Here is a 72,089-nt window from a genome sequence, read left to right on the forward strand (position 1 = left end):
ACACATTAACTGATATGTTTCCTTATTTGCTTTCATACCAGCGTTTACAAAATATTCACACTTACAATGGTTATAAAGGTTTATTCGCGCGCACATACTAAACACATGAACTCGCTCAACATTATTGTTGATTTTTCAACTTACGTGTATTTCAGGGAATTAAAGGGATCTGGCACGGTATGGCACGTTTTCCCGCTGCACTAGTTTCCAAGGTCATCCGAGGTTTAAGGATTGTGACTCATTTCCTGGACAAGTCACAGTCCTTAAACTGTGTTTATGTTTTGTTTGTTTGTTGAACAAGATTATGGTTGTTAGGGTGTATTCCCGTTAAAACAATGGTATTGTATTTGGTTTTCAAAATTTAATGGATGATCTTGCATGTTTTTAATTCATATAGCTTTGTTATGATTAAGCTATGGTATTAAGAAGTCGCACCAAATTAACCACGCTTCCGCAAAGCCAGGGTGTGACACCGGGCCCACCGGTGACACGTGGAAAATAGGGGTGTGACAGGTTGGTATCAGAGCCAACACTGAGTGAATTAAACACTAGCCTTTTGTGTTTAATCTCAGTTACACAGTTGCACATTCTTGAGTCTAGACAAAGAACTTAGGACTACTCCTGATTCGTTTTTATCATTCATTTGTTCTTTTGTTATTTTCAGATTAGCCCTTGCATGGGCGAGTCATTTCAATTAAAAGTCCCGTTTAGGACAACCATGTACCTGTTTAAATTTTAATGAAACAGTTAGATTTAAAATAACATTCCTATTATAAGATCTACCATTATAATAAGATGGCAAAATCTAAAAAGGATAAGACCTAGCCATGTGTCACTTTAAGACAGGGCCAAGATGGTAGTTCCACAATTAGATTCAGATCCTTGATAACATCTCAATTTAGGATTGTTCTGCTCTTAATATTAAAAGAATCTTAAAGGTAAAACCTAGCCTATATGTCATTACAGACATGGCCAGGATGGTAAAACCTACACAAAAGATTCCAATTCTTGTTAACATCTGAAAGCATGTTAACATTTTCGACAAACTGTGATACGATAAAATCACATAGGTCATCTTTGAATTGGGATATTTCAATTTCTCTTATTTATATAACCATCCCTTAAGGATGAAGTGCCTACGGGCTATAATTAATGTCCTGTGGGGCAAAAGACAGTTGTAGTCTTTGACTCTCTGTCAAGAAAAAGGTAATGAAATATGTTCAAACCTAAATGCCTCGATTCTCCGAAATCATGGCTTAAAAATTTAAAAACTGTCTTTGTGACTAGGCCTTTTGCGCTACTTTAATATCCTTAATGTCTTATAACTAGGATAAACTATAATGAAAATACTAGTTAAATATAACTAACAAATTAACCAATATGGTTTATATTACCATGGTTGATGAATCGTCAAAAATGATGATTCCATAATAACCTCTAAATAAATCATTGTCAATATTTATGTAGCAATCAAGCTACATGGCTGGATCAGAGGAGGTTAACAGCTACCCGAGGGAGAATAATGATGCTACCAGAGTTAATATAACTGGTGCGGAACTGCAGGCATTAATAGATAATGCTGTTACTCAAGCTCTTGACAGATAGTGTAATGACTCAAGTGGTGCACACTCTAAGACTCCATCTGTGGCTCGTAGTAACCCCCCTTCTAAATCACATGATTCAAAGGAGGACGATGTTCATAACTCGTCAAATCAGAGGAGTGTTCCACCTAGACAGGTTGTGCTTAATCAAGAACCACATGTTAAAACCTGTTCGTATAAATATTTTGTCTCCTGCAAGCCCAGAGACTTCACGGGAGAAAAAGGAGCCATCGACTGCATAACATGGCACGAAGAGATGGACACTGTTGTTGATATTAGTGGATGTGCAGAGCAAGACATTGTGAAGTTTGTTTTACAATCTTTTAAAGGAGAAGCTCTAGCTTGGTGGAGGTCGCTAATCCAGGCCACTGGGAAAATCCCGTTGTATAATCAAACATGGGATCAGTTTGTTGCTCTTATCAAGGAAAATTACTGTCCTCAACATGAAGTTGAGAAAATTGAAGCTGATTTCTTGGCATTGGTCATGAAGGACTTAGATTGCCAGGCATATCTTACAAATTTCAATACTATGTCTCGATTGGTTCCTTACTTGATCACATCGGAACCAAAGCGTATAGCTCGCTTTATTGGAGGCCTAGCCCCAGAAATCAAGGCAAGCGTGAAAGCATCGAGACCTACTACATTCAGGTCAGCGGCAGATCTGTCGCTATCTCTCACACTTGACGTAGTCAGAAACAAGGCTGCCAAAGCTTCTGAAGAATGGAAGCGTAAAAAGGAGGATGAGGGTTCTCATCGCTCCGATAAGAAGAAAAAGGGGAATTCTAATCATAGAAAGAGTTCCGAGTTTAATAAGGGTAACCAGCAGATGGGTGAAAATACCAGGTGCAAAACATGTAGGAAATACCACCTGGGGAAATGCAGATTTGAATCTCAGCCTCTACCTTGTGGAATCTGCAAGTCCAAGGAGCATAAGACCTTGGATTGCAAAAAGTTGAAAGATGCGACCTGTTATGGTTACAACGAGAAGGGGCACATCAAGACTAACTGCCCTAGGAATCAGAAGAAGTCTGAAGAGGCCAAGAAAGCAAACGCGTGAGTCTTCCAGAAGAACACCAGGAGGCAATACGGGAAGATGACATCATAAAAGGTACCTTTCCTTATCAACGCTGCTTATATGGGGATTATTTGATTCTGGCGCAGAAAAATCTATCGTGGACAATAAATGTTGTAAACAGTTGTATCCGCCTATTAGGATCTTAGGCTTATAACGCAAGGTAGAATTGGCCGATAACATTTAGAGACTGCTTCAACAACCTTAGTTGGATGCTTATTATCCAATAGGAGACACTCTTATCCAATACCCTAATATCAAGCTTTAAAGCTATTCAAATCATCAATATGATCAAGACAGAAGTGACAATTGATCCCCTGTCAAACGGGTGATGGACTAGGTCCAAACCTTAATCACCATTAATGGTCTTTTATGACCTAGGCTAAGTATAATTGATATATATACATACCTAAATGATGTTCATTGAGAATGTTTGTACTATATTGACCTGTATGGTTTAACAATACCATGGTTAGTATATATTAGGTCATCAGGATGATGAATAGCGATTGCTGGATTGCAACTAAATAATTGTTTTATTTGGTGTTAGGAACCAAATATCGAGTATGACAAACTCAGATAAGACAGCCGTTGATCGTGTTATGGATAATGCGACACATGCGAATGATGATACAATTTTGAACCTTAGAATTACCAAAGATGTTCTTCAGACTATGATAGACGCAGCTGTTGGAAAAGCTGTGAAGACGGCTGTGAAAAAGCTCAAGGAGCCCAATGCTATTTGCTCCAAATCTCAACTAAGACCACCCTTCATTTCTCACGAGAAGGATCTCGTTCGTGCCTCTAATGTAAAGGGTGAACTGAAAAGGAAAAGGGAGGAAGATAATTCCCAGAGCTCTAAAAAGAAGAACAAACAAAAGTCCAACCAGAAACCTAAATGCAAGACCTGCAAGAAGCGCCATTGTGGGAAGTGCAGGTACGAACCAAAATCCCAATCGCAACCTAGGGCTTGTGGGATCTGCAAATCGAGGGAGCATAAAACATTGGAATGCCAGAAGATAGGAGATGTGACTTGTTACAACTGTAACAAAAAGGGCATATCAAATCAAATTGCCCAAAGTATGCTAAGAAGCTTGAAGGAGATAAGAAGACCAACGCTAAGGTCTCTCAGATGGATGCAAAGGAGGCCATACAAGATAACAATGTTATAACCGGTACGTCCTTATCCATGATGTATATGCAAAGGCATTGTTTGATTCAGTTGCAGATAAGTCATTTGTGGAATAAATATCGTAAGTTATTAAATCTGCCTGTTAGAACCCTAAGCATAAAATATGAAGTTGAATAAAACACTAGGAGTTCTCTTTATTTCGGATGCCAATCAATCCTTCATAGAAAGTATAGCAAACTCTTAAAGACTCCCATGAGAACCCTAGATATTAAGTGTAAGGTAAAACTTACAGACGAAAATCATAGGAACCATATCTTCTGCTCCTGTCAAAAGTCACCAGTCATGAAATTCTAGTGTACCCTCTCTCCAGATGAAGTGCATCATCATAAGTAATTGATATCTCTTGATCTCTATCAATTGCGAATACCAGATGGTACGACAAAAGTGCCATATGAGGATTGGTGTATCTTAATATGTTCCATAGATTGCTTCCATGCCTGATCAGTATGGAGGTTTAATGCATGGAACCCCAAAGATATTCCAATGGTCATACGGTATTAAAGTCAGCTAATGGTATTCAAAGAAGATATCTAAAATGGAATTATCCAAGTAAATGTCCCTGAGTAAGAAATCCGTGGACTCGTAACACGAATGTGTCACTTATCTGACGCAAACCATGGTAAGTGAACTGGAGCCTGAGAATTGGAAAATCTCTATAACCTCCTTGTATATTGATCATCTTCTCCTAAGATTACCCTGTTTACCTCCTGATAGGCAAGTAGAGTTAAGATTAAAATCCCGCTTAGGGATGCATTAATATAAAATCTCCATGACGGCTAGTACCATCATTGGAAAAACCGAAACCCTGATTAAGTAAGTTTTAGAATAAAGGATTCATATAGCCTAACTTAATATTCTGAGAATTCGGTATCGTTAATTAAGAAAGACGGTTCATTTTGATTATGCATTTGATTACCGCAACCCTAATTAGGCAACAATTAAGAATTGCCATCAGCTGCCCAGGATCGTCGATTTAATCGACTAACGGCAAGGATTAGCTATTCCTTAATATTAGATTTAAGAACTGGTTGGAATAACCATCTCACCTTAAGATAAGATTTTCTATAATAATTGATATATAAGTATCAAAGCTGCTTCTTTGGAGACATTGTACAGATAGAATGTTAAACAATTATCGTTAGACAGAAAACTGGTAAGTTCAATTATCAGGATCTGAAAGTTGCCTTAGAAACAACGAATAAGATCATACAGATCCATAATCATCTGATAGTTTCCAGTAGTCAGCGGAAAATCGAGGATTGATAAAATTCGCAACCCTCTTAAGTCCTTAATAAGGAATAGGGTTCAATTGAAAGTATCACTCTAAGAAGGGTGTACTGAAATTTTTATACGACAGGCTAGTTAAGCTCTGGCTATATATGGGATCATTCGAGGAAATAAAATACATCAAAGGTCAATAGCTTATAAACTAAAACCTATTTATGGAACGTGGTGGAACTCGCAATGTGACCCACACTAATGATTTAAGGATGTGTTTCACCAATAAGTCGAGAAGCATTATCACATTATGATATGCGTATTTATGATATGATAAGAAACCCGTATCAATTAAGGATCGTCAGGATTAGAATCTAAGGAAGAAAACATGAACCTATTATAAAGGTCATTTAGGATGCCTCTAGAGGTCCAAATAGGTTGTGGAAGTTAAATCCACTGTCCGACAGAGAGTACTTCCATTACTTAAGCAAATATCGAGGTCGAGATTTCTTTTAAGGGGGTGAGGATGTAACACCTCGTAAAATCACGTCCAATGAAGTATTGACACGTGTAATAAACCCTAATAAAGTCAAACATTGGAATTTAGGGACTAATTTTTCGAAAAATCGAAAACTTTGATATTGAAAGGACTGGAAATGTTAGCATACCTAAAATAAGTTTCTAAATAACCTCTCACGATATTTAAATTCACAAATGAGCCCCTTGGCGATCGAGTGTAGCCGTTTGTGGAATTAATTGAAAGTTTGCGCAATGAAGGGTTAAAAGCATCAACATGTTAATTCTTACCTCTGAGTGACCTTTTAACAAACCGAGAGCTTCATAATATTTAATTATACTCTCGGGAATGCCAAGTGATGGCCGTCTAAGGTTTTTATGCCTATAAGTAAAGTTACGCGCAACTTTGCAAGTTAGAGGGACTAAAAGTGTCAATATGTTTAATTATACCTCTGAATGACCTTTTAGCGAACTCGAAGCATCGTGATGTTTAATAATACTTTCAAGGATGCCTAATATGGATTAGATGAGGCTTCAATGCTAATAAATGATGAGATGCGCAAGTTTGCGCAATAGAGGGGCCTAAAGCGTCAATTTTTGAATCTACGCCATTCGGTGATCATTTAAGCAAACAGGAGCATAGTAATATTTAAGTATATGCTTGGGAATGATTAATATGGGCCATGGAAGGCTTAGATATCATTAAACGGCATTTCACGCTACTTTGCGCAATTAAGGGACTAATTGCGTCAAACTGCAAAAGTATGTCGATTCATATAGAATCGGACCTTCCGGAATATGACCATAAGTTAAACATACCCTATTTATCCTTTATATAGCTTAGATATAGGCTTAGAGGTGTTTGATGCGCAAAAATAAACTTTTAAGTCATGTAGGGACTAAAAGTGTCAAAAAGTGCACAAGTTTGCATTTTCGCGCATATCTTACAATCTGGATACACCCGGACACACAAAAATTTATGTAAGCACTAAAATATTTTATTTTAGTGTTTGGCTTGATAAAATTCCATTCGTCGCGTAATTTGGTTCGTTTTTCGCGTCCGTCCGTGTTTCGTCGTAATTAACCGAACAACGTGATCGTACGACCAAACGGACCGACATCCGGCATATTTTCAAGCATATTTCAAGTCCCCTATGCTTTAACATCCTTATAGAGTCTAAAAATTTGGTTAAACGGGTGTTAGAAGTGAAAAACGCAAGTTTGGATGTCAAAGGGGCCAAAGTTGCAACAAATGAAAACTTGGGAGTGTGACTAGTCTGGCCCAACCGTGGCTTACGGTTTGCAGAATGGAGCTTACGGTTTGGTCTGCCTGCATTGCATTTTTTTGCTTGATTGCCACTCCAAGCTTCCAAAACCCATCAATTGCAATACCATGAGCTGGTTTTGGACACCCATAGCATTTTAAAACAATGGGTAACACATGGAGTGTCTAGATTAAAGCTCAATTATCGAGGAACGATCCTAACGGTTCTCAAAAACCTATAAATACCCACTTGATTTTTGCTCTCATTCACACCTTGATATAACTTGTTCTAAGTTGGGGCCTTTGTGCTTCATACCTGAACATTCAAGATCAATTCCCTCCTTGCTTGGACCCTTTGTAAGTGTCCTTTCATACTTAGTTTAATTTTTAGCGTTTTAACCGAAAGTCAAGCGTTTTCGATAAACGCTTTGACTTTTAAACGATTGAGCCATTGTTCGTATCGAACATGGCTACGTGACCGTAATTAGGTAGGTGTTTAACCCTTAAAAGGGCACCTCCTAATTACCACGTTTACTTAGTTTAATTGTCGGGTCAAATAAAAGTCAAACGGGTTAGTTTTAAATAAAATACATGGCTATTATATAAAAGTCATAAAATCAGTTTTCTCACTTAAATAACTTGGTAAATATTAGTTGAACATGCCTAAGCATGATTCAACCTGACAATTCTTAGTATAGGCTCGGTTCGGAACCGAAAGTCGCAAAAGTTGACTTTTGCTTTGAGTTTCAGTTCTGACCCGATTTAGCTTAGTTTAGATATGCCTTAGGATTCCATTAGGACCATATTATAAGTTAGTATAACCCTCCAAGGTTATACAACTTGGTTCCGTAGAAATCCTAGTTCATGCTTGTTTCCGTTAAATGCCTAAATGTTGACCGTTATGCCCTTTTGACCTTAATACGATATTTTTGAAAATGTGAGAGGATAGAAACCTTCACTACTGAATTGTAAACTTGTCTCAAAAATTTAACATCAGTTTGAGGTCTAGATTAGGAGTTATGCTCAATAGCGTAATTAGAAAGCTCTTTAATAATTTAACGGCTAAATTAGCATAAAGCCTGTCTAAACCCAATTTTTGAAACCAAACTTTTTACCTACTGATATAAAATAATATTTTGGGATTTTTGAAGATTTGTATTTATTTTTAGGCTGAGCATAACATAGGGTTCTAGCTATGATCCGGTAATTGCGGGTTTTGCCCTTTTGGGCTATAAAATGAGTTTTTATAAATCCTTTTGACCCCAAACCTTTTTCTATTGATCTTATATGTTAAATAAAATATTTGGAGCTTTCTGGAATAATAAAAACATCAACTTTCCTTTGAAAACCCGGAAATGGCTCCAAATCGCCTTTTTAAGCGTTTTTAACGCATAGTATATATCAAAACTATTTTAAACATATAAGGGTTGATGCCTAGTGATATATTCAGTAAATTTTTATATTTTAACAGTAAGGAAAAGTTCTAAACTCAGGTTTTCAGTTTTGACCTTTTAAGCCTATGTGAAATTACCAAAATGCCCCTACGGTGCAAAGTATGGTTTTAATGAATAAATTTCACATATATATGATACCCTACTGTTATAACTTATTAAATTGAGTATATTTACTGATTAAATCAGACCTGTAACTCAGAATAATATTTAATCTCTTTTATAACCTTTAAAATGACCAAAATACCCCTTCAGGGCATAAATTGGTCTTAAACTCGTTTTGGGCATAATGGAAGGTATCATACTGATATCACAACATATTTAAGGCATATTAACTTAGGAAACCTGTTCATGACTCTTGTGGTTACCCGTTACGCCCTATTCGCGTTCGGATCGGCTTATGTAACTAGTTTGCATAAATTAGCCGAAACGGGTCAAACCTTATCATTTTCATCTCAAAATCCAGAATGTGTTTAGTTTACCCATATTAAACAAGTATTCAAACTTGTTGGGACTAAACCACATTCTAATCCGGTCTTCGCATAATCTTGCGTTTGAACCGTAAACCTTTCCTTAAAACTAACCGGTCTAAGTTAATACTTAAACAAGACCCGTTAGGAATCTAATAGGTTATTAAAAACCTTCGTTCCAGATTAGGAGCCCCAGTAGAAGTACTTGTGCTTGCTGATTTGATATACGGCTGGGATTGAATTTATATTTAGCTCAGGTAAATACTCTTAACTTATTTTCCCTATACGGGCTTGGGATACAGTATTATAATAATACCGCTTGGTCGGGTATTGAATGTTTGGTCGTATTTTGATTAAATTATTGAGGTAACCCGCTTTAATCTGTATTGTTTGAAATAAAAGCCTTTAGGGGTTAATGACCATGTCCCGGATATCCTTGGCATCATTGTATTATAAAATGGCCACGTCTTATGCACGGGGTGTAGGCATACACCTGACAGTTGCATAAGGGAAACAGTATCTCACTCTCTTGTGGGCCTATACTTGTGGCGTGTCTGTTAATCTTGACTCGGTTTCTACATCGGGCCCTAAATGTATAACGAACATGTAAATCTGTATACAAGATTATTTCTATATAATTGCCCCAAGTTATAAAAGAATTTGTGCCTTGAGCATTCAAATCAATTTTTCTAAACTATTTTCAAAATGAGTCAGTTAAGTTGTATTTACAAGTGTAAACTGACGTATTTTCCAAAAAGGTTAAGTGACAGGTACTGTACATAATTGGCTGGGAGCTCAGGGCGTCAATAGGGAATCTTGCAAGTTCTAGATGCCTAAAGTCTGTTGAACGGTGTTTATCTTTCTGTTTTAAGATCCGCCTGTGGATCCTTTACATTCCGTTTGTAATACTTGGATATTACTTTATATCGGGTTGTAATATTTTATCTTTTGCTTCCGCTGTGCATTTATTATTTGTGTTGTTTGACTATGATGATATCAACTACGTCACGATACTCCCCACCGGGCCCACCGGTGACACGTGGAAAATAGGGGTGTGACACCCACTTGTTTTAAACTCTAAGGAGTGTTGGCTATATGTCTCGTAGTGCATGGAAAGATCTAGGATTTTAAGTATGTTTATGGTGGGTGGGTGGTTTGTATGATGTCCATAACCATCTCATATCGATTCAGGGTTATCGACCATGTTCCACCTGATTCTGTTTTGGTATATGACAAGTTTCAGCCTCAATGGGTATTTGTGATGATGTTATAAGTTTAAGAATGGTATTCATGAGTTTACAAGTATATGTGTGCGATATCCAATAATAAAAAAAAGTAGTCCTGAAAGTTAAATGCATTTCGAAAAAGTGTTACATCCGTTATTCATGAAATGGTTCATAAAACATATACTAGTTTTTTACGTCATGCGTTACGACGAAACCGAGCAAATGATAATGTAAAACAAATGTGATTTGAAAATAAAGCAAATTGTTTAGAAAGTCAAACCATTAGAATGTAAGATTAAATATATTATGTTTAATATTTAATCTATAGCCATTATAATCATTTACATAATATAGATCAAAATATATAATAACCTATTAATTAATTAGTTGGTAATTGTTGATGGACCATATTACCCTTATTAACTAATTAGGTTTCCTCCTGGGTGCTTATATAAGGAGAATTATGTAGAGGTCATTAGGTTACACACTCAATCAGACAACCTAATCATAACATCATCATCATCATCATCATCGACCTCATCTCCCATAACCGATTCCCTTGTCGGTTTTCTTAGTCACCATCATCAGTCAGCACCCTAAGGAGGAACCAGATCACACTAACACATATGTCGAACACGATGGGATCATCTCTGACTGGATTCTCCACTGCACTATCTGCTGTAACAGGTATGTTTTAATGTTTTCCCTCATGTATAAACAGAACTGAACCAACATGCGGTATCAGAGCATATGTTGATTAGTCAGTTCTGTTTTGTATCCGTAAATCTGGATTAAAACAGGAAAACAGGTTTTGAAAACATAATAAAATTCGGTTTTATCATCCGAGATGCCATCTCGGATCTGTTCAATTCATCTCGGATCATATATTGATTAGTTATAACTGTTCCGAAATCATCAGTTTGAGAAATATGTTTAAATGTGTATAATGATTCCAGATTTTGGATGAATGTTTGAGTAATTTTATTTAGGGTTCATCATGTTCTTAGTTAAAAATTCGAAATTTCCTTTATGTTTTGGAATATGATTTGAATTGTGGAATGTTTTCTTAATTTTGATCAAATTTTATCTAATAAGTTTTCGAAATCTGTTAATAGGATAAACAGATTATGATTTTCGAAATTTACTGATAAAATTAGATCAATGATAAAATAGGAAACTCTATCACAATCCCAAATTTTTCGAATTTTCAGTTATGATTTCGCATTTAACAGCTTGCAGAACACATTTCGGATGATCATTACGGATGATCATTTCGGATGAACATTGTTCACCCATTACGGATCAGCAACTGTCTGATCATTCCGGATGAACATTGTTCACCCATTACGGATCAACAACTGACCGTTTCGGACTAAGCATCATGGACTAAGCATTAAGGATGATCAAAGAACTGACCATTTCAGATGAATCTCGGACTAAGCATTACCATCCGAAATCATCCGAAATGCATCACGGATCATCAAGAGCTGACAATTTCAAATGAATCTCGGACTAAGCATCACCATCCGAAATCATCCGCAATCATCCGAAATGACTCGACTTACGCATCTTGGATACATCCGAAATCATTCGAAATTAGTCATTTCGGATGAATCCAAGACATGATTCATCCGAAATCATGTGTGCTCATAAAGTTTGGCAGTTAATGTGAACTAAAATTTGGCTCGGGGCTCTGCCCCGAACCCCGTAAATAACGGGTGGTTTACTATTAAATAATTGGTTTTGTAATTACTTAATAAATTAATTAGAATCAGATAATGTTTTACAAAACCAAAATAGCTTAACTTGAATGAGCTTCTGATGTATCATTTCTAGCCAAAGCTGATTTGATACATCTACTTATCATTCAAGTATTACGAAAGCTATGTTAAGTGGGCATCATAAACATGAATGTCTTAATATCTGGCCAAAGCTGATTTAATTCTTTCATAGATAGCATACTTAACAAGTGCATAACTAAAGTGATTGTCTCAATTTCTGGCCAAAGCTGATTTGTTACACCACTTTGCACATATGCTTAAATGATTACACTTCTGGCCAAAGCTGATTTGTCTTCGTTTAAGTAGAATTTTAACTAAGTCTATTATTTTGATATTAGTAATAGACAATATAACAGCTTCATAATGTAAAATGGTCATTATTTATGCCTGCCTTAGTTTAACATGCCCTTAGATCACATTAGAACTTCTTCCTTAGTATCATAACTTGCTCATCTTATTTCCGCTATCAGCACCAAATCAGGAGATTCCGCCTTTGACTGGTGATAACTTTGATGCATGGAAGGATGCTCTCATACTTACGCTTGGGCTGCTGGATTTTGATTATGCTCTAAGAGAGAATAAGCCAGCGGACCTTACCACTCAGAGTACTGCTGCTGAGCAGATAGTTCATGAAAAATGGACTAGGTGTAACCGCATGTCTCTCATGTTCATGAAGCAGTCCATCAGTAATTCTATCAGGGGAGCCATTTCTGATTCTGAAGATGCTAAAACCTATTTGGCTTCTATGGAGGCGCAGTTCAAGGGGACGTCTAAAGCACACGCTAGTACCCTTATCCTCAAGCTGGTGACAACTAAGTATGATGGGAGGAGCGGCATTCGCGAGCACATCATGATGATGAATGACATGGCCAATAAGCTGAAGGGGCTAGAAATGGAGATCAGTGATGGTTTCCTTGTTCATTTTATCATCACTTCGCTTCCTTCGTCCTTTGAAGCATTCAAGATCAATTACAACACTCAGAAGGACAAATGGACGATGAGTGAGTTGGTCGCTATGTGCGTACAGGAGGAAGAGCGTATGAGGATGGATCGCACTACTGATGTCGCTAACTTCACCACCTCCAACACTAAGAAAAGGAAGAATAATCATCAGAGGAAGGATGCTTCTAAAGTTCTGTTGGGATTGAACCCTACCAGAGGAACAGATAATGTAAAGCCAAAACCTGATCACAACAGTGGATTCACAATAAGCAGATGTTTACACTAAGCTCTCCCCTTAACAGTGGTTACCTATCTGCTGATACACTCTAAACACTGCTCAGAAGAACAACTGATGAACCAAACACTGATGAAACAACCAAAGATTGCTACAAGGCAAACGCTGAGCTCTATCTACTGCTGTCTCTTAAGTACTGCTGAAGATCCAAGCACTGCTCATTCAAAGACTGATCACCTTTTGAAGAAAGCATTGATGTTCAAGTAATCAGTGCTTAGGCTACAACAGTGGAACGTGAACAGTGTTAGACTTGTTTTGTATTGTATTATCAATCAGTTGTTAGACATCAGTAGTTTTGTATAGATCAGTGTTTATAGGTTGTTAAGCTGTTAGATGTCACTATCATGGTGACGTCAGCTGAGGTACATCAGTAGTTTGGTTAGCCTATAAATATGACAGTACTCTATCCTGTTATATTTGATTTGTTTTGAGTGTGTACTTCTCCTCAATTCAATCCTTTCATCTTGTGCAACCAACCCTGGAGTATCAGGCTGAGGGGGAGTTTAGTCTGTAAGCTTGCATTGTAACCTTTTGCTTTTAATGTAACCTTTCGACTCCATGAAAAAGCAATTGTTTATCAAACTATATTCTCCTTTGATTGTGTTTGCAAAGTTTGTTATCCATTTCCGCTGCACTTAAAACTGCTCATATTTATTTGATTTGTTCAAACATCACAAACAAGCACAATCATGAGAGTCTCGGATCTTAACAATTGGTATCAGAGCCTGGACAGTCAAATTCGATCTAACAATCAATTTGACATAACAGTTTGGCTCAAAATTCATTGATACTAAGGATGGTTGTATTCAGTTGAAAAACAGAGTAACGAGTGAATCATGATCAAAATGGTTATTCAGAAACTCAGTAAATCAACCAAGATGTCATATGACACACAAATTTCACGCAACAAGTGATATCATGCACAAGTCACTCATAGTTTTCAGATCTGAAAAATATCTGATAAATTATGGGATCGTTTGATACTTTCAAAATTGATTTCAATTGTAGTTTTGATATTTGTGATGTTTTCACTAAATGCTAAAGTATGAACCTCGGATTAACAAAAACCTATGTTCTTAAAACATTAGTGTTTTTGATAACATAAAAGAGGGAAATTAAAACTTTAGTCATTCAGATCTTATGTGTTGAAAACAGGTTGAGTTCCTCAAAAGGACAAAATCAACTATGTTAAAATACATTAAGAAAATCAGGAGTCAAAAATGTCCAGATCATAGGTAATGAGAAGGTTGGCATAAGCATGTGCAGAAATGACCAAATCTCTCAAAACATTACTGCAAAATGATTTTGGAACAAGTATTCCTTCAATAAATACCCCTCAGTAAGTATTTCAATACTTATGATTGGGAAGGGTAAAAAGGGAAGAAGAAAATTCACAAAAACTCAGAAGTGTGTTTATCTCAAAACTTTTCAAGTCAAAAGAAAAGAGTATAAACATAAAACAGTTATGAGTCATAATTTAGAGTAATAATAATCATTAAGCAACTGTGTGCATCCATTTGCTCAGGAAAAGGTTTTTGATTCCGGTAAATGAACTCCAAAGAGGACTAGACAAATTTTCCATCCATGTGTCCTCATGTTTGCAATCAACTGACAAAGAAAATGGTACCATACAGTGGTCAGAACGTATTCAGAATGTTCTACCAACTACTGCCAAACCACTGACCATTTTGTTAAACTTAAGAATGATATGATTACGTATCGTATTAAAAATTTACCAGATCCTTTTTAGTGCCGTTTTCAAAAATCCTTTAATCATTTTTTTTCTTCAAAGGATTTTCTCAAATAACCAGGATATATTGTTCAATTTTTTTGAATAATGTATTTTGAACTTTTGCTTGTTTTTGTTGGCAATAGTTTCTGTTACCTGTCAGGATATAATACCTTATTTTTGTTGGTATTATTGTCCTCATAAATGGGTCAAGAGGAAAAGGTTCATATGTCAAGGTCATGTCATTTTCAGGGTTGTTTTAGACATCAAAGGTTTATTGCTAAACTGTGCTTAAACTAATGAGGTATTTATGTTTTAATTTGAATATTAAACGATAATGAGATGCCTTAGTAAAAAGTTTTCATCATCTGGGGTACTTAACCACTGTTCTTCAAAATTGACATGTGGCAAAAACCTTGAATGAAAATTCTCAAAACAGTTGCTAAAATATTTGTTCTTCAAATCTGTATCATTTACCCTAATTACTGTTTTGTTCAAACATCTGATCACTAAATACTATCCACTGCTGAAAGTCATCCACTGATTCCTCATTTTGCTAAGACAAGCACTGATGCTCAAAATCAGTGTCTTATCCACTGATATACTATCCACTGATAGTAAAAATCTTCCACTGTTGTCACATTATTACCGTTGTAACCACTGATGCTTGATTCATCAGTGGCTCTTAAAACAACTGTTCTCCACCCTTCATCCATTTCATCTGAGTTTGACACGTGGTCAGTTTTTAGCCTTCAGATCAAAATAACTGCTGCCACATCAGCGATCACCTTTTCCCTAAATAAAACCCTGCCCTAAACCCCCAAAACAGGGTTTTACACTGTCGAATTGAATTCCAAAGTTCTCTTCTCAAAGCAGTTTCCAACCTTTCTTCTCAAAACATTCTCCGATTCTTCTTCATCAAAATGACGAAGTCAAAATCAAAATCAAAATCTAAACCAAAATCACCATCATCTTCAAAAGAGGTCGCTCAAACGACCGAAGACACCATTGAAATCCCATATAAATCACCTCATAACTACGTAGGTCTCCTCACAAAACCTACCGATAACCACACCTTCGACTCCATCATTGATACATTATCTGCATCAAAGTACAAAACTTTGTTGACAGTAGATGCTCCCATTTTCTTCCAAACCCAGAGAGAGTTTTGGAATAATGCAAATCTTGAAAAACAAGACGGAAAAGTAGTAGCCATTAACTCCTCGATACAGGGTAAAGCATTTCAAATCACCCCACAATCAATCTCAGAGGTCTTCAAACTCAATGATCTGAAAGGTAAAACTTCTTTTGATAAAAACGAGTTAAAAGCTGATTTTCTGAAAAGAGGGTATGCAGAACAATCAAAGGTAGATACCTTACAAAAAGGTTATTTTCCATCTGCACCCAGATTTTTATTCCACACACTTTTAAGTTGTGTTTCTAATAAAACAACAGCGTTTAATGAAATACCATTGAAGATTCAATGCCTGGGATATGCTATTCTAAACAATAAAGATTACAACTATTCCCAGGAGATCTTCAATGACATGGTAAAGAATGTTGACAGCAAATCATTTATTCTTTTTCCAAGATTTCTGAGCTATTACTTTAAATAAAAATCTGAAAAAGAGGATGAAAATTTGCCCAAACAAGGTGTCCATTTTCAAATAAAAAGTTTAACAATTGAAACATTTTCAAGAATGATGGCACCAATAAAATTAAAAACAAAGGTGCCTGAGCAGACTTTAGAAACTGCCACTGATCCTCAGGCAACTTCTGCTGAGCCCACTGCTCCAGGTGATCAGAGCAGCACAACCACTGCTCTGAAACCCACACCTGACATTACCAAAAAGACCAAAAGAAAAACATCCAGAAAACCCACCAAACCCAAAACAAAGGCAACTCTGGAAGATGAGATCCCAGAGCAACTGTCAGTGATAAAACAAATGTCACCACAAACCACTGCTGCTACTTCCTCACAGCAGTTGGAAGAAAGATCTCAACCTATGCCTAAAACTCCTCCTGCATCCTCACAAAAGGATCAGGTTGTAATCACAGGGACACCAAATTATGAAGCTTTGGATCCACTCGGATCTATCTTCCACAGTCCTGATCCCAAGGACATGTCTCTTTCAACACCCATACCCTCACGAATCATAATGCCACAATCAATAATACCCCTGTTGCATGCAGTTGATATTGCACAGACACAAACCAGTTCCTCTCTATCACCCATTACTGAGAGTATACCTCCACAAGTGACTGGGTCTGATGCTTATACATCTGCTATCCCAGCAACAACTGAGGAGGTTACACCCCCTGAGTACAAGTAACTCTCGGTGGTAGTTCAAGTGTAGCAGCAACTACAACTGATGGATCAACAGATCTTCAGTTGGACAGTTGTTTCATTAATAAGACTCCCTTGAAGGCAATTTCTTCCATGGCAACATCGGTAACCACCAGTGAGTTGATTTTAACCACCGGTACCATCAAAGGTTTATCGAGTGCTGAAGAAAGAAGTCCCCAGTACCAAGAACAAGGGGCATCAATGGATGATTTTTGGGACTCAGTTCCTAAGTCACACATTGATACAACCACTACTGGTGGGGATTCAGATGATCCTACTAATGTAGGTGATGATTCAAAATATCAGGAATTGACGGAAAGAGTTGAAAAACTTGAAGATTCAGTTGCTGAAATTAAAATTATGGTGCAAGAGATTTTAAAAGCTCAAAAAGCACAAGCTACTGCTGTTCCTGCTCAAGCACCTGCACAACATGCATTTGCTGCAAATGAGCTTTGGAATATTTTTCAACCCATGCTTGAAAAACAACAACATATGGCTGATCAAAAGCATGCTATTCAAGTACAAATGCTGACCAACATGGTAGAATCAAGGTTTAAAGACACTCAAGCAGATATCAAGGCTATAAAGGCTAGCATACAAAAGACTGCCCATAGTGGAAAAGTTCCATCTTCCATCCTCTTCATGGATACACCCCTTGCAGATAATGCCAAAAAGGGGGAGAAAATCAAGTTGAGAAAGAAAGGAATAGAAGATGGGCTGTATATTGAACCAGAAGAAGAAAAACAGTCATCTAAATCACCTCAAACCACGAAATCCAAAACTTCAATTCAAACAGCTGATACATCAGTAGTTACAAAAACTGCTGTCAGTAGCCAAACAGCTGCCATGTCATCAACACACACACCTCCAACACACACCACTCTATCACACACCATCACAACCACTGTTCCACCACTATCATCATCTACAATCATATCACCACCACTGCCTCCTGCCATAAAGCAGAAGACAGCAGATGTTACAACATCTGATGTAATGTCAACAGTGATTGAAACACCAGTTGTTTCAACCACTATCAGTCAATCACAATCACAAACCACTGCTATCCAATCTCAAACCACTGATCCACCCAAAACATCATCAGCCTTTTCTACATCAAAAAGGAGAAGGGTTTTCATTCCTGATGATGAGTCACATCTTCCATCCCCTGCTCAAAAGCAGAAGACATCTGCTGACATATCAGCAGTTGTAATGACAACAGCAGTTGAACCACCAGTTGTTTCAACCACTGTTAGTCAAACATCCACCACCGATCTCATCATTCCGACACCACAACCTCCAAAGCCTCACAAAAGAAAAAGAGAAACAACACAGGCTACTGATGGAAAGTATGATCCTGTTGCTGCTAAATCTCCATTGGAATTAGAAGCTGTGAAAAATCAGATGAAACAGTTTTACACTGAAGATGATCCTACAAAAAGGAAATTTCCTTCTCTCATAGGTTTCATAATTCCAGAAAACATGGATGAATATCTAGAAATAAAAGCAAGACAAGCAAGAATAAGAGCCAAAGTTGAATGCAAGGATCAAGGTGATGAAGCCATTTTGGAAAGAAGGGAATTCCTGCTCAACAAAGTCAAACAAATAGAAGAATATGCAAGTAATCTGAACAAAGAAATGTCAAGTTTATTCCCTGAAGAACAACGAAATGAATTGAGAAAAGAATATCTTGCATACATAATGAAAGAAAAGTTCTATCCTGCTGAACAAACAGAATTCAAAGACTGGCCAATCGTTGCACTAAAGCATGAGGCTAACAGAATTGAAAAGATTAAACTTGATCCACGGAAGAAAAAGACAGCTCCAAATTGGAACAAATACAACAAATTCATAGCTGATCTTATTTCCGAGCATAAAAGAAAGAAGCAGGAGTTGGTGGATGGAAAGGTGGATACTGCGGATGCCATAGTAAAATGGTCAAAGCAGCAAACTGATGAAGCTTATGAAAGGCTTGAGAAGCAGAGGTTGAAAGTCTCTGACATTCCTAAAAAGTCTAACTACAAAAAGCTACAGGAGCAAGTCAAGACCTTTGAAACACAGATCAGTACAGCAGAAGCCTTTGTCACAAAATTGAGAAAAGAAAGGAAGGAAATGTTGTCTGCTGGAGAAGAAAAGAATAAAGAAGCTGATCAGATTGAAGAAGTTATCAAGAAAATAGCTTCAGATAAAGAAAGATTAGCAAAACTACAAGACCTTGCCAAAAGGGTCAAAGTAGTAAGCCAAAAGTCATCAGCAGATGTCACAAACAGTGAGCTGTCTGAAGTTGAAGCAGACATAGCTGCAGCTAATGAGATTATTGAAAAAGCATTCACACGAGTGTCTGAAGCTCATGATACTGCTTCACACTTCTTCTCTAGGCCAAACACTTTAAGTTCATCAGTCAATAAACCTCTCCCAAGAAACCCATTTGGTTTAAAAATACTAAAGTGGCTCTCTGATCAAAAGACCCATGTATTAACTCTGATCAGAACCAATGGAGAAGTGAGGCATATATCAAGGAATCAAGCACTAGGACTAAGTGTTGAAGATCTACAAGATCTCCTTGAGCTTACACTGTGCAGGGATGAGGCTAATTTAAGTTCCAAAGAGTTTGAAGAAGAATTTAAAAGAAAAGCAAAGGAACTTCTGATGAAGAATAAAAATCCAGAATAATGACAGGTTTTGGCATTATCTGTTCCAGGGGGAGATTTTTGGGATTGAACCCTACCAGAGGAACAGATAATGTAAAGCCAAACCCTGATCACAACAGTGGATTCACAATAAGCAGATGTTTACACTAAGCTCTCCCCTTGACAGTGGTTACCTATCTGCTGATACACTCTAAACACTGCTCAGAAGAACAACTGATGAACCAAACACTGATGAAACAACCAAAGACTGCTACAAGGCAAACGCTGAGCTCTATCTACTGCTGTCTCTTAAGTACTATTGAAGATCCAAGCACAGCTCATTCAAAGACTGATCACCTTTTGAAGAAAGTACTGATGTTCAAGTAATCAGTGCTTAGGCTACAACAGTGGAACGTGAACAGTGTTAGACTTGTTTTGTATTGTATTGTATTATCAATCAGTTGTTAGACATCAGTAGTTTTGTATAGATCAGTGTTTATAGGTTGTTAAGCTGTTAGATGTCACTATCATGGTGACGTCAGCTGAGGTACATCAGTAGTTTGGTTAGCCTATAAATATGACAGTACTCTATACTGTTATATTTGATTTGTTTTGAGTGAGTTCTTCTCCTCAATTCAATCCTTTCATCTTGTGCAACCAACCCTGGAGTATCAGGCTGAGGGGGAGTTTAGTCTGTAAGCTTGCATTGTAACCTTTTGCTTTTAATGTAACCTTTCGACTCCATGAAAAAGCAATTGTTTATCAAACTATATTCTCCTTTGATTGTGTTTACAAAGTTTGTTATCCATTTCCGCTGCACTTAAAACTGCTCATATTTATTTGATTTGTTCAAACATCACAAACAAGCACAATCATGAGAGCCTCGGATCTTAACAAGTTCAAAGGCCCAATCCTAATACAAGGGCACCTTCCAGCTCTAAGAACTCCTTAGGCAGAATCCGCTGCAAGTTCTGTAAAAAAGCAGGACATATGCAGAAGGAATGCCCTGACTTTAAGGAGTGGCTGGCTAAGAAAGGTAACGATTATTTTATGATACTTGAGTCCTATAATTTAAGTGTTCCTTCTAATTCTTGGTGGTTTGATTCTGGTTCTATGGTTCATGTTACCAATTCAACTCAAGGATTCCTTTCAATCCGGAAGCTGGAAAGAAACCAAAGAACGCTTAAGGCTGGGGATGATCGAGAATTAGAAGTGAAGGCCATTGGAACATTATAATTAGTTATGAAAACTGGTTTATGTATTAAACTTTATGATACCTTATATGTTTCTGAGGTAACTCAGAACCTTGTATCAGGACCAAAGTTAGACATGGACGGTTTTATTGTTTCCCATGGTCATCGCAAACTCTCTATCCTCTATGATTATGTTCTTTATGGTACTGGTATTCTGGATGGTGGTCTCTATAGATTAGAACTAGATGATGGCTTTTCCAAATCTTTGTTGTCATATAACATTAATGAATCACTCACAAAGATGAAAGAGAAACGAGACTTAGAGACTTCATCCATGTTGTGGCATCAGCGTTTAGGCCACATCTCAAAAGAATGATTAAATCGTCTTGTAAAGGATGAAGTCTTATTGATTTCTCTGATTTTGGAACATGTGTCAAATGTCTTAAAGGTAAAATGACATTAGCGAATAAGAAAGGTACCACTAGGAGCTCTAATTTATTAGAACTCATTCACACTGACATTAGTGGTCCCTACCAAATCGCTGGCATAACAGGACATACTTCATCTATCACTTTCATTGATAATTATTCTCATTACATGTACTTGTATCTTATTACGGAGAAATCTGAATCTCTAACAACTTTTAAAGATTATAAGGCTGAAGTTGAAAAGCAATTAGATCGTCAGATTAAAGTTGTGAGATCAGATAGAGGCAGTGAATATTATGGAAGACATACTGATGTGGGTCAAGCTCCTGGTCCATTTTATGAGTTTTGTAAGGGCCAGGGGATTGTGAACCAATACACCATGCCTGGTACACCTCAGCAGAACGGTGTTGCTGAAAGAAGGAACCGTACCCTTTTGAACATGGTGCGCAGTATAGCCAACACTAATTTACCATTATTCCTCTGGACTGAAGCGTTAAAAGCAGCTGTTCATATACTCAATAGAGTTCCTTCTAAGTCTGTCCCTAAAACTCCTTATGAACTTTGGACAGGAAGGAAACCGAGTCTTAAATATATGAAAGTATGGGGCTGCATTGCTGAAGCAAAACTTTACAATCCTTTCCTAAGGAAACTTGACCCTAAAACAGTTACCTATTTCTTTATCGGGTATCCTGATAACTCTAAGGGTTATCGTTTCTATTGTCCTTCCCATGTCACCCGTATTGTTGAAACCAAGCGTGCCGCGTTCCTGGAGGATTTCAAGGTCAGTGGGAGCAGTACCAACCCTTACGAAGAATTGCAAGAAGTACAAGATGCCGGGGGGGAGAGACTCGTCGCTTACCATTACTCCGATTACTCCTCTTGTACCCAATGCAACTACTGTACCTGAAGCTACTGCACCAACTACAAATTCACCTCTACACTCAGAATCCATTATACCTCATGACGAAGGCACATCAAACGCTTATAACAAAGACAACGCTGAACCCGATAATCCACTCCGGAGGTTATCTAGCAAAGAAGGCCTACTAATTGGGATGATTATGTTACCTACCTGACTGAAATGGATCCCGGAAAGCTTAATGATCCTATCTCTTACAATGAAGCCATTAGCAGTGATCAGTCTTCTGAATGGAATAAAGCAATGATAGAAGAGCTTGAATCCATGAAGAAAAATGAAGTTTGGGATTTCGTAGAATTACCCAACGATGTCAAACCAGTAGGATGTAAACGGGTGTTCAAAACAAAACTGGATCCGAATGGGAACGTTGAACGCTACAAAGCGAGATTGGTTGCAAAGGGCTACACTCAGAAAGAGGGAATTGACTATCAAGAGACGTTTTCACCCGTCTCTCGTAAAGATTCATTAAGGATCGTCATGGCCCTAGTAGCTCATTTTGATTTAGAGTTACATCAGATGGACGTTAAAACTGCTTTCCTTAACGGAGACTTAGATGAAGATGTTTACATGAAACAACCTGAAGGCTTTAAACCTGAAGGTCAGGAGCATCTAGTCTGTAAGTTGAAGAAATCCATTTACGGGTTAAAACAAGCATCACGTCAGTGGTACCTCAAGTTTGATGAAGTCATGAAGAAGCAAGGTTTTATGAAGAATCAAGTGGATCAATGCACCTACCTCAAGATGAGTGGGAGCAACTTTACTATACTTGTCCTTTATGTAGATGATATTCTATTGGCAAGTAATAGTTTAGACATGTTGCATGAGTCGAAGCGGTTACTCTCGCATAACTTCGACATGAAGGATCTCGGGGATGCTTCTTACGTCATTGGCATCGAAATCCACCGAGATAGACACAAAGGGATCTTAGGATTGTCCCAAAGGGCTTACATAGATCGTGTCCTTACACGTTACAACATGCAACAGTGCAAACCCTCCGTCGCTCCGGTAGTTAAGGGAGATGTTTTCGGTTCATTCCAGTGTCCGACAACAGAGGTTGAGAAGGAGCAAATGAGCCAAATACCTTATGCGTCAGTAGTCGGGAGCTTGATGTATGCTCAAGTCTGTACTCGCCCAGATATCGCTTATATTGTTGGAATGCAAAGCCGTTATCAGACTAATCCTGGCCTAGATCACTGGAAAGCAGCTAGAAGGTACTTCGATATCTGCAAGGAACGAAAGACTATAAACTGACTTATAGAAGAAGTGATCATTTAGAAGTGGTGGGCTATTCTGATTCTGACTTTGCCAAGTGCAAAGATGACAAGAAATCCACTTCGGGCTATATCTTTATGTTAGCAGGCGGCCCTATCCCATGGAAGAGTCATAAACAACAGTTGACCACAACTTCCACAATGATGGCAGAGTACATTGCTGTTTATAACGCAACCTGTCATGGAATGTTGCTTAGAAATCTGATCACTGGACTCAAAATCATTAATTCCATTTCTAGACCATTGAAGCTTTACTGTGATAATTCAGCTGCCGTTAGTTTCTCGAACAGTAACAGTTCGACTGGAGCTGGTTTATATCTCGATACAAAATATCTGTTCGTACGTGAACGAGTTGAGGAAAATAATCTTTGTATCGAGTATATTAGTACTAAAGATATGCTTGCGGATCCGATGACTAAAGGTCTCCCTCCTAAGGTTTACGAAGAACATGTTCGGAATATGGGATTTAGTAAAGACCTTATTTAAGCATATTGTACTAGCTTATGTTTTATGATTAATGAAATTTCCTCAGTTTGATTTTGTATGTCTCTTAGAATATGTTCAACCGGTATAATGACATATAGACAAAGAAAGTTACAAATCAAACAAAGGGCTTATGCGTATTTTGATCATAACGATTAGGTTTTAAATTAAGGCTATAGTATGATTAACGGGTCCTGAGTCGCATAATGATTCAACGGCTGTATTTCTCTGCTATAGTACTTGTTTAAGGCTAAAATGAGTGTTAACTCCTGATCAGGCTTATCTAATACTCATAGTAAATGATTACTCGGCTAAGTGGGAGAATGTAAGATTAAATATATTATGTTTAATATTTAATCTATAGCCATTATAATCATTTACATAATATAGATCAAAATATATAATAACCTATTAATTAATTAGTTGGTAATTGTTGATGGACCATATTGCCCTTATTAACTAATTAGGTTTCCTCTTGAGTGCTTATATAAGGAGAATTATGTAGAGGTCATTAGGTTACACACTCAATCAGACAACCTAATCATAACATCATCATCATCGACCTCATCTCCCATAACCGATTCCCTTGTCGGTTTTCTTAGTCACCATCATCAGTCAGCACCCTAAGGAGGAACCAGATCACACTGACACATATGTCGAACACGATGGGATCATCTCTGACTGGATTCTCCACTGCACTGTCTGCTGTAACAGGTATGTTTTAATGTTTTCCCTCATGTATAAACAGAACTGAACCAACATAGAACGGTTTAATTTATCATTGTACCGTTTTATCATACCAAATAAATACTTTATTTTGAGTACAACTTTATGTTTAACAAAACTTATAACGGAATGTCGAGGGAAAAAATCAAATTATAAACGTAAATTAAGAAAAAAGAAAAAAGTTTTTAGAAAAAGTTATAAACATTATTAAAGAACTATCAAATTATTTAATAAATTAATATATGTTCTAAAAAAAGAAATATTAATTATTAAAAAAAACCGATAAAGGAAATATATGGTTTTAAAAAAGAAAAAAAATAAAAATATATCATTAAAATTAAATATAATAATAAACTATTATTATATATATAAAAAAATATATATTATTTTAAAAATAAAGCTAATATTTATAGTCCATCTTATTAAAAGTTAATAAATAAATATAACTAGGAATTAGTACCCGCCGCAATGCGGTGGGGTTCTTATATGCGAGCATCCGTCCTTGTCTTCTTCTCCAACCTTCCGACTCGTAGTTATCTCATCGCACCGGAAAAAAAGCCGGATCTAAATGACACCAAAAGTGAGTTGTAAAGTTAAATCAAACATTAATTGTTACTCGACTCGTATTATTTACTGTTTTACAAAGCCTCCCATAATTACAAAAACCCAGCCTTCAGACCACCATCGGACGCCCCAGTGACGGTAGCCACAACATAACCATGTTAGCACGCTTCCCATTTCTGCCCTTGGAATTGCTTTAGTTGCTTCACAACCATCCACCCTTGGCATCTGGTATCTCAAAAATATTAACCAAATACTATTTTTCAAGTTCATCATAACAAAACATTCAAAGATATTGCATATGATGCTACATACCTGACACTATTTTTCAAGTTCATCATAACAAAACATTCTAAGATATTGCATATGATGCTACATACCTGACATGTCACAAAATAAGACCACCTAGAGCACCATTTCACGCAAACACCATTTGAAATACCTTGTGAAAAAAATCTAGCCTATGAATATACTCTCTGCTAAAACTATAAATGTTTTCACTTTGATATATTTGAAGGTCTAATGCTGTAATACCCGAAATTTTAAAAATCTTAAAATAGTACATATGATTTAGTTATGTATGTTTTAAATGAATTTAATTTAATACATCATAAATCGAGTAACGGATTATCTTAACAATTGATAGCTTTACTTCACAATTTTATATTTTGACATAGATAACTAAATTTAAATATATGTATTACCAGCACAAAAACTAAAATATCTAGATAACAAAATTAGATTTTACATTTATTTTTATATTATGTGATATCTGATAAAGTTTTTTTCATTATAATATACACTAATGGCATGAAGTCAACCTTACGTAGAGATTTATAATGAAAATAAACACAACATCACAATTGTAATTTCCTTTTTAATTCAAGATTTATACGTATGTATGATTAGCAAAATAATATATATATATATATATATATATATATATATATATATATATATTGACAGCTTGCATTTTGAGATTTGAGATGGAAACTAATTACGATAAATGGTAAATAAACAATTAGAAACAAATCAGCAAATTGATATTATTAACGGTTGTGTCTCTCAATATCGCCTACGTACAAAGAAAAGAACCAAAACCTAACTCTAAAAAAACACAATTGTTGTCCAGGTTGCTGCAACCGCAACGGCACCCCAATCGTCCTTTCCGCCATTGCCGGGATTACGAAACCGCCTGATACTTTTGGCATTAGCCTTGATCTTTAGAAATCTCGCAACCCCAAACTTCAGTCGCCTTCTAAATCAAATTCCACTTTTCGTTTTCATCGGAGCTTGCCGCCGCACTAGCCACTGTCATTTATACCCGTCGCTGCTTACCGACGTCACCAACGAACAACCGTCACTACCTGTCAGAATCGTTGCCGCTGTGCAAGGAAGGAACCAGCGAGCCTCTCGTTTTGGCTCGGTTTGTTTCGGATTAGAAGATATAGGTGAGTTGTTAATGCGTTTTATGTCCCGGCGATTTAACATGGGATGGGGTTGTCTTTCGATTCCCGACGACACGATGTATGGGTTCCGTTACAACATATATTTAACGTGTGTATGTATATTATGTATGATATAGGTGTGCTTGTGAGTTGAGTTAACTATTGTTTCATGCATGAGTTTTGTTTAATCTATATGTCATGTTCTGTTATGTGGACCTGTGATGCGTGTGCATTGGTTTGGTTTGTGTAAGTGTGTAGTCAGTACATGTTTTTGTGTGTTTGTGTGCTTGCTTAATATTATTATTTATTATTATTTTCATTATTATTGTTATTATTATTATTATCATTATCATCATTATTATTATTATTATTATTATTATTATTATTATTATTATTATTTTTCTTTTACATGTGCACATGGTGTGTTTTTGTTTGATTTGAAAGTTGTCGTTGTTATCTTGGGTGTACGGTATATAAGTATATGTGTGTCAAAATGTGTGTATAATATATATTATACGTGTGTATATATTTCTTATTATAAGTGTAATAAACTATATTGTATAGACGAGACAATTAAATTAAGTAATGTGAAAGTTGAATCGAAAGCGTATTTTATTATTGGACGAGTCTAGTTTACGGTCGTCGGGAAATTCAATGAAAGACCCTTTAATTTAAATAGAAGCGTGATAAAACTAATCTTGAAAATATGGGATCTAGGTTTGCATAATTTTGAGGACGACTAGATTTATGGATTTTTGCTTTGCTTGCTAATGAAGGTACGGATTCCGTTTCTTTTACATCGTAGTATAATTTTATTTTTTTTGTTACTCGTTAGTACGGATTCTGTTTTTCTTTCATCGTAGTATATTTTTATTTTTCGTTACTCGTCGGTACGGATTCTTTGGTCTTGCTATCATAGTATTTTTTTTCTCTGTCTGTTACTTTGTAGTACGGATTTTTGTCTCTGTCTTAAAGTGTTATTTTTATGATTTGATACCTATATTCTTTTGATATGTGATACCTTATACGAGTCGGTTTGTATTTGTATATGTTTGTTTGCTTATTAGTGAGTTGTAGCATGCCATACCTCAGACTTGTACTCATGGTCGCATGTTCCAGTTAGTATAACTTTCAGTTGCCTGTAAAATTTTTTATAAGGCCTTAGTATTTGTACTCTGTCACCCAAGCATGTCTGGCTTGTCGTTTGGGCGTCAACGACATGGCACTTATCGTGACAGTGCGTAATCAAAGTTCACGGCGTCTTTAGCTCGTGCTTGTGTAGCACCTTGGCCACTAGAGGCGTATAGATCGATCTTAGCTCTGAGTTTGAGTTTGTTTGTCTGGAGATGGAATAACGGGTGCACGCCACACTCACCATCTCATAGGTGCATGGAATAGCTAGCTGTGTACCAGTCTGTTTCTGTTTCTGGCTTTGGGTGCTTCTCTGTTACACGATTTATTTTGTTGATATATACATCTGTCGTGTAAGTTAGTATATGTTTCTGTCTGTGTATAAGTTCTGTATCAGTTCTGATATGTTTTGTACGCATCTGGATATGTTCCCGATCGTTTATCGGGTTATGCTTCTGATTATGTTTAGCGTCTGCTCTGATATGTCTGATATGTTTGTACGCATCTGGTTATGTTTCCAATCATGTATCTGGTTAATTATGCATCTGACTATGTTCAGTATCCGACTATGTTATGTATTTGTTATGTCTGTTTTGACTCAACATCTGTACCACTTTGTATTAGTTCTGTCTCAGTATCAGTCTCGATTTGGATGTAGATTTCGTGTATACATTTACTCTGTCTCCGTTAGTATCTGTGTTCAGTATTTGATTCGGTGTCTATCCGATGTTTGTCGTGGGATTTGTCTTTGTTTCGTGTCGATTTTCCGATTGGTTTAAGAAATTCGTAAGGATTTTATTATTTTACATATAAACTTAGATGATCTAAAGTATTTTGTTTACTACATATAAATCTTTAAAGTTTTAAAAATAATTATTTTGACTAAATAATAACTTATGAATATTGATTAATAGATATGAATTTGAATCTAAATGTTTATTTAAAGATGATAGTTTCAACAATCTTTCCTTTCAAAGATTATGATATTATAAATGGTCTTTAAAATGTTTAGGCTTACGTATTTGGTTTTGTTTCGGTATCGGCTTCCCATGTCGGTTTACAAAATTATCATCAGTATTACGTTTTGAAAACCAAGTTATTTGATTCATTCTATTTCTTAAATTTAACTTTCAGTGTTATAAAATTAGTTATTTTGTCTAATTATGATTTACAATGAAGTACGATAAATTATTATATTTTGATAAGATTCAAACCTTCGATAAAAGAATATAGTTTTGCCCCTCGTAAAAAAAAAACATTAGCATTATTAAAGGATGTTCTAAAATGAGTTCGTTTATTAAAAAAATGGTTTTAATCATCATGGTCAACCATGTATCAGTTCTCTACATTGGTTTTGTGTCGAGTTCGATATCGGTTATGCATCTGAATGACTTTTGTTCCATATCAGTTTCCGTTACAGTTCAGATCGATTTGTGTATCAGTTTTTGTATCTGTCTAGTGTCTCCATCTATTTTTAGTACTCGTGTCAGTAACCGTTTCAGTTCGGTCTCAGTTATGTTATGTTGTGTTTTGCTTCCGCTGACATGACTTTACTTGTACTGTTGATTTCTCCGTTACTGAGCAATTTTTGGCTCAGCCGTATTTTTCTTTTTGTGTTTTTCTTATTTGTTTTACAGGTAATATGAGATGATCTGGGATTTCAGTGAGGAGCGTTAGGAAGTTGCTGACCCAGATTATTTATTTCAATAATGTAATAAATGTAATTATGATCTTTTATTTAATGTTATGGATTGGTGTTTAGTTTTGATATCCGTAAGAGTGACACGTCAGCCCTAGCGGGGTTGGGGTGTTACAATTATGGTATCAGAGCAAAGGCTCTTTCCTGTAGAAAAGTTAAACCTTAAAAGCAACCTGTGAGTTAATGGGTAGACGTTGGGTTAGGATTGCGATTTTCAGTTAATCATGATACTCGTCAGTTTGTCGTCTTTGGGTCTATCTGCTTGAGGCGTTTCTTTTATCAATCGCTACTAACTCTACTTACGTTCATGTTCATGTTCACCATTCATTCTTGTTTCCTTATCGGTTGTAACTATTTGATGAAGTCTTCGCATCGGTTTTGGATTGTTATTTATCTAAGTGCCAGGTTTAGTTTTCGAGTTAGATTTAGATCGTGTGTTTAGTTTTATATCTGTCAGCACATGTTATAAGTGTTTGTCTAATTATTTGTTTTACGTCGGTTTTGTTTCCTTTTCTTGTTCCATATTAGTGTGCAAGATTTTTGCAAGTTCTCAAATATTTTGTTTTCATATCTAGGTTATCTGAATTATTTGTTAGTTAAATATAAATTTTCAACTGTAGAAAAATCGTAATATTTATCAAATAATGATTTGTTAGTAGATTTAATAAGTTATTAGTTTCGATTATATCCAAATGTTTATATAAACTAAATAGTCTTACTGCGTATATGGTTTTAAAAATTGTAGAGTTATTAAATGTATCTCGAATGTATGGAATAGTTGTTCCATCATCATTGTGGTTTCATTATCAAATTCATTAAATGACTTAGGACATGGTGTATAACTCGGCTGAAATGAGTACAACATCGAACGAACTCGATTACGCATCATAAGAACCTTGCTACCATATGTGCTTCAAGGGGTGTTTCACGTCAGTTTTATATTCTACCAAGATCAACACGTCTACTTTAGTTATTATTCGATTATGTCTTAGAATTATAACAACCGATAATCATTCTTTTATCGTCACTTTTGCCCGCCTTACAATTTGAATAAGTTATCGAGAGATGCATGATGGGAGGAGGACCGTTAGGGCATCGGTGTAAGGTGATTGACAATTACGGTCATGAACGTAATTGTGAATTACTGGTACACATGTGCGCTTTTGGATTCCTATTATGTGGATTGATTCCTACCTTAATCCATTTATGTCTTAGAACTTAGATCTCCTTTTTGTTTGATTTGGTTTTGATCGCATTAAAAAATTAATTTGATCATGTCCCCATTTACTTTATCTTGTTGGTAGCTTTGTATTATTTAATTAGTGTATGATACACGTTTATGCATTCTGAAGTCCATTCTCTATGTGTGGGATGCCTTAATTTCATAGAGAAAGGCGCTTGCTCATCTTCGTGTATTCATGGAACATGAAAAAAAAAAGTTGGTATTACTGGCATCATTGTTACCACTATAGTATTAAATAACGTACAAGCTTATGATCCACACTGTTAAGATATAAATTTTTATTAGTGATATTTTAATCTGAATGACTTAGAACTTAAGATGTAAATTATTAAATAATTCGATCTGATGAACAATCTAATTTTTTTTTCTTGAACTTCATTTTGGGTAATAAAATGTGTTACCATAACATGTAGTTTTTGTATAACAAAATTATTATTAAGAGGTATAGTATCGTAATATCTTGAAAACTTTAATCTGGGGTAGTAAAAATAATGCATGATAACAATATTATGTATTTTGAATAAAAAATTTTGATTGTAAATAATCTATTAGTGGTTTAATTAATTTCATCAGTAATCAACTAAATGCATTTTATCTTATTATAAAGCTTAAATATATTTTGTGGCATCCAAACCTATCCTTATGTACGGTATTTTTTTTTAATCTAAACCATCTATGTGCGAGTCTGAATTTTCAATTTTCCTCTATGTAAATATTAAGTTATGAAGTTTTAATCCTAAATCTTGAACAATATGGCCTTTGATACTTTGTGATCTGGACATAAGATATTCATGCATGTTTTTCACGGTACTCTACTTAACAATTTCGAGGACAAAATTTTTTTAGGTGGGTAGAATTGTAATACCCGAAATTTTAAAAACCTTAAAATAGTACATATGATTTAGTTATGTATGTTTTAAATGAATTTAATTTAATACATCATAAATCGAGTAACGGATTATCTTAACAATTGATAGCTTTACTTCACAATTTTATATTTTGACATAGATAACTAAATTTAAATATATGTATTACCAGCACAAAAACTAAAATATCTAGATAACAAAATTAGATTTTACATTTATTTTTATATTGTATGATATCTGATAAAGTTTTTTTTCATTATAATATACACTAATGGCATGAAGTCAACCTTACGTAGAGATTTATAATGAAAATAAACACAACATCACAATTGTAATTTCCTTTTTAATTCAAGATTTATACGTATGTATGATTAGCAAAATAATATATATATATATATATATAGATATATTGACAGCTTGCATTTTGAGATTTGAGATTTGAGATTTGAGATGGAAACTAATTACGATAAATGGTAAGTAAACAATTAGAAACAAATCAGCAAATTGATATTATTAACGGCTGTGTCTCTCAATATCGCCTACGTACAAAGAAAAGAACCAAAACCTAACTCTAAAAAAACACAACGGTTGTCCAGGTTGCTGCAACCGCAACGGCACCCAATCGTCCTTTCCGCCATTGTCGGGATTACGAAACTGCCTGATACTTTTGGCATTAGCCTTGATCTTTAGAAATCTCGCAACCCCAAACTTCAGTCGCCTTCTAAATCAAATTCCACTTTTCGTTTTCATCGGAGCTTGCCGCCGCACTAGCCACTGTCATTTATACCCGTCGCTGCTTACCGACGTCACCAACGAACAACCGTCACTACCTGTCAGAATCGTTGCCGCTGTGCAAGGAAGGAACCGGCGAGCCTCTCGTTTTGGCTCGGTTTGTTTCGGATCAGAAGATATAGGTGAGTTGTTAATGCATTTTATGTCCCGACGATTTAACATGGGACGGGGTTGTCTTTCGATTCCGGCGACACGATGTATGGGTTCCGTTACAACATATGTTTAACGTGTGTATGTATATTATGTATGATATAGGTGTGCTTGTGAGTTGAGTTAACTATTGTTTCATGCATGAGTTTTGTTTAATCTATATGTCATGTTCTGTTATGTGGACCTGTGATGCGTGTGCATTGGTTTGGTTTGTGTAAGTGTGTAGTCAGTACATGTTTTTGTGTGTTTGTGTGCTTGCTTAATATTATTATTTATTATTATTTTCATTATTATTATTATTATTATTATTATTATTATTTTTCTTTTACGTGTGCACATGGTGTGTTTTTGTTTGATTTGAAAGTTGTCATTGTTATCTTGGGTGTACGGTATATAAGTATATGTATGTCAGAATGTGTGTATAATATATATTATACGTGTGTATATATTTCTTATTATAAGTGTAATAAACTATATTGTATAGACGAGACGATTAAATTAAGTAATGTGAAAGTTGAATCGAAAGCGTATTTTATTATTGGACGAATCTAGTTTACGGTCGTCGGGAAATTCAAGAAAGACCCTTTAATTTAAATAGAAGCGTGATAAAACTAATCTTGAAAATATGGGATCTAGGTTTGCATAATTTTGAGGACGACTAGATTTATGGATTTTTGCTTTGCTTGCTAATGAAGGTACGGATTCCGTTTCTTTTACATCGTAGTATAATTTTATTTTTTTTGTTACTCGTTAGTACGGATTCTGTTTTTCTTTCATTGTAGTATATTTTTATTTTTCGTTACTCGTCGGTACGGATTCTTTGGTCTTGCTATCATAGTATTTTTTTTCTCTGTCCGTTACTTTGTAGTACGGATTTTTGTCTCTGTCTTAAAGTGTTATTTTTATGATTTGATACCTATATTCTTTTGATATGTGATACCTTATACAAGTCTGTTTGTATTTGTATATGTTTGTTTGCTTATTAGTGAGTTGTAGCATGCCATACCTCAGACTTGTACTCATGGTCGCATGTTCCAGTTAGTATAACTTTCAGTTGCCTGTAAAATTTTTTATAAGGCCTTAGTATTTGTACTCTGTCACCCAAGCATGTCTGGCTTGTCGTTTGGGCGTCAACGACATGGCACTTATCGTGACAGTGCGTAATCAAAGTTCACGGCGTCTCTAGCTCGTGCTTGTGTAGCACCTTGGCCACTAGAGGCGTATAGATCGATCTTAGCTTTGAGTTGAGTTTGTTTGTCTGGAGATGGAATAACGGGTGCACGCCACACTCACCATCTCATAGGTGCATGGAGTAGCTAGCTGTGTACCAGTCTGTTTCTGTTTCTGGCTTTGGGTGCTTCTCTGTTACACGATTTATTTTGTTGATATATACATCTGTCGTGTAAGTTAGTATATGTTTCTGTCTGTGTATAAGTTCAGTATCAGTTCTGATATGTTTTGTACGCATCTGGATATGTTCCCGATCGTTTATCGGGTTATGCTTCTGATTATGTTTAGCGTCTGCTCTGATATGTCTGATATGTTTGTACGCATCTGGTTATGTTTCCAATCATGTATCTGGTTAATTATGCATCTGACTATGTTCAGTATCCGACTATGTTATGTATTTGTTATGTCTGTTTTGACTCAACATCTGTACCACTTTGTATTAGTTCTGTCTCAGTATCAGTCTCGATTTGGATGTAGATTCCGTGTATACATTTACTCTGTCTCCGTTAGTATCTGTGTTCAGTATTTGATTCGATGTCTATCTGATATTTGTCGTGGGATTTGTCTTTGTTTCGTGTCGATTTTCCGATTGGTTTAAGAAATTCGTAAGGATTTTATTATTTTACATATAAACTTAGATGATCTAAAGTATTTTGTTTACTACATATAAATCTTTAAAGTTATAAAAATAATTATTTTGGCTAAATAATAACTTATAAATATTGATTAATAGATATGAATTTGAATCTAAATGTTTATTTAAAGATGATAGTTTCAACAATCTTTCCTTTCAAAGATTATGATATTATAAATGGTCTTTAAAATGTTTAGGCTTACGTATTTGGTTTTGTTTCGGTATCGGCTTCCCATGTCGGTTTACAAAATTATCATCAGTATTACGTTTTGAAAACCAAGTTATTTGATTCATTCTATTTCTTAAATTTAACTTTTCAGTGTTATAAAATTAGTTATTTTGTCTAATTATGATTTACAATGAAGTACGATAAATTATTATATTTTGATAAGATTCAAACCTTCGATAAAAGAATATAGTTTTGCCCCTCGTAAAAAAAAAACATTAGCATTATTAAAGGATGTTCTAAAATGAGTTCGTTTATTAAAAAAAAATGGTTTTAATCATCATGGTCAACCATGTATCAGTTCTCTACATCGGTTTTGTGTCGAGTTCGATATCGGTTATGCATCTGAATGACTTTTGTTCCATATCAGTTTCCGTTACAGTTCAGATCGATTTGTGTATCAGTTTTTGTATCTGTCTAGTGTCTCCATCTATTTTTAGTACTCGTGTCAGTAACCGTTTCAGTTCGGTCTCAGTTATGTTATGTTGTGTTTTGCTTCCGCTGACATGACTTTACTTGTACTGTTGATTTCTCCGTTACTGAGCAATTTTTGGCTCAGCCGTATTTTTCTTTTTGTGTTTTTCTTATTTGTTTTACAGGTAATATTGTGACAACTCGAACTTTTGACTTTCATTTTGTATTTAATGCACGTTGACTTTGACCATTGACTTTGACTGTTTGACTTGGTTGACTTGTAACTGCACACGTTGTGTTATTATGAAACGAATTGTGTTGCTTGTTATGTGTTAGAAATTTAAGTTGCATAAGTTGTTTAGAAACTGAATCACTCGACGAAACAGAAGTTGATTCGCCAAATAACCCACCGACGAAACAGAAGTGTGTTTCGTCAACTTCAGTTTCGGCGAAATAGGTCTGATTCGCCGGCCCATATGATTCGTCAAGCCCATTAAGGGCCCAGTACCATTAAAACACGTATATGTTAGATGGAAGAACCACTTTCACCAGACTTTAGCAAAACAGAAACCCTAGAGCTCCTGTGCGCAGACGACAATTGTGTGTGTGTTCCCGAAACCCGCTAGCGATTAACTCATCTCTCCACTTACTCGGTTAGTCGTTATGTGTTCATGATTTTCGATTTATATTCGTGCTATGTTTGATACCATGATTTGCTTGTTTGACCGAGTCTTGTGTAGGCATGTTTAGGATCATAAATGTAACACCCCAAAAATATTGAATAAACATAAGATTAAATCTAATAGTAAAGAAATGATGCCTAAATTTAATTAAGATGAAAATAGAGGGGTCAAGGTTGTAACTATCAAAATTTGATAGTTAAATATAACAATTAAGAAAAACCCCACACACAGTACGTGTGTGGGAGTTCTCTGCGATCAAACAAGGCCAAAGGAGGGGGAAACCCTAGTTCAAAGAATCAAGTGAATCAATCCAAATTCATGAGCCAATCTGATGCATGTTCTCTAAATTGTGATTAGCTAACCCTAATCTCTTAAGTGGTAAGTTCAATTTCTGAAAAATCTTGAATTGTAGGATGAGGGGATAATCCCAATCTCGATTTCTTGTATTAGGATAGGGAAATCTGAGATGTAAATTACCTTCTAGGGCAAGAATTATGTTTGATTGTAGGTTGCATGAAAAATGTAGTGAAAAACCCACTTTGATTAGGGTTATGTTACTAATAGGAAATTCGTAAGGATTATGATCATGTTTTAGTTGATATATGAAGTTGTTGTGATGCTTGAATGCTAGATAAACTAATTTTAGAATGAAAATTATGTGAAATTAGGGGAAGATGATTCTTGTGTTGTAATGAGTTAGTAGGAACATGCTTAATAGACTTGTACCTTGTACCTTAAATATGACGCCTACCAAGTGTTCGATGAAATGCATAAAAGATGAATGTACATGAGAATAGTAGAAAGTATTGACAAGCTAAGTGAAGGAATGAATGTTCTAATGTAGGCGTAAAAGAAGAAGGTACAAGCACTAAGCAAGCGGAAGGAGTACAAGATCGAGGTATGTTTCGTTTTACACGAATCTTTATTATATTTCCCATTTATATTAAATTTAATGTAAAGCTATCCTTGTATAACGAACGTGACAATGTAGTAAGTAAGCGACAAATCCCTTGTGGATTTGGGTATGTTAATGAAAGTAATGTTGAGTTTATGCAAAACCCAATTTCACGGGTTGAACGTGTATGCTTAACTCTCTACGAGAGTGTTTATGCTAAACCCAATTTCACGGGTTGAACGTGTATGCTTAACTCTCTACGAGAGTGTTTATGCTAAACCCAATTTCACGGGTTGAACGTGTATGCTTAACTCTCTACGAGAGTGTTTATGCTAAACCCAATTTCACGGGTTGAACGTGTATGCTTAACTCTCTACGAGAGTGTTTATGCTAAACCCGATTACACGGGTCGAATGTGTATGTCAAACTCTCTACGAGAGTGGTTATGCCTAACCCAATTATTGGGTTGTTGTATGCTTAAGAGCGAGAAGGTTTTATATGTATAAAGCTAAAACGAAGGGTTATGATTTTCCATGAGATAACTAACCTTTTAAATTGTGAATGTTAATGTAGGTAAAGCACCTCTATAGGCGATTTGGAGATATGGGACGAGCACATGTTCAAGCCTTATGATACCAAGCGCTTCCGCAACTTATATGCATGTTTTTGGGTCATGTTTATTACTTGTTAAACTTTGTTGAAATGTTTTAGAATTGAAAACTTGTCATTTTTGTTGGGATGGTTTTATGTTAAATGGGTCGTAGTGTAAACGTTGTAAGTTATGTCAAAACAGGGGGTATGCTCGTTTTACAAACGGGTCATGCCCAAATTTTGTAAAAATTTTCTATTAAGTGTCAAAATTGTATTTCAATGTCCGAAAGATCTTGCTTAGCATGTAATCTAGTATTTTAGAAATAGCGGTCCTAACAAGTTGGTATCAGAGCCAAGGTTTGAGGGATTCGAGCTTTTAACGCGATGCTTGAACTCAAACCAATGGCTCGTTCGAAAGTGTGCTCGCTCCATAATCGCCAATGAGGTAATAATGTATGATTTCGATAAATGCTAGTATATGTTATGAGTTTAAGATGTAAGGTTAAGTTAAATATGTGAAGTAACAATTATGGGTAGCAAAACAAGTAATTCCGGAACCCGGGCAGCTGGTACGGACATGGAAGTGGGTTAAAACACAAAAAAATGAAGTTGCAGCGAAACGATCAGGGGAAGGCCGTCGCCGACGCCCTGTATGTCCGTCGCCGACGCCTTATTTTGGCCGACGGCCTAAGTTCCTGTCTACGGACCTTTTTACCCGACGCCCACTTTTAAGAGCCGTCGCCGACGGGCTACCCTGCCGTCGCCGACGGCTAGCGTGGGTCTGGTTCGCTGATCTGCCTTGTTTTTACACATTCTAAGTTCCCGTATCAATTGAAAGCCTACTAAATTGTGATGAAAAGTCCATGTGGGACTTCATAAGTATGGGGAACCATAAATAGAAATTATGAAGTGATGAACTCGAAATAATCGGAGGTGACGAGTCGAATAATATGAACGAATAGTAAGAATTTAAAAAGGCAAGTAAATTCAACTAAGGGAAGGTGGATGAAATAAACTTGGATTAATGAACTATGACGTAATGAAAGCTTGTTAGTTGTGTTAAATATAAATGTGATGTTGTGTAGATGGCCGATGCAAGAAATATCAATGATGATAATGATGATAACAATGATGCGGCTAGACAAGAAGCATTCGAGAACAGAGTCACTGAAGTAGCGGAAGGGGTTATACAAGCCAATCTACCACGGTTGGCTCAAGAAGTAGAAAGCCGAGTTCTGGGTGTGGTGGATGCTATGATGACCAGTAGGTTTGAAGAATTGAAAGAATTAATCGAAGGATCCAAGGGTAGAGGTAAGGAACGAAGGTGCACTTATAAGGATTTTATGGCATGCCATCCGACGACGTATGACGGTAAAATAGATCCTGTTGAATGTCAAAGATGGATCTCGAACATAGAGGCGGTCTTTATACGAAGTCGGTGTGATAAGGAGGATCAAGTGATGTTTGCTACCGGTTTACTAACCCATCAGGCGAAGGATTGGTGGGATGCTCACAGCAAGGAGGTAGGCGAAGACAGACTGCAAGTTATGACTTGGCAGGAGTTTAAGGGGCCCTTCATGAGATATCATTGTCCTCAGTCGGCTATCGACAAGATTCAGGAGGATTTCTTACGCCTCCGGCAGAAAAACGAATCAGTGAATGAAATAGCAAACAATTTTATGGATAAGATGAAGTTCTGTGGAGAATTGGTAACAACCGAGAGGATGAAGATAAGTCATTTTTATGGTGTGTTAAAAGCAGAAGTTAGAGAGTTCATCACTCCCTCAAAATGTGAAACTCTTGAAGAGCTCATTGATTTAGCGCGGGATAGAGAGATCGAAATTAAAAGGCAAGAGGAGCGAGGTGAAAAGAGGCCGAGTGAAAAAGGTGCAAGTTTTAGTCCATCCAAAAAGGGGAAGTTTCAGGATCAAGGAAGAAAGGGTAAGTCGAAGGGTGGGATTACACCATGCAAGACGTGTGGAAAGCTCCATACCGGAGAGTGTTTGCTAGGTAAGAAGGGGTGCTTTAAATGCGGTAAGGAGGGGCATTCGTCCTATCAATGCCCGGACAACCCAAAGACTTGTTTCAACTGTTTCGAAAAAGGGCATATCAAGTCGGAATGTCCAAAGCTTCAACAAGGGTCAAAGAAAGAAGATAGGAAGCAAGAGGGTTCTAGGGCAAAGGGGAGAATGTTTCAGATCACGTCTGAAGAAGCCAAGTCCCATCCAAATGTGGTCTCAGGTATTTTTCTAATAAATTCTATACCGGTTTACGTTTTGTTTGATACCGGAGCTACCATGTCGTTTATCTCTAGTGAAATTGTTCAACATCCATCCTTTAAGATTGAACGAATGTCGATGCCCTTAGAAGTAGAGATAGCAGACAGTAAAAATTACTTGTTGCACGAAATATGTAAGAATTGCAAATTGACCATTGAGGATGAGGAGTTTGCTATTGATCTTATCCCCATGATCTTGGGGGAATTCAAAGTAATAGTGGGTATGGATTGGATGTCTCAAAACCATGCAGAGATAAAATGTGAAACCAAATCTATACTTCTCCAAACTCCAAGTGGAAGACGATTAAATGTACAAGGCGAAAGAAAGATGGAAGCGAAGCTATGTACTCTCGTTTAAGCCACTAAGTACGTGCTCAATGGGAGTAGAGCATACTTAGCTTACGTAGTAAATACTCAACAAAGCCTCCCAAAGCTTGAAGATGTAGAAGTTGTGAACGAATTTCCGGATGTATTCCCGGAAGAATTGCCGGGACTCCCTCCCGAGCGAGAAGTGGAATTCAATATCGAATTGAATCCGGGTGCGAAACCGGTCGCGAAGGCTCCCTATAGATTAGCTCCCACGGAAATGCGGGAATTAATGACACAAATACAAGACCTCCTAGACAAGGGCTTTATACGCCCAAGTGTGTCGCCTTGGGGAGCGCCCGTCTTATTTGTTAAAAAGAAAGACGGGTCGATGCGCATGTGCATCGACTATAGGGAGTTAAATAAGCTAACCATAAAGAACCGCTACCCTTTACCTAGAATTGATGACCTTTTTGATCAGTTACAAGGGGCGAGTTGGTTCTCCAAGATAGATCTGCGATCGGGGTACCATCAGGTTAGAGTACGAGAAGAAGACATTCCAAAGACCGCATTTAGAACCCGTTACGGACATTATGAATTTTTAGTTATGTCCTTCGGGTTAACAAATGCGCCGGCGGCTTTTATGGACCTTATGAACCATGTATGCCGACCCATGTTGGATAGGTCTGTGATTGTATTCATAGATGATATTCTGGTTTATTCACGAAGCAAAGATGAACATGCAGTACACTTGCGTGAAGTACTTGAAGTTCTCCGTAAGGAGAAGCTCTACGCAAAATTTTCAAAATGCGCCTTTTGGCTTAGGGAAGTGCAGTTTCTGGGGCACGTAATAAATTCGGAGGGTGTTTTGGTTGATCCTTCAAAGATTGATGCTGTAATGAAGTGGGTTTCTCCGAAAAACCCGACAGAGATAAGAAGTTTTCTGGGTCTTGCGGGATATTACAGAAGATTCATACAAGATTTTTCCAAGATAGCCTTGCCCTTAACAAAATTGACAAGAAAGAAAGAGAAGTTTGTATGGGAGAAAGAACAGGAGGAGGCTTTTCGAATGTTAAAAGAGAAACTATCAAGTCCCCCGATCTTAACACTACCAGACGGAACCGAAGATCTGGTGGTCTATTCAGACGCTTCACACCAGGGATTAGGTTGTGTTCTAATGCAAAGAGGGAGAGTTATCGCTTATGCTTCGCGACAATTGAAGCCTCATGAGGTGAACTACCCCACACACGACTTGGAATTAGCAGCGGTAGTGTTTGCATTAAAGATTTGGAGGCATTATCTATATGGGGCAAAATGCACCATATACTCGGACCACAAAAGCCTTAAATATTTCTTCGAACAGAGAGACCTAAATATGAGGCAGCGGAGATGGCTGGAACTTATCAAGGATTATGATTGTGATATCCTCTACCACCCAGGAAAGGCAAATGTAGTAGCCGATGCGTTAAGCCGTAAAGAGTATCCATCTCCCATAAGAGTGAAATCCATGAAGATGATAGTTACGCCACGATTACTCGAGGCGATCCGCGAATCCCAAATGAAGTCGCTCGGAGCGGAAGACCTGAAGAGGGAAAGATTAAAAGGTGTGATCGATGATCTAGAAGAGAATTCGACCGGGCTTAAGACACGGTTCGGCCGAATTTGGATCCCACGATTCTGTGAAGTCAAGGCTGCCTTGCTCGACGAGGCACATAAGTCTCGATATTCGGTCCATCCCGGGGCTACAAAAATGTATCGGGACTTGAAAGCCAACTATTGGTGGCCGGGTATGAAGCGTGACATAGTTAAATACGTCGCGAAATGCTTAACATGCTCCCAAGTGAAAGCAGAACATCAAAAGCCGTACGGGAAGTTACAACCTTTGGAGATACCGGTATGGAAGTGGGAGGAACTAACGATGGATTTGATAACCAAGCTTCCTAAAACAAAGAAAGGGCACGATACAATATGGGTAATCGTAGACCGACTTACAAAAAGCGCTCACTTTATATGAACGAGATCATATCCCGTCATGGAGTGCCCGTGTCGATTGTCTCGGATCGGGACACTAGATTTACTTCTCGTTACTGGCGAAAGTTCCACGAGAGTGTGGGTACGAAGTTGCACATTAGTACCGCCTACCACCCTCAAACTGACGGCCAGTCAGAAAGAACCATTCAAACACTCATTGATATGTTGAGGGCGTGTGCCTTAGATTTTGGGGGAAGCTGGGACGACCAATTGCCACTGGTCGAATTTTCTTATAATAACAGTTACCATAGTGGTATTCAAATGGCACCTTACGAGCTACTTTACGGGAGGAAATGTAGGACTCCCGTATGTTGGGGTGAAGTAGGACAAAGAGAACTTGCACCAAGTGATTTAATAGCAATAACGAATGAAAAGATCGAAATGGTTAGAACAAGGTTGAAAGCAGCTCAAGATCGGCAAAAAGCTTATGCAGACAAGAGAAAGCGTCCCATCGAATTCCAAGTCGGAGATTTTGTCTTGCTAAAAGTGTCCCCATGGAAGGGTATAATCCGTTTTCGCAAACGGGGAAAGCTAGGTCCTCGTTACATTGGGCCGTTTAAAATTTTGGCTCGGGTTGGAAGGGTTACGTATCGACTAGAATTACCGCCTGCTCTAGACGGGATTCACAGTACCTTCCACGTGTCTCAATTGAGGAAATGTCTCGCGGATGACACAGCATTAGTACCTCTCGATGACATTGAGTTAGACGAGAGGTTAAACTATGTAGAGAGACCCATAGCCATTAGAGATTTCAAGGTGAAGAATCTCCGCAACAAGGCTGTTAAACAGGTGCTGGTACAATGGCGGCACCGGAAGGGTTCGGATCTTACGTGGGAAGCCGAAGATGAAATGAGGAGACACTATCCTTTTCTTTTCGGTATGTCAAAAATTTAAATTATGTTCAGGTTTCGGGGACGAAACCTCTTTTAAGGGGGGTAGACTTGTAACACCCCAAAAATATTGAATAAACATAAGATTAAATCTAATAGTAAAGAAATGATGCCTAAATTTAATTAAGATGAAAATAGAGGGGTCAAGGTTGTAACTATCAAAATTTGATAGTTAAATATAACAATTAAGAAAAACCCCACACACAGTACGTGTGTGGGAGTTCTCTGCGATCAAACAAGGCCAAAGGAGGGGGAAACCCTAGTTCAAAGAATCAAGTGAATCAATCCAAATTCATGAGCCAATCTGATGCATGTTCTCTAAATTGTGATTAGCTAACCCTAATCTCTTAAGTGGTAAGTTCAATTTCTGAAAAATCTTGAATTGTAGGATGAGGGGATAATCCCAATCTCGATTTCTTGTATTAGAATAGGGAAATCTGAGATGTAAATTACCTTCTAGGGCAAGAATTATGTTTGATTGTAGGTTGCATGAAAAATGTAGTGAAAAACCCACTTTGATTAGGGTTATGTTACTAATAGGAAATTCGTAAGGATTATGATCATGTTTTAGTTGATATATGAAGTTGTTGTGATGCTTGAATGCTAGATAAACTAATTTTAGAATGAAAATTATGTGAAATTAGGGGAAGATGATTCTTGTGTTGTAATGAGTTAGTAGGAACATGCTTAATAGACTTGTACCTTGTACCTTAAATATGACGCCTACCAAGTGTTCGATGAAATGCATAAAAGATGAATGTACATGAGAATAGTAGAAAGTATTGACAAGCTAAGTGAAGGAATGAATGTTCTAATGTAGGCGTAAAAGAAGAAGGTACAAGCACTAAGCAAGCGGAAGGAGTACAAGATCGAGGTATGTTTCGTTTTACACGAATCTTTATTATATTTCCCATTTATATTAAATTTAATGTAAAGCTATCCTTGTATAACGAACGTGACAATGTAGTAAGTAAGCGACAAATCCCTTGTGGATTTGGGTATGTTAATGAAAGTAATGTTGAGTTTATGCAAAACCCAATTTCACGGGTTGAACGTGTATGCTTAACTCTCTACGAGAGTGTTTATGCTAAACCCAATTTCACGGGTTGAACGTGTATGCTTAACTCTCTACGAGAGTGTTTATGCTAAACCCAATTTCACGGGTTGAATGTGTATGCTTAACTCTCTACGAGAGTGTTTATGCTAAACCCAATTTCACGGGTTGAACGTGTATGCTTAACTCTCTACGAGAGTGTTTATGCTAAACCCGATTACACGGGTCGAATGTGTATGTCAAACTCTCTACGAGAGTGGTTATGCCTAACCCAATTATTGGGTTGTTGTATGCTTAAGAGCGAGAAGGTTTTATATGTATAAAGCTAAAACGAAGGGTTATGATTTTCCATGAGATAACTAACCTTTTAAATTGTGAATGTTAATGTAGGTAAAGCACCTCTATAGGCGATTTGGAGATATGGGACGAGCACATGTTCAAGCCTTATGATACCAAGCGCTTCCGCAACTTATATGCATGTTTTTGGGTCGTGTTTATTACTTGTTAAACTTTGTTGAAATGTTTTAGAATTGAAAACTTGTCATTTTTGTTGGGATGGTTTTATGTTAAATGGGTCGTAGTGTAAACGTTGTAAGTTATGTCAAAACAGGGGGTATGCTCGTTTTACAAACGGGTCATGCCCAAATTTTGTAAAAATTTTCTATTAAGTGTCAAAATTGTATTTCAATGTCCGAAAGATCTTGCTTAGCATGTAATCTAGTATTTTAGAAATAGTGGTCCTAACAATAAACGGTTGTGAATGATTGAATACAGTGATCTTGATTTCGTATGTACATGAATGATCAGTTGCAATAGATTTATGCGAAACACGATTGTGGGTTGGGGACTTATGATAAACTGATCGAGTTGATGTGATTACGTGATTTGGTAGAACTAGAATTATCGATGCTCGTGTCGGTTTGGTGTTGTTAAACGTTATTGATTATGATTGCTGAGTTACGTTTCTTGCACAAGGGTTTGTTGATTCGGTGACTGATGATGATTGCATGACTGTGACGGCTGTCCTAGAATGATTAGGGTTTTCCTGCAAAACTGTAACTGATTAGCGTGATTGACGTAACTGACTAATGAAGTAACAGACTTGTCAACGAAACAGGATGTTTGGCGAATTAGAAGTTGTGTTTCGCCAAAGGATGTTTGACGAAATAGAAAGTGTGATTCGCCAAAGGTCCTTAACGAAATAGAATTATGATTCGTCAAAGGGTAGTTGACGAAACACATTGTGTTTCGTCAACCTGTGTTTCGCCAATTTATGTGTTTCGCCAACCTCTGTTTCGCCAACTTGGAAAACCTGCATAGTAAACTGGTTTAATTCTGTTAAGTGTTAACTGAGTTAGCTAACGGATGTTAAACACTATGCATGACTTGTGTGATGTTGATTAGTGAGGTGTACTACTTGGTGATCATTGACTATGCTTATACGTGAACTGTATGAATTCAAACTGATTATGAATACGTGCGTACTTTAGGACTCGATTGATTAATTACAAGCACATACTTAGCATACCGAGCAAACCCAAGGTGAGTTCACACTCTTACCAAGGCATGGGATTCTCGGGGTGTTGGGAATGGGATTGAAAGGGTAAGGTTGAATAGATTCATACGGATACCATTACTAGACTACCATACCATCGTCCTCGGTTGTGCAGGATACATACGTAAAACCTACGTATACTTATGCTACTCGCTATCCTCGGTTGTGAAGGATACTCACGTAAAACCTACGTGAACTTATACTCACTACTGCCTCGGTTGTGTCAGGCACTTACGTAAAACCTACGTAAACCCCCGCGTACTCCTATCCTCGGTTGTGAAAGATACTTACGTAAAACCTACGTAAACCCCATACGCGCTACTGTTCTCGGTTGTGAAGAACACTTATGGTTACGCATAGTCTAGTGGATTAATAACATGGGAAGCCCCCACCAATAGCAACCTGTATTGGCCCAGTAGAGCCACCTGATACTCATGAACTTACTATTACGCATTTACTTTCTGTGAACTCGCTCAACTAGTTGTTGACTCTCTGCTGCATGCCTTGCAGGACCTTAGGTACTAATGGAGCTTGCACAAGGAGGAGCAGGTCGTTGTGGGCATATGGATCGTGACTACTTATTAAACACTTATGACGTTTCAAACATTAATACTTATGTTGGGTTTTACATTAATGCTTCCGCTACACTTACTTACATTGGTTTTGATAAACACCTTTCGTATTGATGGATAACATTTACTATTTATTTATATGTTCAATATGATTGGTGGCTTGATCCTGGTCAGTCACGCTCCCAAGCGGTGATACTCCGCAGGAGGATTTTGGGGGTGTGACAGATTGGTATCAGAGCCATTGGTTATAGAGAACTTGGTTTTAATATGGGAAAACGTTTTTATTAAAACCAGACTATAACCAGAACAGTGCTCTCAACGATCCACAACGACGCTTCGCTCCACGTGCAAGACTCGACATCCTAGGTAATAAGGTTTATGTTTATTACCTGCTTGCTAGAACTGCTTAGAACTTTGCTCGTAGTATGGTAGATTACATTGCTTACTATACGTTGTTACATGAGAACCCCTATGTGCTTACACTCTTCTGTCAAAGTTAGTTCATCCCTTCACACACATACACACACACACACCCTGAAACACAAACCAGTTCACATACACACTTATTCAAAACCACATTAAAATCAAGCACATACCACCTTAAGCGACAGTTCAGTGTAAGCTTCCTGAATGCGTTACCGCCGCCTGAGATGTGGTTGTGACTGCTCAAAATGACCAACATAAACAACATACCAAATGGTGTATGCATCATAGATAGAACATCAAGCAGATAACAATAAACCGACCACAATTCTAAATGCAACCAGCTAATCAACCATGTAATTCCACAAAAAGAAAATTATTAAATCAGTAACAAAATATAACCAGAAAAAATAAAACCCTAACCACATAATTAAAAAATAGCCTGCTCAACTCTTAATAATAACAAATTAACCTACAAAAAACAACAACAATCAAATTGATGGAAAAATCTAAAACATCAAAACGATAAAAACAAAATCCCTTCAAACTTACAATGGTAATTAGAATCCGGAACAGCCACAACTTCAACACAAAAAACCAGCAGCCAAGAGAGCAAGAATATAGCACATGCAACTACTGGACCTAAATCGAGAAATGCAAGCATCATATAAGGAAATTCGAGTACTAACTGAGTAAAATGGAAACATACCTTCGTACAGGAAACCAAATTATCCATGGAAATGTGAACCCGGTCACCAGTATCAGGGTTCAGATCCACCGGAGTCTTGACCGGAGAACAGAGAGGGTCGTCGGAACCCTAAGCGCCGCCGTGAAACAGATACACTGGACTGACTTTGACAGAACACCACCATCTCCCTGTCGACATAGACCGGCTCCACCCTTGGACTCCCTTTGGAGTTGTTCGGGGTTCATTGTAGAAGATGGTACAGAGGACAATGAGGAAGAAGACGATTGCTATGAGTGGAAGTTGGGTTTCCTTCTTTTTCCATCTCAGAATCATTATAGAGAGGGGGAAGAGAGAGAAGAGATGGAGATGATCGGTGAAGATGAAGATGGAGATGTCTGGTTGTTGAGAAGAGAAGTAAGAGATAAGTAAGCAAAAGTCAAAAATCTAAGTTTTTTTTGAAACACTCCCCATGCCCATGTTACAACCCACATATGCACCAAGTTGTTGCTTCTTAATATATGGAATAAATAATAAACTATTATAATATATTAAATAAAAAATAATAAAAAGCTATATATAATTTTAAAAATAAAGTTACTATTTATCTTCTTTGGTTAACTATATATACATAATATAATTATTGTGCACGTTTACGACATGTATGCGAGTTGCTTGTTTCTACTTTACGAGTATACGAGTTTGTATGTTTACCGGATTACATGCTTATCGGTTTACAATTTTACGTATTTACACGTCTACAAACTTACATGTTTACACGTTTTAAAAGCGTACGAGTAGCAAAATTTTAAACTTCTACAAGGTCATAAATTATATCTTGTTAAACAAGTACAAATATGTTATGATTATATTTATGGGGTAAGATCAAATAAAAAGTTTATTTTGCTTAAGTATGATGAGAAGGAATCTTAACCATTCATTTTTCAAATCAATGGGTTAAGATGAAAGTGTAGGAGAAAGGATGAGTGCAAGGATATTTTGGGAAAATCCTATTTATGGACTTTCTCTCTACTCATGCAAGCCACATGCATATTCCACCCCCGTTTTTTAAACGGTCATAACTTTTTTATACGACATTATTTTTTCATAAAAATTTCACCGTAAAATCGAGCGTCTTTTTATCTTTAATTTGAGTACCATATTGCTATATAAAATATGAAGACTAAAAAAACTCACTAAAATGTGTTGTATTTCTATGTTGTATAACATTTTTTGTGCTGCATTTTTGTACTATATTTTTGTGCTAAATTTTTTGTGCTGAATTTTTTTGTCTTAATTTTTTTTTTAATTTTTTGTGCTGGATTTTTTTGTACTACATTTGTTGCTGAATTTTTTTGTGCTATATTTTTTATACTAGATTTTTTTGTGCTATATTTTTTTGTACTAGAGTTTTTTGTGCTGTATTTTTTTGTACTACATTTTTTGTGCTATATTTTTTTTAATAGATTTTTTGCGCTAATTTTTTTACTAGATTTTTTTGTTGTATTTTTAAAAAACAAAAGGGGTGCCACATGTCATTTTTACTCCTATTTATAAGGACCAAAATGCTCTTTATTCCTACTTATTAGGAGTGCCACATGTCATTATCACAATCCTTCTTAAGCTACTTAGGCAAAATCCACTTTTTAGTGGATTATTCCCCTTATATTTATTACGTCTTTTCTTTTCATTATCCGTGTAAATTTGCTTCTTCGCTTTTCTTTCTATTTTTCAACAGGTTTTCTCTATTTTTTTCAACAAGTTTTCAAGTTTAAAGAGGAAGTGTAAAGAGACTTAAAAGTTAACATTGTTTGTGATATAACTTCTAACGGATAGCAATGTATTTAAATAACTAGGATTCTTGTAAACAGTTTCATATAATTATGAAATTATGTTTTTTATATGACACACGTCAACACGTCTTGCTTGGAGTGTTGCATAAGGTTATGCGGTATGGTGATGGTCCTCACTTGGAGGATGCTCTGTCACGTAGAATTGGCGTGAGGATGAGGCAAAAATGATGGAGGTATAGAAATAGAGGATAGACCTAAAATGTATATGTATATATTGTATGTATCAGGGGCGGACCTGTAGTGTAAACGGGGGTAGCCCGGGCTACGGCTCAAGTTTTTACGAGTAGTGTAAAAAAAAATTTTTTTTTTCCATTTTTATACACAGGACACCCCTGAACAAGTACGAGGACACCCCTAAAAAATTTTGGGATACCCCTGAGTTGAAGGTTTAGTTCCGCCACTGGTATGTATAGGTGTGTGAGAGAGGGAGAGGCCAAGTTTTTGTCTTCTTGTGTGTGAGAGAGGGGGCGAGACGGTGTTGGAGGACGGAGGGGGACGACCCCCAATACCGTCTAGCCTAAATATTTCCATATCTATACTTAATAGATAAGTATATGGTTGTGTCATTTTGCGAGCATATAATTCTTTTTCCCGTGTTTCTGTTATTTCAAAATTTCTCATTTTATTTTCAATGTATTATTTTTTTTTTTACCTAAAGCATTTAGGTGTATGTAATTTCATTCATATCTTTTTCTTCAAAAACCGTTTTATAATTATTAAATATTCATTACTAACTATTTAATATTTTATTTGTTCAACGCGTGTAGTAGATGAATTTCTAACCTAGTTTTATTATTATTAATTAATGTATTGATATTGGAATTCCATTTAAACATATTATTTCAACATCTACCTAAAAACATACATTTTCTAACAAATACTTACTAATAACACATGTAATTGTATTATAAAAAAAAGAAAAGAAAAGAAATAATAATAAGAGTTGTAATTTGATTTATAAACTAGAAGATCGACCCGTCCGCGTTGCGGTGCGGGCTAAGAAGGAAGAAACATGAAACACAACAAATATAGTGCGGGCGGGCTAGGAAAGAAGAAACACGAATAATTACAACAAATATGAAAAACACGAAGGTTGTAGCCTTTTTATACTTCAAGTTCTCCCTAACGTAAAGGTAGGTGCATATGATCACTAAATTGCATCAACAGTGGAAAACACAACACTAAAACTTGCAACATCACTTCATAACAATTTAATGTGCAAGAGTGCTATATATAATGTGCAAGAGTGCTAAAGATGAAATATTTCACCTCCCATTAGGTATACTTCCATTTAAGTTATTACACATGAAATCTCTTCGATTTAGAACCCCAAGGAGATCGCAACACAACCATGTTTTGGGCGCTGACACGCAACAATAAAACGTCAGTTGTAATATAAACTAATAACATAGGTGAAAAACTAAAAAAAAAAAAGAGTTTATGAGTCAAATCAATCCACATTGGTTGGCTTGATATATTCAACTCAATATTCCTTCTCTTACTTAACTTGCAACTAATAACAATATTTTTGTACCTTGCTTGCCACATCTGACCAACACTAAGGGGCTGTTTGGTAGCCTCTTAATGACCATTCAGATGCTACCTCTTAATGGTTTAAAAACCTCTGAATGAATAAGAGGTAACCTCAAGTCTGAATGGTTAAGAGGTAACCTCTGAATGGTAAATCATCACATGTCACATTTTTCTACCTTCTCATTGGTAAAATTCTTAATAGTTCCATTAAGAGGTAGCCTCTTAATGACCATTCAGAGGCTACCAAACAGCCCCTAACTTGTGTATAACTCTTTTGCACTTCCATGCTATTGTTAAATCTGCGCAAATTTTAAAGTAAAATGGATTGTTAGTGTCAGCTTATTGTGTGATAATTGTTGCTAAATAATTATCGTGTATATTTTTAATCTATTAAGTTATTGAAAAAACATTTTACTTGTATAGATAACAATTTCGACTTGATGAGCCTGCACAATACACTTACATGTATTGTATCATTGTAAAGTATGACATAAGCTTGTACAATACGTTTTACTATTAAGATTACATATATCATCTCTACTTAAAACTTATCGCATAAATGACATGTCGTGCAAGTAAAATATTCAAATCCTAGTCGAGTAATTTACGGATCAAACCCGTCCTACAAACGGATTAATAAATCATAAGAAGTTGAAATATATACCTGAATATCAGTGAAACCTTTACTTTGATCCACTCGGAAAAAAATCCAAGACCTAGACCTGCAAATGCAAAAAAAAAAAAAAAAAAAAAAAAAAAAAAAAAACATGTACAAACACAATACCCTAATTTGCTTCTTTCTTTCTTTCTTTAACTTGACAAAATCAGTCATACCTTTGGAACAGATCTACCGAACATGTCCTTCATCAGAGAGATCTAATACAACCACTTCTTCTGCGTTACCACCAAGTGACTTGAGGTTTGATTTTGATTTCTTAGTTACCTAGTTCATTCGATTTTGTTATATAGGTTCAAATTCAAGCAATCAGTTGAGATCAAAGAACCACAATTACCTTTAATCTATAGCAATAGGCTCAGCAACAAAAAAAAAAAAAAAAAAAACCCTAAAAATAGAGAAGAAATACCTTTAATTTATAATAATTGCACCTACCATACATCTTCCCATTACCCCATCTTCATTCTAGCGATCCCCTGCAGTATAACAAAGAATCATTATTTGACCTGTTAACGATTTGAGATTTGCATGAGGTGTGATGCTAAATATGATACAGAATTGGTACCTGTGTGAGATTCAAGACCATGTTAACGATCATGTTAGCATAAGATGCAGCATCATATTGTAATCTTCTGATAAGAAGGGTAAACAACAGATCGTTGTTGCTTGCAACGATCACAGCTACGCTATTGTTGATTATATTATCGGCAGCTTCTTCTTCAATGTTCCTCTTAAGCTTTCCAAGATATTGTTTGAACATGTCCAGTTGAACAGACATTGATAAACCAGTCTAATTTTGTAACCCACAAAAAGTAAAATAAATAAGCAAAAATCAAATGCATATACATATATGTAAAAATGTTTTCAGTTATTGATGATAAGAGTTTAAAGGCAAGATATGCATGTATACCGTTATTGTCGTTGTTAGTGGATCAAACCCACTGCGAGCAGAAGCAAAACTTTCACCAGTTTGAAGATCTTTGTCTTTTATCAAACGGTCTAGAGATGCCGAAAGATAATCCTTCACTCCAAATGCCTCGGCTTCAAATTTCACATCAGGTAATTGTAGTCATGTGAGGGAAATCAAATACGGATACAATAAGAATCCGCTATATATCACACAAAAATCCATTCATTGTTTTTCGTTTTATTCATAGGAAAGAAGAAGATGATGAATACATACCTCGATTTAAGTTCCTGTTGTCGACGTTGTATCATCAGAACTTACCCAATGCCACTGGAATCCTAACCTTTGTGGACATCGCTGCCGCCTCCAAAGTCCAAACCCTTATCCAAATTGCGGCTGCTGACCACAACGAACCACCATCACCAATTTTGCTCTTGTGCGGTGGTTGTCGTGGTCATCGGTCCGGCCCGGCCACTCTTTTTATTCTCTCTCTTTGCGTGTGAAAAGGATCTCTTTGTGTGTGAAAAGGAAGAAGTGAAGAACTATTGGGGATAACAGGAAGCAATGGATAGGGAAAAGCTGGCAATACAGTTCTAGAACATGTGTCTATTACCTACTTACTCTTTTATAAAAACGATGTACAAATACATATACATAGGTTACAACTTCTAATCCAACAATACGTTACAAATTAGAGTAATATATAATATATAATATATAATATATAACTAGAATTACGACCCGCCGCAATGCGGCGGGGATTCTTTAGTTATAAGTAAGTCGATTTAGGACGCGCACGTTATGTTAAACCTGTCAAACGGGAAACAAAATAGACGTTGTAAGAACGTTCACTCACACAAGCACGTTGTGTCGTGTTAACTCGCAAAATTTAGAACGAAACGTAAGAACGTTAAACCAAAGACGCACGTTGCGATGTGTTAAGTCACAAAATTTAGAACGAAGCATAAAGCGAAAAAATTGCGGAAAATAAAAACTATAAATAACCAAAATTGAAAGTAAAAAAAGTTGTGAGAATAGATTGTAAAAGATAAAAAGTTTTGTGTTAAAAGTAAAAAAAACAAATAGTTTTGGTTTAAAAGTAATTTATGAAATATTTTGGGTGAAAAGTAAAAAAAATCACTTTTTTAAAAAACCCCCAAAGCGAAGGTTACAACAACCATATGCATAACCATTTTTTTGTTTGAAACCCCCCCCAAAGGCAAAATTACAACACATAAGTAAAAAAATCAAAGTGGTTAAATCGCAAAAGATGGAAACTTTTGAATTAGATGTGAAAAATCAAATTAATCAAATGGGTTAAATTGTATAAGATGGAAACTTTTGAATTAGAACTAGGGATGGCAATGAGACGGGTATGGGGCGGGTATAGCTAATCCCAACCCCATACCCGGTTACAAAAATTGGTCCCATACCCGGCCCAAAACCCATCGGGTATGGGACGGGTAATTACCCATCGGGTGTCGGGCATACCCACGGGTTTCGGGTATGCTTGCGGGTTTCGGGTATCGGGCATAACCATCGGATATCAACGAGTAAAAATCAATGTATGCCGAGTTTAAAACCAATAGAAAAGGCTGGAACGTGATAAAAAACATAGGCTAGTAGGCTACGGTAATACTTTAACCAATACACATTCAAAAGAACAAAAACAGTTATATGTAATTCTAATATAAAAGCCTAATATATATTCAAGTCAAATAGGTGCATCCTTTATCCTCCATTTCAGTTTCAGTAGTTTGTTTTCACCAAAAAAAGACCACATCCAGCCAAAAACTTTGTCCACCTGCTGATTCTCTTTTGGGATTTAAGGGTAACTATTAACTAAGGTAAGTAAATATATAGCTATAATTGGGCGGGAATTACTTTTTTAGGATTTGGGACTAAATATATAATACATTATAACTTATAAAAAAATACATATTTATATGGAGTATGTTAACGGGTATATAGAATCGGGTAAACGGGTATATATAATCGGGTAATCGGGTCGGGTAAATGGGTATAACACCAAATCTCATACCCGTCCCAAATTTTTAAAACAAATCCCATACCCGGTCCCATACCCGATTACCCGACCCCATACCCGTCCTGTATGCTTCGGGTATCGGGTTTTCCCATCGGGTTCGGGTTTTGTTGCCATCCCTAATTAGAACTGAAAAATCAAATTAATCAAAGGAGTTAAATTACCAAAGATTAAAACCTTAAACTTAAATTGTCAAAGATTAAAACCTTAGGGTTAAAAAGAAACAAAGATTAAAACTTTAAACTTATATTGTGAAAGAGTAAAACTTTAAGGTTAAAAAAGAATTTTTTTTTTTTTTTTTTGAAAAACTCCCTAAGCAAAGGTTACAACACATATATGCATATACATCTTGCTTCTTTCTTTATAGGATAATAATATATAATGGAAAAGGTAAAAGTGAAAGAGGCAGCATCCATTGAATTGAAATTGAACAGAAATAACCGTCGTCCGTGGTCATGATGATGAAGACTGCATGCATAATACTGGTGGCAATCTTAGTGGCTTTTCCGGCAGGCAGCGGGCAATCGTCTCCTCCTCCGGCGGCAGGAGGCTGTGCTGACTCTGTGATCTCCTTCTCGCCTTGCCTTCCGTTCATATCGGCACCGCCTAATGACCTGGCGAGTCAACCCTCGCCTCAGTGCTGTGACATCTTCAACGGAGCCTTTGATTCCGACGAAGCCGAATGCCTCTGCTACCTTGTTCGTCACAACAGCCTTCTCGGTTTTCCTCTCAACCTCACCAAACTCCTCTCGTTATCAGATCTCTGCTCGGAGACTAACTCCCTCGCCTCCATCTGTTCAGGTCATCTTCTTCATTTCATTTCAATTCCTAGACAGTCTAGGGTTTAAGGAAGTTGGAATAATTCGTAATGTTCCTCTTAGTATGCATAAATTCAATTCGTATCTATCTGCGTGAACTTGAGGTCGTAAACTTGTGAGGTTCATTGTCAATTGGGGCCTAGGGTTCAAGGAAGTTGTAGTTTGGTGAAGGAAAGAAACAAATACAATTACCTACCTGTAATTAAATAAATTCTCTATGGATCTTTGAATGCAAATTGTTATGTTATGATCTCATAACCAACAACAAGTTTTTTTTCCGAATGTAGGTTCACCGACACTGCCACCTCTCATGGCCACCCCAAGGAAGCCCCCTTCAGGTTTCGGTTCTTGAGTCTTGTGTTCAATATATCAACTTAACATCTGCTAAATTGTCTTAGTTACCTCTTTCGCAGGTTCTACTAATGCACGGCGCACACCTCCTCCCCTACTTCATCCTCCACCGTCCACAATCATCATGCCCAGACCTGCTCCATCCACACAGAACGCCGCCGCCACTAAGCCATCTACATCAGACCACAGTAACCATCCTGATGATGCTTTTTTCTGGTTATTGGTGTTTGGAATCCTATATTTCATCATCATTCACCAGAATATAGCAGGTATGGGACTTAATCAGACATAGAATGCTTTTGTGTTTTTGTTTTCTCAACTGCAACTTCATTACACGATTTGATAGATGTGAATAAAGAATGTGCAATTATACATGCTAATGAATGAATCAATGCTATGTCAGTCAGTGGTCTAATGTGCTTTCTTTCTTTAGATTATGATCTAAGGTCTAATGTGGGCATTGATGGGAATATGAGAGTGTGCAATTATACCTGCTAATGAATCAATTAGTGATGACTATAATACAACTTAAATAAAATCACTAATTGATGGGAATCGATTAAGATCACCCTTGAGATTGTTTTGGATGGTATTCCAAGTTTAGTTATAATAATTATGGTTTCAAAAACATTAAGCTTGGTGATAAATTATCCGCATCTGTGGGTGTTTTTGTACTTAAAATTGCACATTGGAGGTGATCAAGCTTGTTTTGATGAACCGAGTCGAGTTGAAAGTCAGCCATTTAGGCCCAAATTTATTGTAAAGTGCTTACAAATCATATCAAATAGATGTAGAGGTGCACAAAACCGGTTTTGGGCCGAACTAGTTCAGTTTAAAACAATTCAGTTTCGGTCAATGAAAATTAGAATCAAATTTTGAGCAAATCGGTTCAGTTTGAATTGATCTTTGAGGGGGGGAAATAATTAAATCAATTTAAAACCAATTTTTATCCTGATCGTTTCGCTTTTGACTAGTTCCGAACATGTTTTAATATATATGTACACTAGGTTATAACCCCGTGTATTACACGGGGTTGAATAAATAAATTTTATATACTAAATAATAAAATAATATATCTTTAAAAACTTCATTTATTGCAAAATTTGTATAATGAAAATAAAAATATTTAATATATTAATACAAAGTTTGGTTTTCGTGATAAAAATAGATTATTCTGTTGTTTCAAAATTTGTTAACGAAATCTCAATAAATTTAACCATTTATTTAAAACTCCGTAAATGTATCCCTAAAATGGTTTCTTTAATTATATAGTATAGATAGATTAAGTTTTTTATATTAATATCTCATACTTTAATATATTGCTAGACATAATTAAGGTTTAAATTGTTTTAGTTCTAATTAAGTTAGACTGAATCAAAAGTGGGCTAAGCCCATTTTCATGTATTAAGATCAATATGCGGACCCATTTGATAGTTCAATATTTTTAATAAGAAATTAAACTAATAATATTTAGTTAGAGGGTTATCTATAATGCAAAATATTAAATTAAATAATATTTAGTAGAAGGGTTATCTATAATTAATTAGAAGAGATTAAACTAAAATAATAATTATCTATAAGAGATGGTGCTTGAATGCGTGACTTATGTCTCTTTTTCCATTTATAAAAAGTAAGATGAATCTAATCTCCTCGGCCTATAGTAAGTGAATGAGAGGATATGGGGTTCCGGGTCTTTTTCTAGTCAAAATTGACTAAGAGACAATCCCCTTTTTCTGTGATAATGTGAAAAGACTCAATTTCTTCTTTCTTCCCCAGTGAAATGTAGCAGGAACAGCTTTCCTGTAGTCACATTAAAGAGATTTTTTCTTGAAACTCTTTACTCCTTCACCCGTAGCAAGTACTCATTTTTATTTAGTTGATGACAAATGTCCTTAAATGGTTTCTTTTATTATATAGTATAGATTTAAGTCAAACATATAAGTGATTCAAAAAAAATATTAAAACCATTTCAGTGAATCGATTTGGGCTTTGATTATAATTGTCCACTAAAGTTAGCTCTATTCCTTTCCTATACAAAGCCCAATTTCCTTTTTATTTATACGAAGTTATGCTTTAAATTTCATTCAATCCATTTTTCTTCTCAATATTTTTCTTAGAGAATGTCTTACATAAATGGATAAAGGTTTTTACATATTCATGATCCATTGTCTTCTCAGTGGGCAACTTTATTATTAGCCACCAATTCGTAATTTACTTTCATGGTTGTGTTAATAGTTCAATATTTTTAATAAGAAATTAAACTAATAATATTTAGTTAGAGGGTTATCTATAATACAAAATATTAAATTAAATAATATTTAGTAGAAGAGTTATTTATAATTAATTAGAAGAGATTAAACTAAAATAATAATTATCTATAAGAGATGGGCTAATATGATGACAAGTGTCCCTAAAGTGGTTTCTTTTATTATATAGTATAGATACACATACATATTATTTTATTTAACTTAGTTTATAATAGGTTCCATCAGGAATCTCTATATTACCATTTTTTAATATAATTACATCTTTAAGTTCATGAGTTTGATAACCATATGTTTACATTTTTAGTTGAATTTGGTTACATGAGTTTTGTATTTACATGTGTACGTATACGTGTAGTTGATCAAATATTTGTTGAAACACTGAAAGTTTATGATTTTTATATAACTCATCAATTAACTTAATTTACTCCCATCCAACTTTTAATGATTTAAACATGACTTTTGGTTGGGCCGGTAAGGAAAAACACAACCAACTTTGGGGATTAAATAAATATCAATCGCCATTAACAAGTTATAAACATGTGGGAGGCGTTCATTAGTATTTTTAAACCTTTTAAGTTTAACATTTCTGAGTTCTTATGTTCGTCGTCTATCATCTTCGTGCAAACACTCGTTCACCGGAAATTTAAAATTATTGTATCCACAGAAAAAGGAGTCGTTCCCAAATGGTGCGGAATCAAGTGATAGTGATGAACACAAGTGTAGATATAGTAGTATTGGGGATTTTGTGGGTGTGTTAAAAAAAGTAGCGTTGGTTTCCAAATACCTAAGATGATGTAGATCAGAAATGGTGTAATTAGGCCAATGGTCTTAAGGATTTGCGGAAAACTAGTAAATAGAGAGAGGGATAGAGGAGGGACGTTATACACCCGGGTATCTAACGGCTTGGATGTTCAAGTTTTTGAGAGAAACAGATAACAACTGACTGAACGGGATACAAAATTCAGAAACACCACATGTTTTAAATCCGAAGAGCTTCCTAAACCGAGTAAAAGAATACATAATTCACCACCTAAAACTCAAGTATAGGTTCCAAAGAATACCGCTCAAGTTGCAACCTTGGATTAGCAATGGAAATAACAAAACTTGTTTGCTCAAACGGAGAAACACAGCAGAAATTTTCAATCGTAAAAAGCAATCAAACCCACTGGCTCACGTCCTAAATCTAGGGAAACAAACAAACTAAAGTACTACTTATGAAGTAAGAAAAACAACTAGATAAAGCTTAGGAAATAAAAATAACCGTAGAAAAAACAGAAACAAAAGTGGGAATAACCCACTCCACTCATGGTGGCGACGTGGGTAAGGGCCATGCACGGTTCCTTTATCCCATGAGTGTTTATCGGTTCAGTTTACGGTTTATGTGGTTTATTTGATTGGGTTTATACGGTTTTCAAAATTTTATACTCCAAACCGAACCAACCCGAATTAGGAATATGTAAACTGAACCAAATTCACTTTGGTTTTGGTTAAAACCAAACAAACAATTTCAATCAAATTCAACTGAATTTTACTTTTTGTCCGTGAACTGATCATTTATTTGATGATTTACGTCTAAAACCCATAAAGTTAAAATTTCAAAGATAAATCATAGAAATTAGATATAACATTTGGGCTAACAAATGTTACATGGTTTATTAGATATCATTTTTATTTAGTATTTAATTAAATTAACGGTTTATTTGGTTATCCAAATAAAAAAATTGTGGAACCAAACACTGAACCAAAACCAAATCATAATTCGGTTTCACTTAAAAACCAAACCGGACACGGAATTCATTATTCAGATCGGTTTTTCGGTTATGGTTTGATTTATGGTTTTTATTCGGTTTCGGTTTTTTAACACCCCTGCTTTAGCCTAAATCATGACGGGGCTCCATATGATCCAACTTGAGTCCACCAGATATTGACCCTTGATGCGTCCGACCCATTTATATTTTTTTTAGAACGGTGACTTTCTTTTGAGTGACCCAATTTCACACCGCTTAATCGGTTGCCCTAGCCAAGATCTGCCCAAACATACGTTTTCTTAATCGGGCTCGCGCTGGGTTGGTCAGACTTGGTTAAGACGTTCCCCGGAAAATTGTACACGAGTTGCCTCGTTGAAGTAATAGCCGGATGAAAATCGGGATGTGACTCAGGATCGAACCTCCCTCGGTAGGTTTGTCAGTATCACTGCCCAACCACTGAGCTATAAGCCCAGTGGTCGTCTGACCCATTTATATCGCTATCAAGGGAGAATCGATGTGGGATTTGCAGCCACTCTTATGACAAGTCATTGTCTAGTTCAGAGGAAAGAGAAAAGTGGTTGTTGGAGATGGAAGAGAAAGAATTTGATCTGATAGAGCCTCTTTTTTTATCTCCGTTTTTCCTCTTAATTTGAATTTTCATTTTCTGTTTGAAAATTAAGTTTCTATTATTATTTTATAAGGTTATAACCCCGTGTATTATACAGGTTGAATAAATAAATTTTATATACTAAATAATAAAACAATATATCTTTAAAAACCTCATTTATTGCATGGGTTTAATAAATATAATTTTATATATTAAATAATAAAAAGTTATATTTATAAGAACCATATTGTACGGGTTGAATTTTATATACTAAATAATAAAACAATATATCTTTAAAAACCTTATTTATTGCATGGGTTTAATAAATATAATTTTATATATTAAATAATAAAAAGTTATATCTATAAGAACCATATTGTACGGGTTGAATAAATGTAATTTTATATACCAAATAAAAAAGTTATATTTTTAAAACCATGTGTATTACACGAGTTGAATAAATGTAATATTATTTACCAAATAATAAAATAATACATCTTTAAAAAAACCTCATTTATTACACGGGTTGAATATATGTAATTTTATATACCAAATAATAAAAAAATTACATCTTTAAAAATATGCATATTACACGGTTTAAATAAATTTAATTTTCTATACTAAATAATAAAAAATATACATCCTTAAGAAACCCCGTGTATTGTACGAATTGAATAAATCTAATTTTATATATCAAATAATAAAAAAATATATCTTAAAAAACCTCATGTATTACAAGGGTCGAGTTCGTGTTAGGATCAATTTCGTTACACCGTTGACTGTGTAGATCTCGTATCTTATGCGGAATCCAAGTACGGGAGTGGATCAGACAAGAACAAGCTAATTAAAGTTGTTTTCTATTGATTAATCTTCAGTACAATACCACGAAAACAAACGAGCAAAGCTTCGCCTCTCTGTCTCTCTAAAGATCCAAATGAACAAGACCTAACACCTATTTGTACTGCATGTCCATCCTTAACTACCTATTCACGGATCAACAAATAAGTATATGCGGATGTACACACAAGTGCGGATCTACTCTTAATCACGGATAGGCCCACACTTGGTGCGGACCTACTTTTGGTGCGGATCAAGCTGTCCGTGCGCACGAACCAACTATATAACAAACCCTAAACTTGCGCATGGGTTCGTGCGGATCAGGCTACTCCATCCGTGCGAACCTATGTTGTCTTATATGTTTATACATTTCAAACCCCAGTTTTGAACATCTGATAGCTACGATACGTGATTGACGGAAGCGATAGACATATGCGCTCATAGACTCCCCCTTGGATATTGCTGCAGTCAATCTCGTAGCTTCTTCATTCCCACTCTAAGTCTTTATAAGCTTTGACAGAATCAGCACTACAGACTCCCCTTTGCTTTAACAGACTCCTCTTGGATTTGCGTCCTGATTCCTCAGCTTCCCCTTTTGATAGACTCTTTCTCCAGGCTCTCATTTGCATTAAGCTTTTAGCTTTCAGGATCTAAACCTGGCTCATCATCTCATCATATAACAATTTAAAACACATGAGAGAATTTCTAACCACTTTAGGATCAAACAACCTGGCTCTCTAAACTTTATATGACAATTAAAGGATATTTGAGATGTCCAGGATCAGGAACCTAGCTCTTAACACAAATATTTTGACAGTTAAAGCTTTTAAGGTTACCCAGGATTTGTAATGTCACACCCCAACCGATGGCGGAAACATCGGAGCGCGGCACTGAGTGAAACAGATTGTCCAGGAGAATCCATAACAACTATTAATTATAATATATTAAAGGTTCATGTCCCATACCACAAACATATAAAATAAAACAGTTATTACAGGCGTTGTTCTCAAAGACAAATATCCATTCTGACAACTCAGATTTTATTTAGTTGGTTTCTAGACTCTCCTAGCTTGATTCCATAGCAGCTAGCAATCAAAAGCATCCTAAACACCTGTCACATACGTTAAAATAGAGGTCAATACACATGGTGTAAAGCTGAGTATACAAGTTTAGTAGTATAATAGATAGCGAAATCGTTTTACGCATAACCAACATGTAACATGTAGCAAAGTGAAGCTAGTAGGTTATCGACAATGAAATATGCACAGACGTGACTGCGAGTTGTAGAATGCGCAACACATATCACTACTGTGACACGTAAAGTAAGGCCCTTAACAACCCCTGTCCACGACAGGTGCTGAGTCCAAACTATAGTACCATCATTGCTAAGGTGTCAGGCAACAATCACTGTGTAAACATAACATACAAGCATTCATCGAATAACACGTATAACATGCAATAGCGGTCAGCGAATAAAAGTGTTTGCGTTATGTGTCGATTGTGATTTGAAATAGATAACGTATGTAACACCCAAAAGTGCGTAAAGCCAAAAGGATTCGAGTATACTCACAGATAGCGTTTAATAAATAAACATCGTCTTGGATTGAAGGGAGCGCTGGAAAGTTAGCCTGATTACAGATCGATAGTGTAAGCGATGAACAGTGCATTAAACGATGACGAGTGAACTGAGTGACGAATGGTCATCCGATCGGATGACAATCCGGACGGATGGTCATTCGATCGGATGACAATCCGGACGGATGGTCATCCGTTCGGATGGTCATTCGGTCGGATTGACATTCGTTTGGGATGGATGTGTTTGTGTATGATGGATTTGAAGTTTTCGTTGTAGCATTTTAAAATGAGAGAAGTATCTTTACCTTTCAGGTCGTTCGATCGAACGGTCATCCAATCGGATGGCCGTTCGCTTAGATGGAGATCAGTTCCAGCGATACATTTCTCAGAGAACAAGTTCACAGCAGAATGGTCATTCGATCGGATGGTCATCCGATCGGATGGCCATTTGCGGGATATTGATATGTATTGAAAATGTTGAAAAAGTTCAAGTGTTGAAGACCAAATATCATCAGATCGGATTGTCGTTCGATGGCAATCCGATCGGATGGCAGTCCGTTCAGTGACTTGGTCGTTTTGAAACTTGGAAAATTTGTTAAGTTTGATCGAGACGGTATGACAACGTGTTAAACAACGGAAACCCCATCAAGTCCGAGTCATCCGATCGAAGTGGGAATTGTTGGTGCATACATCTGTCGACTTCGTCTTGTATCGAGTCTTGCATTATTCAGGGCACGAAGATCAAGAAATCAAGTCAAAGAGTTAATTCCGCATGAATAGCCTAATTCCGCTTGAAGATGTCAATATGTAATTCCGCACGGAATTAACGAGTAATTCCGTTTGTGTTTAATTCCGTTTGTATTGTTATTCCGCTTGAGTCTGTTTCAAACGGAATTAGGTTGGCTATATATAGGAGTAGGTCCGTTTCATTTGGAACGGAATTAGGAAGGGTTGTTTCCGACGGCGAAGCTCTGTCGAAGTGTCTTCGTGGTGTAATTTGTTACCAGATCAATAAACAAGACAGTTTAAGTGAATTACTAGCTGAATCGAACTCATTATGTCTGTTTCCGCCTTTCATTTTGAGTAGAACGCCTCTGAATGACTCGTTTCGGGTCTGCACACGATCCTACAACTGGTATCAGAGCCCAGGAGGAGGAGTTCTGCAGATTTCAGCTTGATTTCATCTCGTTTTCTATCTTCTTCACTTTCTTTTCTCAATTGAACAAGTTTTAATGGTCAAAATGATCTGAACTTCTCATATCATAATCGGAATCATGTTTTAACAAATCCTTGAGAAAATTGGACCTTAATTCGAATTAATTCTGACAAATTTGATAATTTTGCTTGAACATCAGAATCGAATATGCTGACATCATCATAATTCCGCTTGGAATTACACCTTAATTCTGCATGGAATTACATTGTTTGATTAATCTCGTTTGAATTTGCACTTAATTCCGCACGGAATTATAATTCCGTTTGAGTTAGTTCAAACGAAATTATAATTTCGTTTCAAAAGTGTAATTCCGTTTTGATCTGGTGTCTAATTCCATACGAAATTAAATTTCGTTTGGCAATTCAAACGAAATTAGGTAATCTCATTTGAAGTGTATAATTTCGCTTGAAATTTTAATTCCGTTTGAAGTTGATTGAGCAGGTAATCTCGCTTGGAAGTGATTCCGTTTGAAGCATTAATTTCATTTGAAAAGTGTTTTGTCTTGATAACCGTGTTACCGAATCATGGAAGAAGAATTCTACAATGCATTTGCTACATCTCCGACTAGTCCAGCTTCCATTACTCAAAACATGAACATGGAAAACGAAACCGGAACTTTAAAAAAAACCCCCGAAACTCATGGGAATAGAGGAATATTATGGTTGGAAAGACCGTTTCGAAAACTGGGTGCAAGCCAATCACTTGAGATCTTGGGAATGCATCGAGAAGAAATATGTGAAACCGTGTATGGATTTGCAAGTTATCAAAACGATTTCCGAATTAAATGATAAAGAGAGAGATATGTACCAAAGCTGAAAAGATGATGATTACTCTACTTCAGCAAGCGATAAAAGAAGATATCTTTATACTGCTTCAGCATGATGGTACATCAAGATCGATCTGGGATGCACTTAAGGTTAAGTTTGAAGGTAGTGAGAAAATGATCAGAAGCAAGAAAGCATTACTTAAGAAAGAGTTTGATCTGTTTTCAAGTTTGGCGGGGAAATCATCAAAGAAGTTGATTGAAAGATACTGTCACTTGGTGCGATCTATGTCTTTACTAGGAATTGAAAAACCTCAAGATGAATGGGTCGACAAATTAGCTGATGCTTTACCTCAGAAAGAGTGGGGTACATTTTTGATGATCTTAAAGAACACCGGAGAATATGATTAGGGGTGTTCACGATCCGATCCGATCGAGGGTCTGCTCATGCTCGGATTGAATTACAACCGATCCGATCCGAGCGGATCAAATTTGTAAAACCGATCGCAAAAGTGATGCTCATGCTCGGATTGAATTTGAATCGATCGGCTCAGTTTCGCTCGGTTTCGCTCGGTTTTTATGAAATCCTAAAAAAAAAAGCGAGCGGATCGTTTTCGCTCGATTGAATAATAAGGCTTCGTTCAACAAAAACAAATTCTAACTTAAAGTGCGAATACAAAAGCAACACAAAATAAAGTGCGAATACATAAGAAACACAAAATAAAGTGCAAATACAAAAGCAACACAAAATAAAGTGCGAATACAAATTGTCACTTAGTTCAAAAGCCATAAACTTCTTCTCTAAGCTTGTTCATCTTCATCCATAAAATTCAACTTCAAATCAACATATAACCTATAAACACAAGCATTAAACAAAACCATTAAGTTCTACACATTACAAAACAACTTTTAGGTTTTGTCAATTATAAAAATACCTTTCATTTATTATCAAACCCATCTGGAGTCAACACATCAAATTCCAATTTTTCTTCATCTCTTGCAGCTTGCTACACATTAAAAAAAAAAAAACAAAATACAAATGTTAATGCATAAACTACAAAAGTATAAGTAGATTATAAATGTAATAAAAGCTTACCTTCAATGTTTTTAAGGTTGTTTTTGAGCTCGCCTTTAACCAATCACTTCCACAAACAAGAAGTTCCACCATATCCTTTGAAAGAGAGCTTCGGTAGTCATCCAATATACGCCCCCCCAGCACTAAAGGCTGATTCGGAAGCCACGGTAGTGATCGGGATGCCAAAAATGTCTTTCGCCGCGGTAGTTTAGGGTTAGATTTGTATATTAAATATTAACTTGGGCTAATATTATTTGGGCTTTTAATTTTTTGGGCTATTATATTTTTTGGGTTTTTAATCTATAAAATATAATATATATATATATATATATATTAATTATTAATAAAAAATAATTCGAGCGAAACCGAGCGATCGGCGAGCGAGCGGAGCTTTGCTCATGCTCGGATTGAATTTGAATCGAACCGACCCGATCGGCTCATTTACAAACTGAGCAGGAATCGAACGAGCATTTTTCGAGCATTTTTCGAGCGATCGTCGAGCGATCTTCGATCGTCGAGCAGTTTGGACAGCCCTAAATATGATGACCTAACAATTTCTCAATTCATCAAAAAGATTGAAGATCAAGATCTTGAACAATAAAAGATTGCAAGGATGAACAATCCGAGTAATCAACAAGATGTGAAAATGTATTACAAGGAAAGTGTTCAAGAAGTTGAAATGAGTCCAAAAATCCAAACTGCTTTCAGTGCTGGAAACTCATCTGGAAATGTTGATCAAAGTTCAAACAACAGCAGTGGAGTCTCTTCATATCCAAGTGTTAATCCGAAGAGTTCAACTTCAAGCTTTCAGTCTCAAAGCTCAAAAAGTGGAAATGGTTGTGTGATACAATGCAACATTGCATTAAATCTTCCGAATGGTCAAAGTTTTTCTGAAGAAGTTGCTAAAGATCACATGGCATTACTTGCTACCATGCTAGAATCTTATGAAGGGTTGGTTGCTGGAAGGATCGGAAATCCTATGCTGACGAAAGAGGATTACGATCAGATAGACGCTGAAGAAATGGAACTCATGGACATCAAATGGTGTCTAGCTAGTGTCTTGAGAAGAGCTGAAAAATTCAAAATGATTACAGGAAGAAATGATTTTTTGGATGCACATGTTTCTACTTTGGGTTTTGACAAATCTAAAGTTACTTGTTTTCGATGCAGGGAGAAAGGTCATTTCAAGAGAGAATGCAAAAATCAAGAGGCTAGTGGAGCAAAGAATCCATTTGGAAAAGATGATTACTATCGAAAAGCCATTGATACGCGCAAAATGCAACATATAAATTATATCAATTGTGGCATAAAACTAACCCTTTTTTAGTACTAATGTTGGAAAAAGTGTGCTGTTGTCTTCCTTTTGTATTTTCAGGATTAAATGAGCTCAAATTAACAAAAGAAGCAAAAAGACAGCAAAATTTAACATAAATACAAGAAAAGGAACAAAAGTGGATTGCCCGACCCCTCGACAGCATCCTCCCAAGCAAAACAAAGAAGACAGAAGACTGAACACGCCCCGTGCTCAGCGAGCACGAGGCCGTGCCCAAGAAGCAGCAGAAAAGACAAACTAATAGAAGCTTCTATTTCCCACCATGGGGCCGTGCCCAGCGGACACGGGGGCGTGGTCAGAGTACTGCAGGCGCATTTATTGTAATTGCAAATTACAATTAATGAAGAGAGAGAGTGTCAAACGGACACGGGGCTGTGCCCAGGCTTCTGTTCAGCCTATAAATAGGAGTGCTTGGAGCCATTTCAACTCATCCCTTGGCACACCACCTCTCTCACACTTCACCCACCACCCACCACCATCACAACACCATCATCCACCATCATCCATTGTCCATCATAGAGTCTGTGAATCGTCTCGGGATCCAAGATTGATCGTAAGAGTTCTTGACAATCAAAGGCCATGTTTGCCTAAGTCTCTTACATCACTTGGTGAAGACAAGTGTCTAGTGTAATACTTTTTATTTTAAATCTTTTGCACTTTTTATTTGGTTTTGTATTAATGACTTTAATAACTAGTTTCTTATGTTGAAGGTGATTCTTCCTTATCGTTTGTTCGTGGTGTCTTGACATTATTTTACTGTCTATATAAAATAAAAGATTTTCACCATTCATATCTCCACGGTCTATATGGAGGTATGTTGGCTACCTGGTCGGGGGTTAAGGGAACAGTTTGGTAAGAGTCTTGCCCTTGTTTAGCGTTTAGAGGTCCTGCAAGGGACCTGGGTCAAATTTAGTAGGATCTCCTTCAATACCCAAAGGTATTGGATGGCGGGGATCCAAACTCTTTGACCCCCTCATAAGTTAAACTACTATTAATACTATAACCCGGCTACTTAGGACTGTATCCCTGCTGACTCAGACTACTTAGTCGAGGGTAACGTCACCTTCAAAAGAGGGGCCCTACCATAATTTGCATTAATAACTTAATTAATTATCTTTCAATAATCTGACCCTTTAGGATTGTATCCTTGCTGACTCAAACTACTGGGTTGAGGGTAACGTCACCTTCAAAAGAGGGGCCTACTACAATAAGTAAGATAATCTCTTAAACAAGTGCAAAAGTGCGAAAATAATCAAAGGTTACACTATACACGAGTCGGATCCAAGTGATTCATCTTGTCTATCTGTTTTTATTTTTATTTATATTTTTCAGCATTTAGTTAGTTTTATTTTCTTAGTTTTAAAATCTTGTCTAACATTTTGATTTGATTAGACGTTGAGGATAAACCGGTACTAAAAGCTCTTGTGTCCTTGGACGACCTCAGTATCTTACCAACACTATACTACGTCCACGATGGGTGCATTTGCCCATATGTGTGCTTAGTGTTAGTAAATATCGTGTTTTAAAAATTTTAAACTTGGCTAAAAAAGTGTAAAAAGGGCTTAAAATATATACCTAAAACATATACACACTTGCACGCATCAAGTTTTTTGGCGCCGTTGCCGGGGACACAAGGATTTTAAGAAAGTTATGAATCAACGGCCTAATCATCTTTTTTATTTTCTTTTAGGATTTTTCTAGTTTTTCAGCTTTTGCAGAGCTCAGCACGGGTCGTGCCTGGTCGGACACGGGCCGTGCCCAGCAGTGTTACTGGCAGTTTTTAGTTTTCCGAGTTACAGAAGGCTGACCACGGGGCCGTGTCGGTGCAACACGGGGCCGTGTCCAACTCTCCAGTAACAGGGATCCGGAAAACAATCACTGTAACTCCGACCACGGGCCGTGTTCACTGAGCACGGGGCCGTGGTGAACCTTCTGACCAACATTCTTTTCTGTTTTTGTTGCAGGACTTGGAACCAGACGCCACCTCTACGTAGTGTATGAGCTCCAGTTCTAATAAAGACATAAAAGAACCTCTAGAAGAATCCGAACGCTTTCTCAGAAAAAGACTAAAAGCTAAAAACCAAGAGAAGGTTTCGGGGAACCCACTTCCAATGGCGGACCAACGTACCCTCATGGATTATCTACGACCCACCGTAGGTAATCTCGGCGCCGCTATCAATGCACCGAATGTTGAAGCTAATAACTTCGAACTTCGGCCGCATTTGATACAGATGCTTCAAAACTCTGCAACCTTCCATGGGCTTGCGGACGAGGATCCCCATGTACATATTACTAATTTCTTAGAAATATGTGATACCTTTCGGATCAATGGAGCATCAAATGACGCCATCCGCCTCAGAATGTTTCCTTTTTCACTAAAAGACCGAGCAAAGGCTTGGCTTAATGCCCTCCCAGCTGGACCGGTAAACACCTGGGATGAACTAGCCCAAAAATTTCTATATAAGTATTTCCCTCCTGCTAAAACGGCTAAATTAATGACTGAAATTAATACCTATTCACAAGAGGACGAGGAATCCTTATATGAAACTTGGGAAAGGTTCAAGGAGCTATTGCGAAAGTGTCCTCATCACGGTCTTGCGATATGGCAACAAGTATCCACTTTCTATAATGGGTTGTTGCCACACATAAGACAAACACTTGACTCTAGCTCCGGGGGACTTTTAGGTAATAGCCGCCCACATGAAATATATAATCAAATTGAGGAAATTGCTCAAACCAATTTCCAGTGGCACACTCCCTGAGGCAATAAATCTATTGCCCCGGGCGCCCATAAGGTTGATGAAAACACCTCTTTACAAGCCTAAGTCGAGGCCCTTTCTTCTAAAATTAAAAAGTTAGAGATGACAAAAACAGTCTCGGTTATGGCTTGTGAAGGGTGTGGTGGGCCACATGAAAATTGGAGTTGTATGAAAGAAACAGATGATCAAACAGAATCGGTAAACTACATTGATAATAGACCTAGGCCGTCGGGTCCCCCAACGGGCACCTACAACCAAGGATGGCGAAACCACCCTAACCTTGGTTGGAGAGAACCCGGCAATAGTAGTAACCAACAAAATCGACGAACAAACTTTCAACAACCAAGAAATGAGTCACAAAATTTCCCTCAACAACAAGGTGGGCGAGAAAGGCTTGAAGATACTATATCTCGCCTTATCTCCGACACTAAAAAGAAAAACTCGGATAGGTTTCTACAATTAGAATCAAATTTTAGAAATCAACAAGCTAGTATACAAAACATCGAAAAACAAATAAATCAACTAGCCCAAAATTTCTCCGAGAGACCGCAAGGCGCGTTACCAAGTAATACCGAAACAAACCCAAAGGCGCAAGTTCATCTGATCACCTTACGGAACCGTACCGTGGGTCCCCCGGAAGGGCCACCGCCTATTAAGGAGATCACATCACCGCCCCATCAAGAGAAGGTTACTCCTCCACTATCAGAGCCCACCAAGGCTCCTCCGGTTCCGTACCCCGGTAGGTTAATCCGTCAAAAGACCAATGAGCAATTCGCAAAATTCGAAAGTCTACTAAAAAAATTGCATGTCAACATTCCTTTCATTGACGTCCTAACCCAAATGCCTAAATACTCTAAGTTCATGAGGGACTTCCTCACTCATAAAAGGAAAATTGAAACATTGCAATTAGTTAACTTAGGCGAAGAATGCTCCGCCCTCGTACTCAACAAACTCCCCCAAAAGAAAATTGATCCCGAAAGCTTCACAATTCCTTGCTCGATCGGGGACTCCCCCCCTTCGTAATGCACTAGCCGACCTTGGGGCTAGCATTAACCTCATGCCCGCATCAATGTTCAAAAGACTCGGCCTAGGAAAAACGAGTCCTACAAAAATGAGTATACAACTTGCTGATCGATCCGGCAAGGTGTCATTAAAAATCTCCTAGTCAAGGTCGACAATTTCGTCTACCCGGCCGACTTTGTCATACTTGATATGGAAGAAGACACCGAAGTCCCCCTCATAATAGGGAGACCATTTCTCGCCACCGCACAAGCAGTGGTAGACATGAATGACGGAACACTCACTTTAAAATATGGGGATAATGAAGTAAAGTTTGGGGTTGGGAAGAGAATAGAGGACGATGACCCGGTCAATTACATGAAGGTTATTGATTCGAGTTTGGATGATGCTCTCCGACGGTGCAACATGGGATGCAAAACATCCCGCTTGGAAAACATATAACCTCGCCTTGGGTCTAGCCAATGACCCTTATAAACGTGGCGCACCACGGAGGCATTCCGCGGAACTATCCTTAGTTTAGTTTAATCTTTTAGTTTTAATTTGCAGGAATAAAACACACTCGGGATGGTCAAGGATAACAAGGGAAACGAGAAACATGGCCCCATGCACGAAAACAGGGCCATCCGACAACAATTTCTTCATTACAGTAAGCTCAGCACGAGCCGTGTCCAGCCAACACGGCCCCGTGCTGAACATCCTGCAGAAAATTGCCCACTTTAGGTAACTGGACACGGGCTGTGTTCACTAAACACGCCCCCGTGTCCAGGCTTCTGTTTCTTTTCTTTAATTTTTGTTACTGGCACCTGAACACAGGGCCGTGCCCGGTCACCACGGGGCCGTGTCCAGACTGCCAGTAACATAAAATTTTGCTTTTAACACCATTTTACACATTCAATCAACCTAAAAACTTATTTTTGGGACACATTGAGGACAATGTGTAATTTAAGTGTGGGGGGATGCTAAAACCTTGAATTTTGCAAGTCCTAATAACAAGCCTTACACAAAACTCTATTGGAACCGCTAATCACCCCAAATTTTTTTTTTCAAAAATTTTCAATTATTTTACTTATCTAAGTTTAAGTTGGGAATTCTAATTCTAACAAGGTTATATTTTTACAAATTTACAACCGATAGCATCGTGATGAAAAGAACCAACATAAGAAAATTATGAAGCGGCATGACAAGCTTAGTTAAAATTTGATTATATATACTTGATCATGTAAAACCCATTCCCACAAAAGTGAGTTTTGAGCCTTTATAGAGCATACAAATATACATCTTTACACTAAATGCTCATTTTTCGTTTCTTGTGTGAATAGCCGCTTGGTTCTTACGACTCTAGAACTTGCCACGATAATTCATTCTCGGTCCTTACCAACTTAAACCCACGTAAGTGTTGATGCATTTATTGTCTATCGCCTTCGTCAATCCGAGTGTAGTGAGAAGCCGGAAGAAATCAAGCGCATAATGTCATATTTAGTTAGAAATGGCAAGGTGGCAAACTTGTAATTAATGAGAACTTTCATTAAGTTGCCTTGACCATATAAATAGGAGGTTATGTCATAATTTTAGTAAGATTTTTGGAAGAGTTAGAAG

The 72,089-nt window shown here is 36.7% G+C and overlaps 3 protein-coding genes, 4 long non-coding RNA genes and 1 other non-coding gene across 10 annotated transcripts; 5 read left to right on the forward strand and 3 right to left on the reverse strand.

The window, feature by feature from the left end:
- The first annotated feature begins 36,077 nt into the window (after positions 1–36,077).
- LOC110938484 lies at positions 36,078–37,392 on the forward strand. The gene is made up of 3 exons (XR_002591428.1): positions 36,078–36,209; positions 36,676–36,729; positions 37,300–37,392. It is a non-coding gene; the product is annotated as an uncharacterized LOC110938484 (long non-coding RNA).
- A 1,010-nt stretch (positions 37,393–38,402) lies between these two features.
- On the forward strand, positions 38,403–39,953 carry LOC110942560. Its single transcript, XM_022184334.1, has one exon. It carries the CDS (start codon positions 38,403–38,405, stop codon positions 39,951–39,953), a length of 1,551 nt encoding a protein of 516 aa, XP_022040026.1.
- Positions 39,954–42,193: 2,240 nt separating this feature from the next.
- On the forward strand, positions 42,194–42,826 carry LOC110942561. The gene has a single exon (XM_022184335.1). It carries the CDS (start codon positions 42,194–42,196, stop codon positions 42,824–42,826), a length of 633 nt encoding a protein of 210 aa, XP_022040027.1.
- A 218-nt stretch (positions 42,827–43,044) lies between these two features.
- Positions 43,045–44,584, forward strand: LOC110938485. Its single transcript, XR_002591429.1, has 3 exons — positions 43,045–43,176; positions 43,643–43,696; positions 44,267–44,584. It is a non-coding gene; the product is annotated as an uncharacterized LOC110938485 (long non-coding RNA).
- A 5,423-nt stretch (positions 44,585–50,007) lies between these two features.
- On the reverse strand, positions 50,008–52,671 carry LOC110938486. 3 transcript variants are annotated; one of them, XR_004863400.1, is made up of 8 exons: positions 52,357–52,671; positions 52,084–52,214; positions 51,739–51,963; positions 51,583–51,649; positions 51,332–51,440; positions 51,162–51,219; positions 50,499–50,796; positions 50,008–50,327 (listed from the first exon to the last, which is right to left on the reverse strand). It is a non-coding gene; the product is annotated as an uncharacterized LOC110938486 (long non-coding RNA). The 3 variants fall into 3 exon arrangements; XR_004863401.1 differs by lacking the exon at positions 50,499–50,796; XR_002591430.2 differs by having other exon boundaries at positions 50,008–50,796.
- A 1,849-nt stretch (positions 52,672–54,520) lies between these two features.
- LOC110938488 (non-specific lipid transfer protein-like 1) lies at positions 54,521–55,725 on the forward strand. The gene is made up of 3 exons (XM_022180791.1): positions 54,521–54,925; positions 55,230–55,280; positions 55,356–55,725. The coding sequence occupies exons 1-3, from the start codon at positions 54,580–54,582 to the stop codon at positions 55,583–55,585; spliced, it is 627 nt and encodes a 208-aa protein (XP_022036483.1). The 5' UTR covers positions 54,521–54,579; the 3' UTR covers positions 55,586–55,725.
- Positions 55,726–64,946: 9,221 nt separating this feature from the next.
- On the reverse strand, positions 64,947–66,143 carry LOC110938489. Its single transcript, XR_002591432.2, has 3 exons — positions 65,403–66,143; positions 65,242–65,313; positions 64,947–65,159 (listed from the first exon to the last, which is right to left on the reverse strand). It is a non-coding gene; the product is annotated as an uncharacterized LOC110938489 (long non-coding RNA).
- A 3,060-nt stretch (positions 66,144–69,203) lies between these two features.
- Positions 69,204–69,310, reverse strand: LOC118480692. The gene has a single exon (XR_004863670.1). It is a non-coding gene; the product is annotated as a small nucleolar RNA R71 (small nucleolar RNA).
- Between the last annotated feature and the right edge of the window lie 2,779 nt (positions 69,311–72,089).

This window comes from Helianthus annuus, chromosome 7, assembly GCF_002127325.2.
Source record: "Helianthus annuus cultivar XRQ/B chromosome 7, HanXRQr2.0-SUNRISE, whole genome shotgun sequence".
In the NCBI taxonomy this organism is placed as follows: domain Eukaryota; kingdom Viridiplantae; phylum Streptophyta; class Magnoliopsida; order Asterales; family Asteraceae; genus Helianthus; species Helianthus annuus.

Excerpts from the sequence above, each read along its gene's own strand:
- LOC110942561 (XM_022184335.1), top strand. The coding sequence starts at position 42,194 with ATGGCACCTTACGAGCTACTTTACGGGAGGAAATGTAGGACTCCCGTA.
- LOC110942560 (XM_022184334.1), top strand. The coding sequence starts at position 38,403 with ATGGCCGATGCAAGAAATATCAATGATGATAATGATGATAACAATGAT.
- LOC110938488 (XM_022180791.1), top strand. The coding sequence starts at position 54,580 with ATGATGATGAAGACTGCATGCATAATACTGGTGGCAATCTTAGTGGCT. Across the intron at positions 54,926-55,229 it reads CCTCGCCTCCATCTGTTCAG|GTTCACCGACACTGCCACCT; the intron begins GTCATCTTCTTC and ends TTCCGAATGTAG. Across the intron at positions 55,281-55,355 it reads CCCAAGGAAGCCCCCTTCAG|GTTCTACTAATGCACGGCGC; the intron begins GTTTCGGTTCTT and ends CCTCTTTCGCAG.